General features: G+C 47.3%; 1 protein-coding gene across 1 annotated transcript; it reads right to left on the bottom strand.

The window, feature by feature from the left end:
* Window positions 1-21,474: 21,474 nt before the first annotated feature.
* LOC134948459 (torsin-1A-like) lies at window positions 21,475-68,359 on the bottom strand. The gene is made up of 5 exons (XM_063936441.1): window positions 67,989-68,359; window positions 45,154-45,419; window positions 37,636-37,811; window positions 34,654-34,781; window positions 21,475-22,059 (listed from the first exon to the last, which is right to left on the bottom strand). Exons 1-5 carry the CDS (start codon window positions 68,149-68,151, stop codon window positions 21,842-21,844), a joined length of 951 nt encoding a protein of 316 aa, XP_063792511.1. The 5' UTR covers window positions 68,152-68,359; the 3' UTR covers window positions 21,475-21,841.
* Between the last annotated feature and the right edge of the window lie 3,730 nt (window positions 68,360-72,089).

Here is a 72,089-nt window from a genome sequence, read left to right as displayed (position 1 = left end):
CGGATCCTGTTCGTTGACGCCAAATGTGGTACCCGGGCAAATAAAGGACAATGTTATTGGGTGAGTAGATGATCTTTTACCTGGTGATTATGTCCGCTTTACACTATCTGTGTACCGGGATACCAACTTAAGATGGAAGTTCGTTCACGATACTTCGGAGATGTAAGGGATATACGTCTGCACAAGTGGGTTGTTCAGGGAGCAGTCAACTCAACTTCGGTTTATTAAAGGCAGTGGGAAAATCAAACAACTTGAATAATAGTAATACGTTACAGTAAATCATCAAGTACAGATAATAAACAGTTGGTCTTCACACCGTAGATTATGCCAATACTGTCATAGACTGTTTAATTATTCAGGTGTTGCATATCCCATCACCGTCCTTCTCAGCAGTTATGCACGTTTACCTGAATTGGTTATATTGACTTATTATACTATTCAAACCTTAACTCAAATATTCAAGCTGTTACCATCAAAATATGCATGCATAAGAAAAACAGTTTGTTACCAGTTACAATTATCTGATTACCCTTACTGAGTATCCCATGTATTCAGAAGTATTAGTACAACTTATGTTCTTCCGCCTGTGCACAGGTCTGTAACCCCCTTTAGAGTGTGTCCACACGTGGATATATATGCATATATATATTTAGTCTTTCTTAGACATGTCCCTGTAGTGTAAATAAAGGCCTGTCCTCTCTGTGGCCACACTGAGGGAAAACTGATCCACTGCCTTTCCCATTCACTCTGGGTAGTTCTGTTCAGGCCTCCTTTGCACTGTAACCTGGCTGTCACAGTTCATCTGATGTACAATGTCACTGGTCTGTAAGGCCTGGCAGATAAGCATCGGTGGCACTAGCACTGTGTGTGCTGTCCTTTCTACTAAGACTTAGGGCATTTAATGTAAGAGGAGGCAGTTTGTGCTATTGCTGGCAACAAGTTATGCTGTGCCACAGACAAAAGTGGTTCTATACTCCTGGAGTAGTGCCAGCTGCAATGTTTGTAGACAGTGTGTGAGCAGGGAGCCTGTTTACTTGTACAGAATCCTCCCTGAGGATGGAGTTACCTCTCAGTGCTGTCTCTGGCTGCTGTATTCACAGCACTGTCTCTGCATGGATAGGGCATTCTCTGTAGCTGCTACTTCCTCTGTTCTTATATGGGCAGTGAGCTGTTACTGATGAAACCTCACTGATCTCACTCCCTCTCTCTCCAGAGGAGTTCCTTGCTGTTGCTGCTGGGACTTGCACAATGATACTAGGGCTGACAGGATACTCTGGAACTGACACACAGGAACTCAGCCTCTGCAACTCACTCAGGATCCCACTGCTTGTTCTGCTGTCCTCTCTGCTGTCCCAGCTTACAGCACCCCCCAGTCCTCACACCAATCTCTCCATCACTCCACCCTTCCTCTGGGTTCTCTCTAGGGATTGGCCAATCAGATGAGAGGTGTGGGCTGTGTCCTCCATCACACCATCCACTGTTGCTAGGCTCCAAGAAAAAGGGGGGAAAGGGTAAAGCTGCAGGTTATGTCTGTTTATATGGCAGCCCAGAGTATACAGCTGTCCTTTTTGGCAAAAAGTCTGGGCTACACAGGTTCTCATAGGGTCCTACATGGAGCACCTGGTACAATAAGGCAATGTACATGTCAGTTGAAGGGAGCACGAGTCCTGTAAGTTCTGGGGGATACCACATATACACGCTACCTGGCATGTTAGGAATTGCGTAGGATACTGAGGCCAATTTTACGTTTTTGCAGAGTGCCGGGAGATGCATCTGCATATGGGGTCTGGTGGGGATATTTAATTGTATGTGTACATATACATACAGTATATACACTAATACATATAGTTGTATTCTCCTTACTGTATTCCATCCCCCCATCTGTAAGTTAATTACTGCCCCCCTCTCGTCTATATTTACTGTATTTTGCCCCAGTGCCTGTGTTTTCCATATTATGCTGTTTACACGTGCAAAGTTGCAAACCCCCCATCGGGCTGTAAGAACTGTGCTGTCTGTGGTTCCACAGAAGCCCCCATGGGTTACTTACCTAAAAGGTGCTTCCTTGTTACCCTCATAATTGGCATGGTTTCTCTTACAGGTGGCACCAGCATTACAAAGATGGTACTGGGTGCAGAAATGTAGTCAGGTGCTGACTGCTGCTGGAGAGCTGGAATCCAGGGGCCTAGAGGAGGTGCATCAAGGCTATGAAGAGCGGCCGTGGGTGCGTACCTCTGGATCCATAGTTACTCCGCTCCTATGTGCCTTCACATGACTTGATGTTACACGTGTCAGCATGAAGGAAGCACTATGGCACTATGTGGTACATCCTGATAGTGGTGACACTAGATTAGACCTGATTAGACCCGCAGTGCCGCCAGCGCAGTGTAAAAGAAGGAGGTCGCATACAGTGACATCCTTACGATTTTGTTAGATGAATTCAGTGGCACCCTCCAGGGTAAGGCGCTCCTGGGCAGCCGCCTAAGCTGCCTAATAGTAGAGACGGCCCTGAGAACTGTCAGTACTGGAAATTGGAGGAGGTAGGATCCGCTATTGGACACTGATTTATATAAATATCCAGCCACAAAATCTGCCTGGACAGGCTTATAAATCGGATAATGGCCCTCATTCCGAGTTGTTCGCTCGCTAGCTGCTTTTAGCAGCTTTGCACACGCTAAGCCGCCGCCTACTGGGAGTGAATCTTAGCATTGCAGAATTGCGAACGAAATATTCGCAGAATTGCGAATAGAAATTTCTTAGCAGTTTCTGAGTAGCTCGACACTTACTCTGCCACTGCGATCAGTTCAGTCAGTTTCGTTCCTGGTTTGACGTCACAAACACACCCAGCGTTCGCCCAGACACTCCCCCGTTTCTCCAGCCACTCCCACGTTTTTCCCAGAAACGGCAGCGTTTTTTCACACACTCCCATAAAACGGCCAGTTTCCGCCCAGAAACACCCACTTCCTGTCGTAAAGCCGTGAGTAAAATACCTAACTTATTAGGAAATTTACTTGGCGCAGACGCACTGCGAACATTGCGCATGCGCAGTTAGCGTCTTTTCGCAATATAGCGAAAATCGGCAACGAGCGAACAACTCGGAATGACCCCCAAGGTCATTATAATTACTTCTTACTGAGCTACAGTATATTAATGTTTGAGAAGGAACTATTGGAGAATAAAGACTGCCAGTTACAAATTGCATTAACCTGATAAAATAGGCTCTTTTTAAATACTGTTTTTTTTTTAAATACAGGGCAATGTGCTGATCATTCTAGGACAACAACTGCCGCTACTGTATATCTATGTTAGTTGTTGCAAGATTTGACAATAATTGCTGCTACTAATCACCTAGCTCTGTAGGAAAGTAACAGACAGCTTGAGGACTTTCCTTTTCTGCAAAATATTGTTTGCAACAATATTGTTGCTATAGGAGACAGCTCTGAGAAAGCTACAGTCATAAGTGTACTGTTTGATTATATTGTGGTAGACTCAGGGCCGGCTCCAGGCCTACTAGCACCCTGAGCGAGAAAATGTAACGCGCGTTCCCGGAAAAGTGGGTGTGGCCTCTGGAAAAGTGAGTGTGGCCTCTGGGGAAAGTGGGCGTGGCCCCTGGAAAAGTGGGCGTGTCCTCGTAACTTCATATCATCAAACTATAAATATATTTTCACACAATTAGCAGCCTTACACATAGCCACAGTAGTGTTCCTTACACACAATGTCTCCAGTATAGTGCCAGATACACATAATGTGCAGTGCCAGATAGACATGACATGCCCCCCAGCAGTGCCAGCTACACGTGACATGCCCCCCCCAGCAGTGCCAGCTACACGTGACATGCCCCGCAGCAGTGCCAGCTAGACATGACATGCCCCGCATCAGTGCCAGCTACACATGACATGCCCCCCAGCAATGCCAGCTACACATGATAGTGTTCACTTTTTAGGGCATGGTGCTGATCACAGGGAGGGCACATTTTTACGTTAGGAGGGCAAAATGATGTACATACTGCTTGTTGTTCCCATACCTATATGCCAAAGCATGGATAGTGCGCGCCGAAGGCGCGCAGCAAAAATTAAGGGGAGTTACTTAGTGGGGAAGGTACGTGGCCACATAATAGTGGCAATTTGCATTACACCACACAGTAGTGCAGCTAATACACACTGCACCAGGTAGAACCTCCTATACACTTTGCGTCAGGCACAGCACTGAGACACATTGCACCAAGGAGAGCACTGAGACACATTGCCTAGCCACAGACGCCTAGTGGGAACACTACATGACATGCCCCCCAGCAGTGCCAGCTACACGTGACGTGCTCCCCAGCAGTGCCAGCTACACGTGACATGCCCTCCAGCAGTGCCAGCTACACGTGACATGCCCCCCAGCAGTGCCAGCTACACGTGACATGCCCCCCAGCAGTGCCAGCTACATAAATGGCCACACAGTGCCAGATATGCACCCACAGTTCAGATACATAAATGCCCCCAAAGTGCCAGATACATAAATGCCCCCACAGTGCAGATATGCCCCCCACAGTGCCAGATACATAAATGCCCCCACAGTGCCAGATACATAAATGCCCTCACAGTGCCAGATACATAAATGCCCTCACAGTGCCAGATACATAAATGCCCCCACAGTGCCAGATACATAAGTGCCCACACAGTGCCAGATACATAAGTGCCCACACAGTGCCAGATACATAAGTGCCCACACAGTGCCAGATATGTCCCCACAGTGGCAGATATAAAAATGCCCACACAGTGCCAGATATGTCCCCACAGTGCCAGATATAAAAATGCCCCCACAGTGCTAGATATGCCCCCACAGGGCCAGATACATAAATGCCCCCAGTGCCAGATACATAAGTGCCCACACAGTGCCAGATACATTATTGCCCCCCACAGTGCCAGATACATTAATGCCCCCACAGTGCCAGATACATTATTGCCCGTGCCAGATATGCCCCCAGTGCCAGATACATTAATGCCCCCAGTGCCAGATATTCCCCCACAGTGCCAGATACATTAATGCCCCCAGTGCCAGATATTCCCCCACAGTGCCAGATACATTAATGCCCCCAGTGCCAGATATGCCCCCACAGTGCCAGATACATTAATGCCCCCAGTGCCAGATATTCCCCCACAGTGCCAGATACATTAATGCCCCCAGTGCCAGATATTCCCCACAGTGCCAGATACATTAATACCCCCAGTGCCAGATATGCCCCCACAGTGCCAGATACCTTAATGCCCCCAGTGCCAGATATGCCCCCACAGAGAGAGATACCTTAATGCCCCCAGTGCCAGATATGCCCCCACAGTGACAGAAAAATCAATTCCCCCACTGTGCCACATATGTCCCCTGAATACCTGATGTGCCGGGTGCCGGCGATGAGGGAGGGAGAATGCAGCTGCAGGCATGCGCGCTGTGCGGCGCCTGTGCCCTAGTTATCTGTGCGCGCTGTGCGGCGCCAGTGTCTTACATCAGACGCCGGCGCCGAACAGCGCGGCGCGTGCAGGGCTAGGACAGGGCCGGCTCCAGGATCCAACATGTCGGCGCCAGCGTGCGGCGCCCTTTAAGAGTGGCGCCCTGCGCGGGCGCTCGACTCGAACATGCCTGGAGCCGGCCCTGGTGAGGACAGAGGACCAGAGAGAGTGTGGATGAAGACAGATAGTCAGCCGGGGCATGTATACATCCGCACTAACCCTGGTCAGGGGGGCAGCACTCTCCCTGCAGTGCTGATGCTGGCTGTGTGCTGTGCTGCTGCTGGGATCCCGGACTGCATGGTTGGCTAGACTCCTCCTCAGGACCAGGGTCTCAGGCAGGCAGGCTGCAGATCGGGTGCTTGTGGGCGGCCAGCCGCATATAGTACCACGCGACATCGCTCATCGCCGTGCTGCTGCTCCTAGGTCTTCTCTCCCTGCTGTACGCTTCGATGAGAGAGAGAGAGAGAGAGGGGTAAGGACAAGAGAGAGAGGGAGGTGAGGGCAAAATGGGGGTTGAGGTGAGGACAAGAGAAAGAGGTGAATACAAGAGAGAGGAGAGGTGAGGACAAAAGGGGGGGTGAGGACAAGAGAGAGAGGATGAGGACAAAAAAGCGATAGGATGAGGACAAAAGAAAGGGAGTGAGGATGAGAGAGAGGGAGATAGATCAAGAGAGGGGGGTGAGGACGAGAGAGATAGAGGTGAGGTGAGGACAAGACGAGAGAGAGAGAGAGGTGAGGACAAGAGAGAGGTACTGTAAGGAGAAGAGAGAGAGATAGGGGGTAAGGACAAAAGAGAGAGGGTGGGATAAGGACAAAAGAGAGAGGGTGGGATAAGGACAAAAGAGAGAGGGTGGGATAAGGACAAAAGAGAGAGGGTGGGATAACGACAAAAGAGACAGAGGGGGAGTAACGACAAAAGAGACAGAGGGGGGGTAACAACAAAAGAGACAGAGGGGGGGTAACAACAAAAGAGACAGAGGGGGTAACGACAAAGGAGAGAGGAGGGTAACGACAAAAGAGAGGGGGGTAACGACAAAAGAGTGAGAGGGGGGTAACGACAAAGAGGGGGGTAATGACAAAGAGGGTTAGTATAAGAGAGAGAGGGTCTGAGTACAAAAGAGAGAGATACGAGGACAATAGAGAAAGAGGGGGAAGTGAATACAAAAGAGAAGGGGGGTGTGAGGACAAGAAAAGAGAGGGGGGGGGGGGTGAGGACAGAGAGTGAGAGTGAAAGAGTTAGCCAGGGTATGTATACATCCGGACTCACCCTGGCTGGGGGGCAGCACTCTCCCTGAAGTGCTCATTCTGGCCGTGTGCTGTGCTGCTGCTGGGAACCTGGACTGGCAGGATGCCTCCACGGGGCCAGGGGCTCAGGCAGGCAGATTGCAGACCTGCTTGTAGGTGGATGGGCGGGCGCATACAATACAGGATGCACTGTCACTGCGGATGCCGCTGCTCCTCACTCTTCCCGCTCCTCGGTCCTCTCTTCTCCCACCAACGCTTCCTCTCCCAGACTGCCGTGCGCAATGAAGTTGTGCCTGCACCGGCATTCTGGGGAGGTGAAGGGGATGACGAGAGCACAGTAGCTGGAGACAGGCGGTGGGTGTGTCGAGAGGGAGGCGGGGCTGCTCGGGCTGGCCAGGCGCCGCACACAAATTCACTGAGCCTGGCCTTGGCCCGCCCACAACACTCCCCCATCATGGCGGCCACTGCTGAGAGCCGGGGCGGACAGCTGTGATCAGGGCAGAGCCGGCTCCAGGTATGTGGACACAATATGACGGCCCCAAATAGCGGCGCCCACTAAGGGTGGCGCCCTGCGCGGCCGCTCAAGTGGAACATGCCTGGAGCCGGCCCTGGGTAGACTGGATAGTATAATAGAAATTTAAGTCCTATGAGCTGGTTTTTATTTTTTTATTTTATTTGTGGCATCTTCATTTTTACTGTGATTTTAACTGTTTACTGGCCGGTGTGTTTACATTGTATTAAATATTTTGCACTGTTAAATAACCTGCTCCAAAGTGCTGTTTTCCTCCTTTTTTCTTTCTGTGTTTATACCACGTATACCGCTTTTCCCCAACAATTTTCCTTTTCTATTCAAGCGCCTGCAGTTTCCTGCAAGCATCTGCTTCGCTATGACGCTCAACAAGTCTCAGGGGCAAACGCTGAGGGCTGCAGGCGTAGATCTCAGGACCAGCTGCTCCTCCCATAGGCATATTTATGTGGCTTGCTCACGAGTTAGTAGCCTTAAGCATCTTTTTGTGTTAATCCTTGAAGGAAAAACTGCAGGTATTGTTTATAAAAACATTTTGTGATCAGTGTGTGCAATATACTTATACATCATATTACATGGCACTACTGTCTTTGTAAAACTAGTTCCGCTGAGCAATAACAGACATCCACGTGAGCAAAGCCACGGGCAGATGCTAGTTATATACTGTACAAGGAGTTTTGTCATTTATGAAAAACTGACACCTCAAACTGTGCAGCTAGTTTAAAACCAATAGGTACAGACAGTACGTGTGGAGTACTAGTCTCACTTGTCCTTACAACTGATGGTGTTAAATAAAGTACATTAAACTATATACTGTGCACAGGTTGTATAGTGTGGTGTATACATAGCCTATATAACTGATATGCAGCTAGAGACTGTAGAGGTTATATCAGTTATAGAGCTTCAATAATGTAGATATGGCCTATAAAGCCAAGTAGCTAGAGTAGAGCATAAACATGTGAATGAATTATATTAGTATGGAAGACGTGCAATGACTGATCATTTCTCTCATCCACAACTGCAACTGGTCCTGAGACAGATCGGGAAGGAGAACTCGGGTAATAGCAGACTAATGATATATTAATGTAACCTTATGTCTTGGCGTGCCTCCACCCAAGCTTTCACCCCAGGCTTGCTTGGGAAAGCCGTATTATTGTTAAAATGGGGTTTTGTAATATGTTGATATAAGTTGTTGAACAATTATAATATAATAAAAGATATAATGTTAGATTGACCCTCTCACCTGATGAATTAATGATTCAAACGTGTCTTCTTCTATTTCTCCTTTTCTTTCAGGATTCTCCAACAAAGAATATTCACATACCCAATCCCAACTATAAGAGGTAAGTATCTTTATTTTATTACTTAGTATATCTTATGTAGACATTAAAATGGACACCAATAGTAATAGGATTAGTATTGTAAGTATAACTCAAATATATATATATACATACTTGACAGTTGAAAATGCATGCAAAAAATAAAAAAAATCTACCACCCACAGTCTATACGACTATGGACCCGGGATTTGCAACTATGACAAAAATATTATATTACCTTAATACCCTCTGCGCAGTTTTATTAATGAATAATAGTATAAGTGATCACTTCAATTATCCAAGTTTAAAGCAGTATATTCACTAGTGACCCCAAAGGGTTTGTGAGAAACAGTATCTCAGATTAGTTTATGGTGCTTGTAAGAAAGGGGATATACGATGGGCAATCTTCTTCCCTCTTTCTATTTAACATTTAAGTCCTGTTTCATGGTTTCTTTGAATAATACTAGTTATTGATCACAGATAGGAGAATGACCTAGTAGGTCATAACCCCTCATAAGAATGGGGTTAATAGTCTAGCTCTTCCTTCAACCTTATATAAAGTTGATTATTCTACGGAAATATATGCCGGAGAGTAGAGGACGTGTTGACTCTTTGAATAATTAATCCATTTAGGATTTCAGCTGGATCAAAATACCATTTATCCCGACGATCATCAGTCAATAGGAAGATTAATTTCTCCTTCCGGTTAGGTACTAGGATTATTACTAGTAATGTATATTACTTCTTCAATATTATATTTTGAATTATTAAGCTAATTCAGGTGCTGTCTGTATAGTCTTCACTATAGTTATTATGTAACACTAGTAGCAGACAGATGGAAAGGTCATGGTATCGATGTTGAATATTATCCGATGATCACATCACCCACAATTGTAGGTCACTCCTCATATATCAAGTTATAGATACCTTTACTGCAATAATTTGCCTCACCGGTATCCCATCAGTCAATATATATAGGATGAATGTATGTTCAGGCTTTCAGTTTCATTTACTCTCTCCCCCAACTCTGCAATTCTGCATTTAGGAATGAGGGGAGGGGTATATTACTCTAAAAGTCTCAATTCCTCTCTGTCTTCTATTATAGCTAAATATAGTATTTATGACCGGCCATTGAGATGTATCACAATTTATTATTTATTGTATCTTCTCTCTGCAGATATGTGGGATGAATGACTGTGTGATCTGTAGCATACCCTATTTCAATTACCTTCTTCTTCTTTCACCTGTGTTTGGTAACGAGGGTTTTCTGCGGGCTACAGTCGGCTTTCAGGTAATGTATTTTTATTACTTACAGTCCCAGCCTGTCATCCTCTGCAGCCTTTCATCAGCGGTACCTTTCTATGTTCTGTAGGCTCTCCGCTCCGTCTCCCTTGTGACTTGCCCCGTCACCTCGGCACACACGTCCTCTCTCCTCTCCGTCCCGGTCCGTCTTTTTTCTTGCTGCGCAATCCTCTCTCTCAACGTCCGGTGCGCGGTCCCCCGTTTGTCGGTTTCTCTCCTCGAGCCACGGCCCCCTGCAGCGTCCCTGAGCGCCTGCTGTTTGTCCTTCCTCGAGCGCTAGTTAAGGCCGGTGCAATGCTCTCCTCCCAGCTCCTTCTTCTTGGCACTGACAGTGTCCTCAGGAACCAGTACATAGCGCTGCACAGTCTTTTCAATATATAATAAATAGTAATATATATAATTTATACATTTCTCTATTATACACTAACATATCTATACCTACATATCCCAACATCCCTTTACTTACATAACTCCTATAGGGGGTTACATTCTCCCCCTGGGGAGTCCACATTATATGATTAACTAATTTGGATCTCCCCATTTACTCTATTTTATAACCATACATATTCTTGACCCACTTTTTATTACATAACCTTTCCATAGTAAGGCCACATCCACACAACTCCTGGATGTATCACTAATGGGACTTCAGTTGGGATCCCCAATTGATCATAGGTGAGTATTTGTGGGGGCCTGCGTTCCCTTTGTGGCCTAGATATTTCTTCAACTGTCCTAGTATTTAATTCTTCAGTTGATTCTTCAGTAATGCTTGAACTCGGAACTACCTCTGAATTCCACCACTCGTACTCTTCCTCTTGATATGATCGTTGTTGATTTTCATCAGACATCCTCATCTCCAATTGTCGATCAGAATTATTGTTGTCCATTATCTTTCTTTCTCTTCCATCTGCAGACCCTTGTTCTTGTTCACGGTAATAGTATCCAGAATCATATTCAATGGTGTCATTCTTTTCTGAATCCCTTGTCTCTCTTGTTTCTTCTACCATGGAATTTTTGTTCTGTTCCTTTGCACAGATGTTAATATCATCTTCTTTTTCTTCATCCCATCTTACATCTTGGGATACTGGTAATAGATGTTGTCTATGATACGTTAGTACTGGTCCAGTCCCCTTTTCTGGGACTAATTGGTAAACTGGAATATTAGGCAATTGTTTCAATACTATATACAGTTCCTTCTTCCATCTATTATCCAATTTTCTCTTTCTGGGAAGTCCTAGGTTGCGAATCAATACCAGATCTCCCGGACTTAACATGTTCTGTTTGACTCGTTGATCATGTCTTTCTTTGTTCTGATTCCCGTGTCTCTGTGATTCTAACTGGGCTAAAGCATAGGCATCTTTTAATTGTTGTCGGAGTCTATGGACATACTGAGTATGTGGTAAAGTCGAATTGTCCACTGGTCTGGTTCCTAGGCAAATATCAATGGGTAGTCTGGCTTCTCGTCCAAACATCAGAAAGTAGGGGGAATATCCTGTGGATTCATTTCTAGTGCAATTATAGGCATGCACTAAATGAGCGATATACTGATTCCACCTTGATTTATTCTTGTTACTCAATGTTCCTAACATGTTCAGCAATGTTCTATTAAATCGCTCGGGCTGAGGGTCTCCTTGAGGGTGGTATGGCGTGGTCCGAGACTTCTTTATACCACAGCATATACACAACTCTTTAATCAGTCTACTCTCAAAATCCCTACCCTGGTCCGAGTGTATCCGGGCGGGAAGCCCATAGTGGGTGAAGAATTTTCCCCATAGGGTATTAGCCACGGTGGCAGCTCGTTGATTGCTGGTTACATATGCTTGAGCATAGCGGGTGAAATGATCAGTTACAATCAATATATTACTATCGGTTCCTTTTGGTCCTTCAAATGACAGGAAATCAATACATACTAAGTCCATCGGTCCTGAACTGTTTATATTAGTCAGGGGCGCCACTGTAGCATTAGGCAATGTTTTTCTCATTATACAATTTCCACAGGTTCGACAGAACTGATCAATCTCCCTGTTCATAAGGGGCCAATAAAACCGATCTACAATTAAGCCTTGAGTCTTTTCATAACCCAGATGCCCATGGTTATTATGCAGAGCTTCCATTACTATTGGTTTATATTTGTCCGGTAACACTAACTGCAGTTTATAGCTTCCATTGTTCATTCGCGTACGGCGATATAATACTCCTTGTTGTAGAATTAATTTGGAGCGTTGTTTTAACAGTAATCTAGAAGCATTTGTAAGAGACAATCTTCCAATCTCTAGAGTTGGATTAGTAATAATTTGTATTACCGGTGATATAATCCGATCTTCTCTCTGTTCAGATGCCATCTGTGACTTCCCCACCATATCCATACCTCCAAGATCAATCTTATTCAACCAACAATAAAGTGGGGGTATGGCTTGTACATTTGCTCCTAATGAAGTAATAGGGGCATGGTCCGATGTTAAGGTTGCATGTACTTGTCGACATAATCCACGCACATCAGCAGCCGGAACTTCTATCCATTCCTCATTGTTTTCTTTCTCTGGGGCATTAGGAAGTCGTGAAAGTGCATCCGCATCTTGGTGTACTAAACCCGGTCTGTACTTAATGGTAAAGTCATAATTAGACAAGGCTGCTAGCCACCGGTGGCCAGTAGCATCTAATCTGGCTGTGGTTTGTATGTACGTGAGGGGATTATTATCCGTTTGTACCATGAAAGGTACTCCATACAAATAATCATGGAATTTTTCTACTATAGCCCATTTTAGAGCTAAAAATTCCAACTTATGGACTGGATATTTTTTTTCACTTGGCGATAACCCCCGACTCACGTATGAAACTGGCCGTAATTGTTGATTCTGCCACTGATACAATACTCCTCCAATCCCATCCAAAGATGCATCAACATGTACTTCGTATGGAAGTTCAGGATTTGCATATGCCAATACGGGAGCATGAGTTAGTACATATTTTAATTGTATAAATGCCTCTTCACACTGACTATCCCATCGTTCTGCAAACGGATCTTGTGTCCGATAGTATTGTAATCTATTATTTCTTTGTGGATGTCTTTTGGTGTTCAAAGGAGGATATCCCTTTGTAAGTTCTGTCAGTGGCCGAGCAATCTTGGAGTAATGTCGCACAAACTTTCTATAGTATCCACAAAATCCTAGAAAAGATCGGAGTTCTTTCAGGTTATTAGGCCTCGGCCATTGTTGTACTGCTTCTACTTTGGCCGGATCTGTAGATATACCATCTCGACTTACGATATGTCCGAGATATCTCACCGTCTGTTGACAAAACTTACATTTTTCTATTGATAATTTCAATCCTCTCTTCAGTAATCGATCCAACACTTTTAGTAACCTCTCATTATGTTCTTCTATGGTTTTTCCGAACACTATAATATCATCCAGATAAACAAGCACTTCTCTGTAGCCCATGTCACCTACAGTTTTCTCCATAGCTCGTTGAAATGTAGCCGGTGCTCCTTTAACTCCTTGAAGCATCTTGAGGAATTCATAGAATCCAATAGGGCAAATAAATGCAGTCTTTTGTTGGTCTTGAGCACTCATTGGAATTTGATAATAGCCACATCTTAAGTCTAATACTGAAAACCATTGACTGCCCTGAAGACAATCCAGGGCTTCATCAACTCTAGGGACAGTGTATTGGTCTGGAATAGTGCGGCTGTTTAATGTCCTATAATCAATACACAAGCGTACTTCCCCATTTTTCTTTCTAGCTACCACTATGGGGGAAGCATACGGACTTTCGGAGTCAGCGATCACGTTGTTTTCCAATAAATGTCGTAAATGTAGTCGTACATCTTCAAAATCAGCTGGTGACAGCCTTCTTGATCTTTCCCTAAAAGGAGTATCATTGTTTAGTCGAATATGATGTTCAACTTCTGTGGCGGTGCCCAGGTCCCATTCTCCATTGGCAAACACTTTAGCGCGGTTCTGTAGTTGAACCAATAATTGAGATTTTATCCCTATAGGAATATCACTGCCCTTAAAGCAAGATTCTAAATCAAGAAGGGTCGATGGGTAATCCCTCATTGTTTGTTCTGGATCAGGGGAGTCATCATTGAAAATGTCCACTCGGGTACATCTATATAGACCATCCTCTTCTTGTTCCCGCTCTGTACTTCCTTGAACTTCTCGTTCTTGTTTGATACACCCCTTGATTAGCTTTTTAAACATGTTGGTATTAGTCCCTATAATGACTGGTAGTTCCCTGTTATCTCCAGGGGAGTCAGGGCATACTAACGCCACTAACGGTACGGTGTCATTGGGGATATTTAACCCGGGTTCAAAAGTGATATGTGATGTTATATACCCCAAATAGGGGTACTTTTGCTCACTTAATCCCCAAATAGTGAGTCCGCTAAGTGGATGTATAGGGACATCCTCCAAGTGAGACCGATACCATGATTCAAAAACTATGGATATCTGTGATCCACTATCCATCAACATGCTACAATCGTGTCCATTTATCATGGCTTTGATCCGAGGAGCTTGTCCTAGTAGTCTGTCAGGAATATCATTCCATTGATAACTCCCCATAGCTTGAACATTTATTGTGGGGGAGCCTGTGAGGGGACCACAGCACTCCCGTTTGAGTTTTCCAACTGTTCTGCTCTTCGTCGAGAATTTGACCGTTCCTCTCTCACATTTGATGTCTCATTCAGATGGCATTCAAATGACCGATGCCCTTCCTGTCCGCATCGATAGCAAATGATAGGCAATTGATTCTGTCTAGTCATCCCTCTTCTCATACTTGTGGGCACATAAGACCTACTCTGTCTATCCATTTGTAAAGTTATGAGTTGATCTATTTTCCTATTCTGTTCCTCCAATAAGGTCAACAACCTATCATCTACAGTGGAAATAACTGGGGGGTTTTGCGTAGGACTAGGCATCACTATTTTTACTTTCTTTACCGTTCTTTCACGGTTCTCTATCTGTACCTCTTCTAATTTTACTTCTTTTACCAATTCACTAAGTGTAGGAGCAGGACTCTTTCCCATAGTACATCTTAATCTTTGGGCAACAGGGTTAGTAGTCAATGCTCCCTTTAATATTTGTCTCATCCTTCTCTCATCCACTTCACTTCTAGCCATTCCTCCCTTATCAACCAATTTGTAGATTAGTTTATCCACTCTATAAATATAATTAGTGAGGGTTTCCCCATGTTCTTGAAAAGTATTATTCATTCTAGCTAGTAAGTCACCCACGTCTTCAAGTGTACCATAAGAGAAATCAAGTGCTTCAAAATACTCCTTCAGAGTGGCCTGTGGATTACTCCTTCTCGTGGCTTGTATCACTCCCATTGCTGGCCCACGTAAACTCTCTACCACTCTCTGTTTTTTTATGGTATCCGGACATGGCCACTCCTCCGAGTGCTGTACAGCAGCTTCTCTCCATAAATCATAGGCTTCTTCACCAGCCGGGACCGGCACTATTCCAGAGAAAATCCTCAGTCTTCTGTATCCCCCTTCATAATGCCACCTCTCCAATTGGCTGACAACCTTGTCCATAACGGCATCATTTTGGGATCCATCCCTATCAGGGTTGACTATCCCCACCCCAGCATCTATTCTGGAATCTCCCTTTGTCGCGGGTTCTTCTGTAGTTACAATAGGCCAGAGAAATCTTAACCTCCTACCTTGCTCACACTTTAAGACTATCATCTGAGGTAATAATTCGGGCTCTAGAGGATTCTTATTAGTCAATAAGAGAGCAATGGTTTCTCCCTCTGGTCCCTTTTTCCTGTCAACTATAGTGGGATGATACACGCCATATAATACAGACAATTCGGATAATATATCTTCATCTCTAAGGGAGGATAAATTCCCTGCCAATGTTATGCTACAGTTCAGATTCAAGTCTTTTTCCCTACACCATAGGTAAACATCCTCTCCTGTCATGTACTCCATTACTGACCGATTTATTCCTGATGCTTGCGATCTCAGCAGTGCCTCCATTTTGTAACCTTACTTATGTCTTGGCGTGCCTCCACCCAAGCTTTCACCCCAGGCTTGCTTGGGAAAGCCGTATTATTGTTAAAATGGGGTTTTGTAATATGTTGATATAAGTTGTTGAACAATTATAATATAATAAAATATATAATGTTAGATTGACCCTCTCACCTGATGGATTAATGATTCAAACGTGTCTTCTTCTATTTCTCCTTTTCTTTCAGGATTCTCCAACAAAGAATATTCACATACCCAATCCCAACTATAAGAGGTAAGTATCTTTATTTTATTACTTAGTATATCTTATGTAGACATTAAAATGGACACCAATAGTAATAGGATTAGTATTGTAAGTATAACTCAAATATATATATATACATACTTGACAGTTGAAAATGCATGCAAAAAATAAAAAAAATCTACCACCCACAGTCTATACGACTATGGACCCGGGATTTGCAACTATGACAAAAATATTATATTACCTTAATACCCTCTGCGCAGTTTTATTAATGAATAATAGTATAAGTGATCACTTCAATTATCCAAGTTTAAAGCAGTATATTCACTAGTGACCCCAAAGGGTTTGTGAGAAACAGTATCTCAGATTAGTTTATGGTGCTTGTAAGAAAGGGGATGTACGATGGGCAATCTTCTTCCCTCTTTCTATTTAACATTTAAGTCCTGTTTCATGGTTTCTTTGAATAATACTAGTTATTGATCACAGATAGGAGAATGACCTAGTAGGTCATAACCCCTCATAAGAATGGGGTTAATAGTCTAGCTCTTCCTTCAACCTTATATAAAGTTGATTATTCTACAGAAATATATGCCGGAGAGTAGAGGACGTGTTGACTCTTTGAATAATTAATCCATTTAGGATTTCAGCTGGATCAAAATACCATTTATCCCGACGATCATCAGTCAATAGGAAGATTAATTTCTCCTTCCGGTTAGGTACTAGGATTATTACTAGTAATGTATATTACTTCTTCAATATTATATTTTGAATTATTAAGCTAATTCAGGTGCTGTCTGTATAGTCTTCACTATAGTTATTATGTAACACTAGTAGCAGACAGATGGAAAGGTCATGGTATCGATGTTGAATATTATCCGATGATCACATCACCCACAATTGTAGGTCACTCCTCATATATCAAGTTATAGATACCTTTACTGCAATAATTTGCCTCACCGGTATCCCATCAGTCAATATATATAGGATGAATGTATGTTCAGGCTTTCAGTTTCATTTACTCTCTCCCCCAACTCTGCAATTCTGCATTTAGGAATGAGGGGAGGGGTATATTACTCTAAAAGTCTCAATTCCTCTCTGTCTTCTATTATAGGTAAATATAGTATTTATGACCGGCCATTGAGATGTATCACAATTTATTATTTATTTGTATCTTCTCTCTGCAGATATGTGGGATGAATGACTGTGTGATCTGTAGCATACCCTATTTCAATTACCTTCTTCTTCTTTCACCTGTGTTTGGTAACGAGGGTTTTCTGCGGGCTACAGTCGGCTTTCAGGTAATGTATTTTTATTACTTACAGCCCCAGCCTGTCATCCTCTGCAGCCTTTCATCAGCGGTACCTTTCTATGTTCTGTAGGCTCTCCGCTCCGTCTCCCTTGTGACTTGCCCCGTCACCTCGGCACACACGTCCTCTCTCCTCTCCGTCCCGGTCCGTCTTTTTTCTTGCTGCGCAATCCTCTCTCTCAACGTCCGGTGCGCGGTCCCCCGTTTGTCGGTTTCTCTCCTCGAGCCACGGCCCCCTGCAGCGTCCCTGAGCGCCTGCTGTTTGTCCTTCCTCGAGCGCTAGTTAAGGCCGGTGCAATGCTCTCCTCCCAGCTCCTTCTTCTTGGCACTGACAGTGTCCTCAGGAACCAGTACATAGCGCTGCACAGTCTTTTAAATATATAATAAATAGTAATATATATAATTTATACATTTCTCTATTATACACTAACATATCTATACCTACATATCCCAACATCCCTTTACTTACATAACTCCTATAGGGGGTTACATTAACAACATATCATAGAATAATGATAAGTTTATAATGTGCAAGACTTTCCACCAAAACACATACATTTTGAAAACAAGGTGGAAGAGTCACCATCTGGTTGGTTCCATACTGTATAATTCATGCTCTAACACTTTCTCAGTCACTATATTATTATTAGAATTTATTTATACATTTATTTATTTATAAATCTTCCTTACACTCCCACACACACCCCACAGGGCTCTATCTCTCCTCGGGCGTCTCACCTCTACTGTTATGCTAAATGGCTTTTATTTATAACAGCATATCATCAGGCTACATACAGATCATTGGGCTACAGTATAAGTCAAAAGTACAGACACACTGGAACTGGCAGCAGGGGGGTGTTTGAGCTGAATGTTGGGGGTCATTCCGACCCTTTCGCACGCAGCAGTTCTTTGCTGCAGTGCAAATGGGTCGGAACTGCGCATGCGCAGCGGCCGCGATGCGCGTTGTTGCTGTCGACGGGCAGCAGCCAGAACAAAGAAGAAAGTGATCGCTAACGCGATCACAAGAAGATTGACAGCGGGGAGGCGTTCCGGGGCGTCTACTCACCGTTTTCCGGGGGTGGAGATCCGAACGCAGGCGTGTCCAGGCGTTTGGAGGGCGTATGTCTGACGTCAGTCCCGGGACCTTCGTCGCTGGATCCCTCACACAGGGTAAGTAGGTCTGACCCTGGTCTTGTTTTGCAGGAAACTTTTTTAGCATAGCAGCACTGCACAAGCGATCGCAGCCCTACTATGCTAAAATCCCCCCCATAGGCGGCGTCTAGTTGATCGCACGAGCAGCAAAATGTTGCTACGTGCGATCAACTCGAAATGACCCCCATAGAACACATCCTGGGCAGTGATCACTGAGCTACAGCAAGGATAGTTTCCAGACTGAGCCCTGAAGTGGCTGTCCCAGTGCAGGATCCCTGTCATCTCTGTAAGTAATAATCATTAATAGTCAGTAATAGGAAGTCACATCTGTGTGCTGTAATGTATTGCTATACATTTATTTTTCGGTTTGGGGTTGATTTGCCGGCGTTTAGGATGTCGGTGGTCGGGCATCCGATGATCGAAATCCCGATAGTGCCCCCCCCCCCTCCCGCAGCCTAAACCTAGCTCTCCCTTCCCTGCAGCCTAACCCTCCCCAGTGGTACTAAACCTAGCCCCCACTGCAGCCTGACCCTCCCTGGGGGGTGCCTAACCCTAACACCCCCCTCCCTGCAACCTAAACCTAACCAACCCCCCCTCCCCTTCACCCCCTGCAGTCTAAACCTAACCTCCTTCCAACGTGCGGCTTACCTGTCCTGCATCCTGGTGGCTGGTTGTTCGGCACTCTGAATTAGATCAGGATTCTGGCGTCAGTAATCTGACCCCTTACTTTCAGCTGTGACCTGGAAACCACCAAATCGCTGTTATTACTATTGCTCCTGTTAATTACAGGTTTTGGTGTATTAGGTGACATTCAAAAATGTTTAAATGTCAATATGGTCAAAATGTGCTGTTTTCATATATCGACATTCTGTCTATGTCATCATTTTCCAGGTGTCGACATTCTGAAATTGACATTGTCAATGTCAACATACTGACTGCCACATTTAAGAATACATTTAGCTATTCATTATTATTTATTATATGGTGTCAATAATATAGTGTCAGTAATTTACCCAGCTCTGTACAGATAGTCTCTGCCTCACTACAGTTTACACTCTAAGGGGCCCATTTATCATTATATATTTGCGGCTTAATCCCTGAAAACACCCGCTTTCGGGGGTTAAACGCAAATATTAAGTATCCCTGGAAAGAATGACAGAGGGACCGCAGCAGGTATCTCCGATCTCCGATACCTGCTGCGATCCCTCCATTCCCGCTGGCAGCCGCATCCCCCATAGAAATATGCTGCCAGATTACCAAATTCTGGAATGCAAAGATTGCGGTTGTAGTTCCAGAGGGTTTTCCTGAAACCCTCCACTGGAAATGGCCACTGTGTCTGGGCAGAAGCCCCGGCAGCCCCTTACAGCACATCGCAGAGACCCTGCGTGTGCAGGATAATACATCCCCCCGATGTGATCGCATTCTACGATCTTGTGCGCTAATATCGTGCCCAGATCGCACTGCAAATGCGATCTATGGTAAATGGGCCCCTTATTTCCATAACATACAAGCGCACATACACACATACAATCTAAGGGTTTGTTTTTTCATAATTAAACTAACCTAACAGTGGGGGGCCCTAGTTTGCTATGCATACTCTGTCTTGGTCTACCAAGCCACTCCTGTGCTGTGTATTGCACATACATGAACTTCAGAATACTTGTATCAACATACTGTATAAAGCTGGAGTAAAGATATACCAATTATAATATGCACCATAGGGACTCTCTGTCATAATGTGATGCCATCCCAAGTCCAGCTTCATGCTGAATATCACTGGGGCTCCACTGACTTACCATCTAAGGGTAGACGATGCCAGGTTAATACATTATAGTATTGGAAAATTACGTTTTAGGAATTATAACTCCAGGAAGTTCTATTGCCATGAACTGAGAAGGCAAAAATAAGGAAAGTGAGATATTTCTCATGTAGGGAGAGATGTATCAAACCTCCAAGAGAGATACACTGAATAAATTATAGCTAGAATCAAACTGGTTGCTATAGGCAACCTCTCCACCATATCTCTCTCAAAGGTTAGAGACCTCTCCCTTCTAGTCTATAGCTGGGTACACACCTGTACATGCACCAGGCCATTCTAGTTCCCGACCTGTTCATGAGTGTTTATGCCCCTTCCATCATTGTTTTATGGGAAGAAGATTTGTATTAATTTTCAACAGGTGCGAAATCGGAACAAAAGGGAAGTGGGACCAAATCCATAGTTGTACGTAAGCTCCGATGTGTTTATATCTGCGCTGTTCATGTGCAGTTCTGGGGCTGTGTTGTCGCTTGCTGTGGCCCAAATTCCACAGCAACAGGAAGTATCCCAGTAAACAGGGATGTGTCGGCCCCATTTTCTGGGCGTGCCGAAGCCAGTGACTGCGTTCTTGGACGCAACATGACTGGCCCCGGCTGCGTGATTTAACTGGACATCCTGAATAACCTGAGGGTTACTCAGATGTCCAATGGTCACTCAGTTGATCTGAGTCCGATGGTCAACTCAGTTGATGCCAGTCCTCAGATGCCAACATAGGGTGTCTTATAACTCAAGAAGCATATTTTGGCACAGTTTTGGCACAGCCACTACTTGGTGCTAACTGTGTCTATCTTTGAATCGGGCCCTGTGTACGCACTGCCGACCGTTCTGCCAATGCTCCTCCAGCAGCAGGGCCGCCCTTGTGTCTTTTCATTTGATATCTTAGATGAGGAGGGGGGGGGGGGGGGGGGGCGCGAAGATGGCAAGTTAGATTGTATAGGTGTGTACGTGTGTATCGGCACTGTGATCGGGACTTCCCAACGTAAGTGAAATTGAAAATAAAATCACATTGCAGGTGTGATTGTACAGGTGTGTACCCAGCATTAGACCTTACCGTGCTGCTGGTAAAACAATGGGCCTCATGTCTACAATTAGAGACAGAAATAAAATAGAGCAGTTTTATATAATGCTACAACACACATCCCATACACAACCCTCCACTGCTACAATACAAAGCACAGGCCAGGAGCCATAGAGAACAAGATAAAGGAGACATGGACCAAAAGCAGGGCACATAATGGTTTCTGCTTGTTATCGCTGATCTCTGGTAAGACGTAAGGCCACGCTGGTGTATCTCTGAGACCTGAAGGTATATATGTAACACATGTAACAGCCATTAAGTGTGACTAGCAATGATCCCAAATCACACTCTGGGGGAATAAGACGAACGGTATAATGGGGGATGGCAGTCTGTATCTAAAGGCCGTGGGGCCATTATTGCTGTGTTGGTGGCACGGAGACATGGCAGCGGCTACAGTAGAAGGTCCAGCTTAGCCAACACAGTTTTGCAGCCTTTGTCAGAGGATATCACTTTAGCCACCCGTGATGCCAGCTCTTCGTCCTCTCTTAGCCCGCGCTGTCTTAGTTCTGCTAAGATGCATTTCTTCACGTGTCTGAGCTCCAGTGGCAGGAAGGGGATGAAGAAGTCAACGAGGTTCTTGTTAATCAGGCTGCTGTGCCAAAACCCACCTGAGGATGAAGAAATAAAAAGCAGAATTACTGTAGATTAGATAGATCTGGTGTTACCTAGTCTGCTAAATGACTATAGCAAAAATGGTGTGGTATGACTGGTCTACATTAAGGTCTACAGGCAGAAGGATGACACCAGAAGGTCAACCGAAAGTATGTGGACTTGGTCAGTAGGTCAGTGTTGGCGTTGTTCTAAAAGGGACATGTTGTGTTGTCTATTGTGTTTTTTTTTAAATATTTTTATCAAGCACCCTGGATGTCTACATGGACCAAAAAGGACCAATCCCATTGGACTAAGGGGCCTAGTTATCACCATCCGCATTGCAGGGATGTATCAATTATCGCATGCAGGGACATAGCTTGCGGTCAAGCTCTGTCCCTGCGATGCCTCTTCACAGCATCATCGGGGTATTTTTCATAAAAAATACCCCGATGTCCTGCTGCGCATGCGCCTCCCCAGCCGACATCGCCACTACTGCCACCGCCCGGTCGACTCCCCCCCCTCACAACTTCCCCCGCACGCCCCGGACCCCCCACAAGCAGGATAATATACTCACCTGTCCAGGGAGCCGGTCCGCGCTGCTTCAGGAGGCTGCCGGGCGCCGGGTTCTTCTCCTGCGCTGTGAACCCCCGTTGCTGTAAAGTGCGCTGCCGTTTTGCAGCGTCACTTTACTGCACCGGGGCCACATTGCAGCATATGGCGGACACCGGCTCCCAGGACAGGTGAGTATGTTTTTTTTTTCTTTTTTTTCCATCATGTAATTTTTTATTGAGTTTATAAACATAGAAAACAGTACATTTTAATATGTACATGTTATGCACACCAGTGCCAGCAGGAATGTACTGGTGTCTGAACGGAGAGGGATGCAAAACAAATGAACTCACAGACAGACTGGGGAATATGACATTACATACACAGAAGGTGATAGGGTAACAAAATAAACACAACGTGAACAGAGAAGCCCAAAGGCTAAGAAACTGGGTGTCTCCCTAGTATTAGGAATGCTCAGATGGAAAGAAGCGAGATGTTGTGATTTAATACGTAGAGAACCCGAAATGCTGTTGCTAAGGGCAACAGCAAAACCCTAAAGGGTTACCAACGGGTGTGGCAGTAAACTCCTTGGTCAGAGATGGAATAATAGACACAAGGAGAGTCTCCACAATCCTAGTCCTCACTTGCAGTGCACTGGTTCAGTTTACTGCCACTAAACTGACACCTGAACACCTTGCACAGTGAGAAAGGATTTTGGCAGGCAAGTCTGAGAATACAGCCGCAAACTTGCTAGGTTCACAGAGTAGCAAAAGAACCCCAGCAGGTTAAACGACTGACTCCAGTCTTACTGCTAGGTCTGGATTGGCAGAGTGTAATACCAAATCCCAAGGCCTATTTGCAGTAAGCAACAAACAAATACAAAGTTTACACAGTACTAGCTAGCTTTCAGGAACTGACTAACCAACAAAGATTCAGCAGCATCTGCCTAACCTGAGAAGAGGGTTTATATAGCAGGTGCTGTCCACGCCCCACTCAGACCTCACAGACTGTGAGCACAAAAACCAGCACCGGATCCCCTGCCGTGCACAGAGCCTGTAACCACTGCACAGCAAAAGACCCGAACCCGAGTATCAACTACGCTCAGGTTACTCCGCTAGCACTTGTCTCCCGGTTGCCATGACGACGTGGCAGCACAGAGCAGGAGACCCTAACAGTACCCCCCCTCTGACGAGGGGTCAAAGAACCCCTACCACCGGGTTTATCGGGAAACTGCGAGAAGAAAGAGCGTAACAGTCTGGGGGCATGAAGATCACAACTGCGCACCCACGACCGCTCCTCCGGGCCATACCCCTTCCAGTGCACCAAAAATGACAGCCGACCCCGAACCATCTTGGAGTCAAGAATCCTTTCAACAACAAACTCCCTCTGGCCACGTATCAGAAGAGGGGAAGGTCTTCCACTGGAAGAAGGATTACTAATCACTCGTTTTAAAAGGGAACAATGAAATGTTTTATTGATACCCAAAGAACGGGGTAGATCTAACTGAAATGCCACCGGATTGATAACCCTAGTGATCTTATAAGGACCGATGAACCGGGGGCCTAACTTATGAGATGGCTGTCTCAACTTCAAATTCTTGGTAGACAACCAGACGAAGTCTCCTAATTTGAAGCTGCAGGGTCTTTTCCGCTTATCAAAAACCCTTTTGGTCACTAATGACACAGACACAAGGGCTTTCTTCACTTTCCTCCAAATACCTCTAAGGACCGAAACCACAGAGGAACCACCAGGCGTGGAGTCCAGGGGGTCAAAAGAATTGGCCTTAGGATGATGCCCATACACACAAAGGAAGGGAGAGATCCCTGTAGCAGAGTGAGCCGCGTTGTTATAGGCAAACTCCGCCATGGACAGATGAGCAACCCAGTCAGTCTGACACTTGGAGACATAACACCTGAGGAACTGCTCCAAGGACTGGTTCACCCTTTCAGTCTGCCCATTAGACTGCGGATGGTAGCCTGACGACAAGCTGACAGAAATCTGGAGATCGGAACAAAATGCCCTCCAGAATTTGGCCACAAACTGGGATCCGCGGTCAGAGACCACATCAAGTGGCAACCCGTGGAGGCGTACAACATGCAGCATAAATAATTCAGACAGGCGTCTGGCCGATGGCAGCTCAACCAATGGAACGAAGTGCGCCATCTTCGAAAACCTGTCAACGACAACCCAGATGGCTGTCATCCCCGAGGATTTGGGCAAGTCCACCACAAAATCCATTGAAATGTGGGTCCATGGCTTAGATGGAATAGAGAGTGGATGTAATGGGCCAACAGGAACCCCTCTAGGAGTCTTATTTCGGGCACAGATGTCACATGCCCAAACCCACTGATCCACATCCCTAGCCACCGAGGGCCACCACACCGCCCTAGATAGCAACTCCCGAGTTCTGGCAATACCCGGGTGACCTGCCGACTTCTTGGCATGGAATTCCAGGAACACTCGCTGTCTTAACCTAGGAGGCACAAACAAAAGACCTACCGGAAGGTCTGGAGGAGCCTGCTCCTGTGCTCTAAGGACTAATGACAAGAGGTCCTGGGTAATGCCCACTTTAATACATGATGGGGACACAATGGGCAATGGCTCCTCGGTGGTCTCCTGGATTGGAGCAAAACTCAGCGAGAGCGCATCAGCCTTGATGTTTTTTGACCCAGGGCGATATGTTATCAAAAAATTAAAGCGAGCAAAAAACAAAGCCCATCGTGCCTGCCTGGCATTGAGGCGCTTCGCTGACTCTAAATATGCCAAATTCTTATGGTCGGTGAGAATTAAGACCACAAACTTAGCCCCCTCAAGCCAGTGTATCCACTCCTCGAGTGCATCCTTAATAGCCAACAATTCCCGGTTACCCACGTCATAATTCATCTCGGCAGGCGAAAATTTACGGGAAAAGTAAGCACAGGGATGAAGGCGATTATCAGACACCCCCATCTGAGAGAGCACTGCCCCAATACCCATCTCAGAGGCATCCACCTCCACCACAAAAGGACGCTCTGGATCTGGGTGTCGCAGCACCTTGGCCGAGACAAATGCCCTTTTGAGACGGGCAAAAGCCGCTTTGGCCTCACAAGACCAGTGAGCAACATCCGCCCCTTTCTTAGTGAGTGCCACCAAGGGCGCCACTATAGACGAAAATCCAGCGATAAATTGTCTATAAAAATTCGCAAAGCCCAGAAAACGCTGAAGCGCCTTCAAACTAGTGGGCTGCACCCAATCCAGGACTGCCTGTACCTTGGAACCCTCCATTTGGAAACCTTCTGGGGAGATAATATATCCTAGAAATGCGATTTGCTGAACTTCAAATTCGCACTTCTCCAGCTTCGCCCCAAGCCGGTGGTCTCTGAGTTTCTGGAGGACTAAGCGTACATGCTTCCGATGTTCCTCCAGGGAATGGGAGAAGATTAGGATGTCATCTAAGTATACAACTAAGAATCTATCCAAATATTCCCTGAGCACATCGTTCATGAAGTCCTGGAAGACTGCCGGGGCATTACAGAGCCCAAAAGGCATCACCAAATATTCATAATGCCCTGAGTGGGTATTAAAGGCAGTCTTCCATTCATCCCCCTCTCTTATTCGGATTAGATTGTACGCACCGCGTAGGTCAATCTTAGAAAAAATGGTGGCAGTACGAAGCTGGTCAAACAAGACCGTAATGAGAGGCAGTGGGTATGAGTTTTTAATCGTGATACGGTTCAATTCTCTGAAGTCGATGCAGGGTCGCAACGAACCGTCCTTTTTACCCACGAAGAAGAACCCCGACCCAACTGGAGACTGTGAAGGTCTGATAAATCCCTTAGCCAAGTTCTCCTAAATGTACTCTGCCATAGCCTGTCTCAGGACGCGACAGGGAGTACAACCTGCTCTTGGGAAGCTTAGCATTCGGCAACAAATTAATGGCACAGTCATAGGGGCGATGGGGAGGTAGTACCTCTGCAACTCTTTTGGAGAACACGTCCGCAAAATCTGCATAACATCCTGGCAATCCTGGCAAACTTAGTTGCGAAAGCCTGACTGGAAGGCTCAAGCAACTCCTGAAACAATCAGTACCCCAACTAAGAATCTCCCCAGAGACCCAGTCAAATTGAGGATTGTGGGCCCTTAACCAGGGTAACCCCAACACCAATGGGGCAAAAGTACAGACAGTCACATAAAAGGACAATTTTTCAGAGTGTGTGGCTCCAATAAACAAAGAAATCTGGCTAGTGCAAGAGGTAATTTTACCCTGGGATAATGGTTCCCCGTTTAACCCACAAATCTCAATTTCCGATGCCAAGGGTACTAAGGAAACAGAGTGTTTCAGGGCGAATTGGCGGTCCATAAAAACCCCGTCGGCCCCACTGTCCACAAAGGCCTCAGTCTTGACAGTTTGACCGAGGATCTTCAAGGTCACCGGAATGATAAATGTCTTCTTGGGAAATTCTGACTTCTGGCCTGACAGGATATTTCCCATCACCCTCAGGCCCTGAAGTTTTCCTGCTTTTCTGGGCATGATACTACCACATGACCTTTATTACCACAGTACAAACATAACCCCTGCTGTCTCCTCCGCGTCTTCTCACGCGAGGAGAGGCGGGTAGCCCCAATCTGCATAGGCTCCTCGGAAAATTCCTCAGAGTCTGAGGTTCCCTTGGGAAAGAAGGAAACCTCGGTCTCCCTTTCAAGCCTGCGCTCTCTCAGCCGTCTATCCACCCGAATGGATAACTGCATGAGCTGATCCAAGCTATCAGGCAAGGGATATTGTACCAGTTGGTCTTTTAACTGGTTAGAAAGACCTCTTCGGTACTGGTGTCTCAGGGCTGGGTCATTCCACTGGGTATCATGGGCCAACCTCCGAAACTCCGTACAATAAACCTCAACTGGCCTTCGCCCTTGCTTAAGGATCGAAATCTGAGCCTCGGCTGAGGCCGTCTTGTCAGGGTCATCATACAACATGCCCAGTGCCGTAAAAAAAGTATAAACACTTTTAAGCGACGGACAGTCAGGCTGCAACCCATATGCCCAGACCTGTGGGTCTCCTTGTAGCAAGGAAATCACTATGCCCACCCGCTGAATCTCCGACCCAGAAGACTGAGGCCTAAGTTGGAAATATAGCTTGCAGCTCTCCTTGAAACAAAAGAACTGCGAGCGATCTCCAGAAAAACGATCCGGGAGATTTACTTTCGGCTCCTTAACCCCTGAAGGTACTGCTGCTGCGGGAGCTCCGCCAGCGGCCTGCGAGGTGTGCATTTTAATGGACAAATCATTAAATTGTCGAGTCAGGACCTGCACCTGATCGACCACCTGTTGCAAAGTATTTTGAGGGGTATGCTCCATATTCCCACAAAATTTCAACAGGAGTATTAGGCTGCTGAATATGTTATGCACACCAGTGCCAGCAGGAATGTACTGGTGTCTGAACGGAGAGGGATGCAAAACAAATGAACTCACAGACAGACTGGGGAATATGACATTACATACACAGAAGGTGATAGGGTAACAAAATAAACACAAAGTGAACAGAGAAGCCCAAAGGCTAAGAAACTGGGTGTCTCCCTAGTATTAGGAATGCTCAGATGGAAAGAAGCGAGATGTTGTGATTTAATACGTAGAGAACCCGAAATGCTCTTGCTAAGGGCAACAGCAAAACCCTAAAGGGTTACCAACGGGTGTGGCAGTAAACTCCTTGGTCAGAGATGGAATAATGGCCCTCATTCCGAGTTGTTCGCTCGGTATTTTTCATCGCATCGCAGTGAAAATCCGCTTAGTACGCATGCGCAATGTTCGCACTGCGACTGCGCCAAGTAACTTTACTATGAAGAAAGTATTTTTACTCACGGCTTTTTCTTCGCTCCGGCGATCGTAATGTGATTGACAGGAAATGGGTGTTACTGGGCGGAAACACGGCGTTTCAGGGGCGTGTGGCTGAAAACGCTACCGTTTCCGGAAAAAACGCAGGAGTGGCCGGGGAAACGGTGGGAGTGCCTGGGCGAACGCTGGGTGTGTTTGTGACGTCAACCAGGAACGACAAGCACTGAAATGATCGCACAGGCAGAGTAAGTCTGGAGCTACTCTGAAACTGCTAAGTAGTTAGTAATCGCAATATTGCGAATACATCGGTCGCAATTTTAAGAAGCTAAGATTCACTCCCAGTAGGCGGCGGCTTAGCGTGTGTAACTCTGCTAAATTCGCCTTGCGACCGATCAACTCGGAATGAGGGCCAATAGACACAAGGAGAGTCTCCACAATCCTAGTCCTCACTTGCAGGGCACTGGTTCAGTTTACTGCCACTAAACTGACACCTGAACACCTTGCACAGTGAGAAAGGATTTTGGCAGGCAAGTCTGAGAATACAGCCGCAAACTTGCTAGGTTCACAGAGTAGCAAAAGAACCCCAGCAGGTTAAACGACTGACTCCAGTCTTACTGCTAGGTCTGGATTGGCAGAGTGTAATACCAAATCCCAAGGCCTATTTGCAGTAAGCAACAAACAAATACAAAGTTTACACAGTACTAGCTAGCTTTCAGGAACTGACTAGCCAACAAAGATTCAGCAGCATCTGCCTAACCTGAGAAGAGGGTTTATATAGCAGGTGCTGTCCACGCCCCACTCAGACCTCACAGACTGTGAGCACAAAAACCAGCACCGGATCCCCTGCCGTGCACAGAGCCTGTAACCACTGCACAGCAAAAGACCCGAACCGGAGTATCAGCTACGCTCAGGTTACTCCGCTAGCACTTGTCTCCCGGTTGCCATGACGACGTGGCAGCACAGAGCAGGAGACCCTAACAGTACATTAAACAAAACTTATCATAACATAACATAACATAACTTATGCCATCAATAAACAATGAGATAATAAGCAAAGAATTATCCATGTGTGTGTCTCCATTGCTTCATAACGTTTCTTTATACCATATGGTAAATAATACTTCAATGAATATATGCAAGGCTTCCACAGTTGCGCTAGTAAAACAACACATAATTATCCGAAGGAACCAGAAATTCTGAACGAATATTTACCATCACCTCTCACATTTAAAGCATGTTATACATTCAGTTCAGGTCAGCTCATTCGAGAACTACACCAGCCATTCCATTTCTCTGTAAATTTGGAAATAGATCCACGTGATTTGTACATATATCTCTCATGCCTGGCCACTTCATTAACTAATGCCCTCCACTGACATATCTTGGGTAGGTCTGCTGAAAACCAAACTCTCGCTATAATAACTTTGGCTAAAGTAGTAAGACAGAGGACGTATTTATAAATTATAACCAAGTGCGTTTCCTCCAGGTCAAGGCCAAACATACATATGCCAGAACTAAAAACTGGGAGAGAAGGAGTAGTAAGAACAATATCCCGCCACACATCCCTCCAAAATACAGAAACCACAGGGCAGCTCCATAAAAGGTGCCAGAACCCCACATCATTAGCCTGGCATTTGGGACATAAAGTATTATCTCTAAGCCCTGCCCTCTGCATAGATACAGGAGTGCGGTAAATCCTGTGTAAAACATAATAAAACACCTGCCTATACCTAATACATGGCGTAGTATACAGAATAGATCCAAGCACTTGGAGCCATTGTTCATTGGATAGAGGTCCCAGATCCAACTCCCACTTGGACCTAAGACCATCCAGTTGATCTGGGTTCAATCTATCATTAATAGCAGCATATGTGATAGATATTTTTCCTCTCTGACCTAGGGTGGATAACAGTGTCTTAACTGGTGAGTCTGAGATTGTCAAGGAACCTTGGGGAAATTGGGCATGTACAGCGTGTCTTAACTGAAAATACCTGAATAAAGCAAACATCAAATTATTTTTTCAATTGATGAAAGGATTTAAATATCCTGATATAATTGGCCCATAGACAATACTCCCTTAATAATCCAAATATTATCCGATGACAGTTTACTAAGCTCAGGATACGTGTCATTGAACCATATTGGAGCACATTTGTCGTGTACCGACCAATCAAAAAGGGTATGTGCACATCTCCAGATCAACAAGGCTTGACGTAACAAAGGAGGCATACTGGTAGCTGATCGGCCAGAAAGAAGAAATTGAAGAGGAGATAAAGAAAAAGTATGAGAGCACTGCACCCGCTCAGCCAGAAATCCCTGCATAGTCAAATCCACTCTATCTACAGTCCAGTCCGACAGCTGGGACAACTGCGCAGCCAGATAATAAAGTCTCAGATTGGGAAGGCCTGCTCCACCCAGATATAGTGGTCTAAATAATGTTTTAAATGAGATTCGTGCTGGCCTGTTGCCCCAAATAAAAGATGACAAAACACCCTCAATTACACTAAATACCTTTTTTGGGATATAAATCGGGGGTTGGTGCAGGGCGTATAAGAATTTAGGTTGCATCACCATTTTAAACAAATTAATACGGCCTAGTACAGATAAGGGTAACTTCCTCCATGTATGAGCCCTGTCCTTAAAATTTGCAATAATGGGATCAAGGGGGGTCATTCCGAGTTGTTTGCTCGTTATTTTTTTCTCGCAACGGAGCGATTAGTCGCTAATGCGCATGCGCAATGCCCGCAGTGCGACTGCGCCAAGTAAATTTGCTATGCAGTTAGGAATTTTACTCACGGCATTACGAGGTTTTTTCTTCGTTCTGGTGATCGTAATGTGATTGACAGAAAGTGGGTGTTTCTGGGCGGAAACTGGCCGTTTTATGGGTGTGTGTGAAAAAACGCTACCGTTTCTGGGAAAAACGCGGGAGTGGCTGGAGAAACGGAGGAGTGTCTGGGCGAACGCTGGGTGTGTTTGTGACGTCAAACCAGGAACGACAAGCACTGAACTGATCGCAGATGCCGAGTAAGTGTGGAGCTACTCAGAAACTGCTAAGAAGTGTCTATTCGCAATTCTGCTAATCTTTCGTTCGCAATTTTGACAAGCTAAGATTCACTCCCAGTAGGCGGCGGCTTAGCGTGTGCAAAGCTGCTAAAAGCAGTTAGCGAGCGAACAACTCGGAATGACCCCCAATATTTTGGGTCACGTAGTCTACAGCTCTAGGTGTAATCCAAATACCAAGGTACTTGAACCGTAATGTCCACTGTAAAGGATGTGCTTTTTTCAAATCTACAGGGAGGATACCGAAGATAGGAAGAATATGTGATTTATTCCAATTAATTAACAGACCTGAAAAGACACCAAATTTATCAACCACTTGAAACATATTTTCTAATGAGTCATTAGGGTCCTGAAGGAAGAGAAGCATAGCATCTGCATATAGTGCTACTACATCCACAACATCTCCAACTTTAAGGCCCCTAATCTTCTCGCTGGTGCGTAACAAGCCAGCCAGTGGCTCCATAGCTAATGAAAATAGTGCAGGAGAAAGAGGGCATCCCTGCCGGGTGCCTCTCTCCAATAAAAATGACTCAGAGGTAAATCCATTCGCCATAACACGAGCAGTTGGCGAAGAATATAGTACCTGGAGAAAACCAATAAATCGGGGCCCAAAAGCAAATTTTTTAAGTACCGCCCATAAATAATCCCATTCCACTGAATCAAATGCTTTGGCTGCGTCCAGGGACACGACCACAGCCTCAGGCTCCTCCAAATCATGCCTCTGCAGATGGCAAAACAGTCTACGCAGATTTTGAGCGGTGGATTTACCCGGCATAAACCCTGTTTGATCAGGGTGGACTATGGATGTAATGACTAGATTTAAGCGGGTCGCCAAGACTTTTGCTAATATCTTGACGTCAGTGGTTATAAGAGAAATGGGTCGGTAAGACTCCGGGAGTAAGGGGTCCTTCATTTTGGGTTTTTTTTTTTTACTTTTTTTTTTACACTGTGATCAGCTTGTGTGACACATCGGACACACATTGCTGATCACTCTGCCGGGCCCCCGCTCAGCTGGGCAAATGCCACATTATCGCAGTGCTGCCCTGTGAACTCGCCAGTCTGAGCTGGCGAGTTTATCACAGGGCACACTGAGGTATTTTTTCACATTTTTTTTTAGTAAATTTGGCCACATCACATTTCCCACTGTAAGTATGGGGAATGCGATGTGGGTTACTAAAAAAAAAGTGAATTAAAGGGTGTGGAGCAGTTTTTCATGAAAACTGCTCCAAATGCCCTTTAATACATTTAGGTGACACTAAAATAATGTGAAAAGGGTGTGAAAACACCCTTTTTCACATTATTTTAGTAAAAATAATGTTAATAAATAGACCCCTAAGTGAGAAATAAATGTGTAAACGAGGGGTGGGGGGTCTACAGAACAGCACACATTCCACAAGCACAAAACGGAGTTCTAAGGCTGGGTACTTATTACACAATTTTATGAACGATTACCCGATATCCGACGGATCAGTACGAGAAATCGTTCAAATCGTTAAATGCGTATGCACTTTTGCACACCCCCACGGGTTGTCAGTCGCATCTTCAGATTGGACGTACATGCAGGTCATTCTGAAGATGTGGCTATGATATATCGTGCGGTCCATCACCAGATCGTGCGGCACGATATACTGTTTCATTGCATCTGCGTCGGCTGTGTACCCAGCTTAACAGCTCCACTGTTGACTCATCTGTCCAGACAAGGCATTCTCTTGATCATCCATGGTGCCAAATGTCCTCTTTCTGTGGAATCATAAACTCTGAACTTAAGGAAGTAAAGCCTGCAGTTGTTGAGGGGAGGGGGGTTTGCTGACTGTTTTATTTTTTTACCAGTTATTTATATAGCGCACACATATTCCGCAGCGCTTTACAGAGAATATTTGCCCATTCACATCAGTCCCTGCCCCAGTGGAGCTTACAATGTATATTCCCTATCACATGTACACAGACACATTCATGCTTGGGTTAATTCTATTGGGAGCCAATTAATCTACCTGTATATTTTTGGATTGTGGGAGGAAACCGGAGTTCCCGGAGAAAACCCATGCACGTATGGGGAGAATATACAAACTCCACACAGTTAGGGCCATGGTGGGAATCGAACCCATGACCTCAGTGTTGTGAGGAAATAATGATAACCATTACACCATCCATACTGCCCTAATTAATTTTAACATTTCACCAGCGACGTGTGGTGGGGTGAGGCAGAGCCTTTCCTGTCATACTAACATTTGTGCCAGAGTCTTAACTGTATAAAGTATATGACAAATACAAAGAATAAGTTAGAAATATCTTCTTTGTATTATTCAAATCATTTTTATAGTCAAAACTCTGGAGTGTAAAGTCTATGGCAGGTGAGGCAGCCTACCTTATCCGCACATCTCTAATCAAAACTCACCAAATTTCCTGGAGTTTATACCTCTGCACCTTTGCATAATGCCCACATGAACCCTTTGGCTCATATATTGGGTGTACAGTATAGCTGGCTCTGGTACTAGCCAGTACTCCTGAGCAATTGACCTCACCACCCGTCCCTGCATTTCCCCCTTGGAAAAATGCAGTCAGGCCAGTCTGTCAGCATGTCTGCAAAGCTTCAGACCATCCATGATCTAATGGTGCACAGGAGGCGGGGCTTTGGACGGGTCCCAGGGGCGGAGCTTGGACGGATCCCGGAGGCGGAGCTTTGGACGGGTCCCGGGGGAGGAGCTTGGACGGATCCCAGAGGCTGAGCTTTGTACACGTCCCGGGGGCGGAGCTTGGACGGATGCCAGAGGCTGAGCTTTGGACAGGTCCCGGGGGCGGAGCTTGGACGGATCCCAGAAGCTGAGCTTTGGACGGGTCCTGCGGGCAGAGCTTGGACGGATCCCGAAGGCGGAGCTTGGACGGATCCCAGAGGCTGAGCTTCTTACAGGTCTGGGAGGTGGTGCTTACTGCTTAGGATGGCGGTGTCCCACAGTCTGACATAGGAGGGACTAATGTCGGCTGGCTCTGGTCAGGGGGAGAGTAAGCTGGGCTGGTGGTGACAGGAAAAACTTTTTCCTGTCAACACTGGCAGTACTGCAAGGGATCCTGTGGGCCTATTTTGATTCTGGGGGGCCTGGAGCTGCAGCTCCATCCCCCTTATTGTTAATCCGGCCCTGAGGCCACCCAGTCCCAATGTTAGAGCCACTGCTCAAATACAGCATGAAACTACTCACCGTTTTTGTTGTTGAATAATCCTAGGGAGAGCACATATTCCATATGGTGTAACTGTAAATCCTCCCTCTTCTTCCCCGACATCCAGTACTTCAGCACTTCTCTATTGATCAGATCACCTCCTGCGTTACTAAAGGAAAACAGATTAAAACTTTTTAATTTCATACTTATCTACTCTCCTGGAAGTTGCGGGAAACTCAATATTTTACGGGTAGTCCCTCGCATCCCTTGGAAGAGTGGCCGGATCTCCTGCATCCTAGTGAAGCGGGCAAGGTGTGGGTGAAAACACTGGGAATCTCGGCTCCATTTTGAGGGGCTGGGTCTAAATTATGCACATTTTTGTCATTTAGCCACACCCCTTTATTTTGGACATACGAACCACTGCATTTTTGCCGCTACGAGGGTGGGGCCTAATGTCGTGCCAACTGTATTATAGGTACTATTTATCAATATATAATATATTGGTCATAGTTTGCACAGCTTTTGGCGTCCCTTTCCTGAAAATATATATGTATTTTGCTGGTGCCAGTGCAGAAGGGGTGTGGTTCATCAAATCGACAGTATCTAGGTCGACAATGTTTAGGTCGACCACTATAGGTCGGCAGTCACTAGGTCGACATGGATGGAAGGTCGACAGGGTTTCTAGGTCGACATGTGCTAGGTCGACAGGTCTAAAGGTCGACATGAGGTTTTTTTTTTTTCGTTTTCTTCGTAGAGTGACCGGGATCCCAAATTAGTGCACCGCGTCCCCTCGCATGGCAAGCTTCGCTCGCCATGCTTCGGGCATGGTGCCTTCGCTCCGCTACCGCTTCGCTCGGCACACTTTACCGTTCCAATCGTAGTCCACGTGGATCGTTAAGTATGAAAAAAGAAAAAAATGTGAAAAACTCATGTCGACCTTTAGACCTGTCGACCTAGCACATGTCGACCTAGAAACCATGTCGACCTTCCATCCATGTCGACCTAGTGACTGTCGACCTATAGTGGTCGACCTAAACATTGTCGACCTAGATACTGTTGATCTTCAGACCGGATCCCTGCAGAAGATAGGAAATATTCTGGCACTGTGTCAGAGTCAGCTATCTTCTCTGCGTGCAGAATATTTCCATGCGATCTTTGGAAGCCGTCAGTGACTCTGACTGGCCTGAGTTCCCTTACTGTCCCTGAAGAGAGAGCCATTGACTCATGGAGCCATGTGCACTGCACACCCAACACCCATTATAGATACGTCACTGATGCTGACCAGCACCCAGCGCAAAACAATTATCCAATCATCACCAATCATGACAAAATACTAATATTAATAAATACTTTTTTAATGACTAAAGGGGTTGTCCACCTTCTGATGACGAAGTCATTGGTTCATACACGCCATCCTGCAACTTTTAGTAAACTAGCTGCACTATTTTTCAGGGTCATATAAAGGCGTTCCTGAAAAGCGCTTCCTGCTGTGCTTTTCAGGAAAACCTTTATATGACCCTGAAATATTAGTTTTATTTCCAAGGGATATAATACAACTCTTCAGTAAACAGCTATAGCACATGCCTGCATAGGACACACTCATTCTATCTCATACACTGTATATATACACACTCTGATTTCATAATGAAGGAGACAGTAATATGTATAGAATATTTCACAAAGGAGATACTTTGTTGTTTGGCTGCACTACTACCTCCACCATGTGCAGTGGTGGCATGCCTCCAAACAGCCCCGCAAATTGGGACAGAAGTTCTGCGCGGGTGACTGCAGGACAATCCTATAACAATCCCAAAACATATGGCTCCTGATTGGATGAAAACGAGGCTATCCAATCAGAAGCTGCCTGTCATGCAGAGCCAATTCCTAATTTCTCCTGTAGACAGACAAGTTTCACAGCGGGCCAACAAACGATACACTGAGGCCAATTTTAGTCAGAAACCAATGAACGTATCAGAATGTTTTTGAATCATGACAAGAAACTTAAGCACATGGAAGAAACCCAGCAAATGGAAGACATACAAAGTCCTCACAGATTGTACCATGGTTGTAATAATTTAACCCAAAGGCAGTACAGCGGCGAGGTAGTAATCATCAGCGTATCTATAATGGGTGCACAAAGGGCCCCACACTGCACAACCCGCACCCATAAATTATACTTACCTCTCCGATACGTGCGTTGGCCAGCGCTGCAGAGCAGCAAAAATCATTGGGAAATTGAAGTGGTGATCATTTTCCCAGTGATTTGCGTAAGTAGACAAGTGACCGGGAACATGGTACGGAAGCCATTTTCCCGGAGACTCTGGCACTAAACTGTCAGAGAGGAGAGGCCCGCATGGAGCCTGCACACAGGCCCTCTCCTCTCTTAACCCGCCTAGTAATGCCAGACAAAATATATTGTTTATAGAAATCTCCTTTATAAGGACAATAAAGGACTTCTCATTACAAACAGTTCAGTATGTTACACAGCCCCCAGAAAATCATTCTGCCAAACTATTGTAGGCCCGACTGGATATTTGCAGTCATGGAAAGACTAACAATATCACTTTACAGTCCAACTCACTACCACTTTATGGCCATCCGCTTAATTAAATAATAATAATAATAATAATAATAATAATAATAATAATAATAGTTATAATAATAATAATAATAATAATAATAATAATAATAAATTATTATTATTATTACTATTATTATTATTAGATTTTCTACTTTTCTGTTTTATTTCTGAAATTCTACTTAGTAAAGTCCCATTTAAATAATGATGGAAGACATAACTGGACTCGTCAAAATGGCCGCCATCACTGATCTTAATTTTGTTTTATGTAATGTGAGGTACTCTGTGAGGAACTGTAATACCCTTACTTTAATATGTTTTTTTTTTTTTTATCAGTGTGAGGGAAGATTGACATTACTTTTGGGGAACATACATAATCTGATAAAATGGTGAGGTTTATATATTATTTTTTGTAGCCATTAAAATGTAACTTTGCTTCCAGCACCTGAGGAAAATGAAGATAGCTTTATGGTAAGACACTCCATCAAGGTCTTCATAATAGTCCAGGAAAGGCTTGATGGCATCGATAAGACCAGGGTGAAGCTTGTCCATCTCATCAAATATAAATATAGAGCGAGCACAACGGCTGACGTTCCCCCGAATCCAAGACTGCAACTGGTCCTGTCACAGAGAGGGTGCGTTTGTAGGATGGATTTCAAATATTCTAATTTTAAGCAAGAATTAGAAAAATGATTTCTCTGTGTCGCTCTCCATGTTATAGAGCAGTTTCAGAATCATTTTCCGCCTTGGTACCCCCTGGCAGCTCCTTTACATTAGTTGTGCCCCGGCATTTGTACTACAATACGTTTGCAGGGCCGGATTAAGGCATGTGGGGGCCCCAGGACAACAACACTGTGGGGCCCCCCTCCAATATAATGACCCCTTGCCCTGTCCACAACAAACCCCCCCCCCCCCCTCCCCAGCTCCGTGCCGCCCCTTACCTCCCTGCTTTTTGACCTGGCACCTGGAACAAGGTCTGCCACTGCTCAGGCTGCATACAGCGCAGAGCAGCTCCCAATTCAGCGGCACGGTCGTGATATGTCATGTGCCGCTGATCAGGGGACTCAGGAGCCGCTCTGCGCTGTATGCAGCCTGTGTAGCAGCAGGCAATGTTCCAGGTACTGGATCACAAAGCAGGAAGGTAAGGGGTGGCACGGAGAGGAAAGCTGTGCTGAATTACTCTGCTGTGTTGGGGCCCCCTGTGTGTGGGAGCCTCGGGACGACCGTCCCTGTAGTCTCTCCCGTAATCCAGCTCCATAGGCGTGCGCAGCACATTTTATGAGGGGGTGCACCACCGGAGGGGCATGTCTAGCACCACCCATTGAGCGTGGCTAGCACTATTTTACAATTAGTTCAAGTTGGAGAGCATAAGAATGTAAAAATAAGGAGGAGCGTTGAATGGGATGCAGACATTGGCATGTGAGCAAGGTTGACGTTATATAAAGCATTTTAACTGGGTCGGCATTATATCCACATACAAATATATATAGATTCACATAAAATTCATTGAAATAGCCAGAACCACATAATATACAGTACGCTGAAAAATCCAGAAATACATTTAAAAAAAAATACATTGAAAAAGCCAGATCTTAGTGGAGGTCGGAAACACAGCAGAATACAAACACATCTTACTGTCAAACTTAAGTTTAACATTTGCAGCATATCACTAAGCAGCTTTACAGTAATTTATAGTTACCAAATGAATGACGCCACACCATCATCTTCTTGTCTCTCAGCCACACCATCATTCCCCTCGCATTTCTCAGCCACGCCATTATCTCCTGCCTGCGTCTCTCTATCCCTTTTCTTCCATCTGCATCTCTCACCATCCCCCTCACTTTGTGTCTGTCAGCCTTCCCGTTTCACTCTATGCCTCCCGGCCTTCACTCTGTGCCTCTCAGCCTCCCGGCCTTCACTCTGTGCCTCTCAGCATGCTCATCCTTTACTCTGTGCCTCTCAGCCTGCCCCCTCTTCACTCTGTGCCTCTCAGCCTCCCGGCCTTCACTCTGTGCCTCTCAGCATGCTCCTCCTTTACTCTGTGCCTCTCAGCCTGCCCCCTCTTCACTCTGTGCCTCTCAGCCTCCCGGCCTTCACTCTGTGCCTCTCAGCATGCTCCTCCTTTACTCTGTGCCTCTCAGCATGCTCCTCCTTTACTCTGTGCCTCTCAGCCTGCCCCCTCTTCACTCTGTGCCTCTCAGCTTGCCTTCCCTTCACTCTATGCCCCTCAGCATGCTCCCTCTTCACTGTTTGCCCCTCAGTATGCCCCCCCTTTCACTCTTTGCCTCTCAGCATGTTCCTTCTTCACTCTTTGCTCCTCAGCATGCCCCCCCTTTCACCTCTCAGCATGCCCCCCCTTTCACCTCTCAGCATGCCCCCCCTTTCACCTCTCAGCGTGCCCCCCCTTTCACCTCTCAGCATGCTCCCCCCTTCACCTCTCAGCATGCCCCCCGTTTCACCTCTCAGCATGCCCCCCGTTTCACCTCTCAGCATGCCCCCCCTTTCACCTCTCAGCATGCCCCCCATTTCACCTCTCAGCATGCCCCCCCTTTCACCTCTCAGCATGCTCCCCCCTTTCACCTCTCAGCATGCCCCCCCTTTCACCTCTCAGCATGCTCCCTCTTCACTGTTTGCCCCTCAGTATGCCCCCCCTTTCACTCTTTGCCTCTCAGCATGCTCCTTCTTCACTCTTTGCCTCTCAGCATGCCCCCCCTTTCACTCTTTGCCTCTCAGCATGCTCCTTCTTCACTCTTTGCCTCTCAGCATGCCCCCCCCTTTCACTCTTTGCCTCTCAGCATGCTCCTTCTTCACTCTTTGCCTCTCAGCATGCCCCCCCTTTCACTCTTTGCCTATCAGCATGCTCCTTCTTCACTCTTTGCCTCTCAGCATGCTCCCCCCCCCTTTCACTCTGTCTTACAGCTTCTCCCATTGACTCTTTCAGCATCTCTCAATGTCCGCCCCTCTCCCCCGCTGTTCACCTGAGCCAGTGGACAGCGAGGCCAGGTGCTGCATCCTCGCTCCAGTAGTCAGACAGGGCAGGGAGCTATTAACTAATGCCAGGCAGCAGCGCAGTAGTGAGAGTGACTGGTGACAGGCTCTCCGGCGGCAATTCAAATGCGGCGCCGGTCTCTAGCCAGTCAGGAACCGTGGTCCGGCAGCCAATCAAGAGCCGCCACTCCTGATTGGCTTTGTCGCCGGCAAGCCTGACACTCTCGCTAGCGCCTGCCCATATATTCCAGCGCTGCCACCCGGGCACCCTTGTCAAATCCCGACTCCCGACATTTGTATCTGTGTGCGGGGGGTGCCGGACATTAGTGGCTGCCTGTGCGCACCAGACACCTCCCGTGCACACGCCTATGTCCAGCTCTGTACGTTTGCAATGATAAAGGGGCAGATTCAATTAGCTTTTCCGTGCAGACTTAGCTCACAGGTTAATTGCCCGGAACTATTCAGTAATTACCCTTTGCCTTTGTGAGCCCCCGGTACTAGAGATATTCAATTACAGCCAACGGTAAGCCCGCAGCCTCGGGAACTGTGAGGAAAGATCCATGTTAAGTGCACCCTTGGGGCTAGTCACGGGCAGTAATTGAATAGCTCCGGGCACTTAACCTGGGAGCTAAAACTGCACTGTAAAGCCTGCATCTAACTGAGCCTGACCCAAAATGTTTAAGTGCTGCTGTATATAAAAGGAAAATAAAATAATTTGTGTATATATATATATATATATATATATATATATATATTTATATATATGCCTGAGGCATTCAAAATCAATTCCTAATAAGTGCTGTTTAGCAGGGCTGATAGGATAGCCCTTGTCTAACTAATTAACAGCGGTAATTGGATACCGCCCTATGTGTTTCATTTTCACCTTGATGTCCTCACCACATATACAGAATTTGTTCAGGAACCATACAACAAAGAACCACTGATCTATAGTGACAACAGCTTTACAGATGTAAAGTAATACAAACCAGTGTGCCTTGAGTTTGTGGTTTACAGACAAATTAGTTAACTATGGTCCTGATTTAGAGGTGGACGGATTTATAGAAGCAGCTGCCAATGGGCAACCTTTTAATGCGCCCACCAGCCACAACCCAAATCCGTTGATGTACACACAATGATGCGCCATCCGTCGGCCTTTGGGCGCACCATTGGGCGCACCATTGGACATTAGAGCAACCCTACGATTGCTCAGAATGACCGTCAAATCATGACCGCAGGTAACAGTGGAACTGCTTTTTTTGACACAGAAACACCCACCACTGTTAGTCACCCCCCCTGCGGCCCCGCTCCCCCTACGTAACGGCATGACGGGACAGGCACAGGGTGCAGTGCATCCCTGTTATGTCACTGTGCACGGAAAATATTTATGGCATTGCAGACTCAACGAATATGCAGAAAGCACAATATTCCGGAGTCATTTGGAATCCCTTATCCTGCTGCATACACCTAGGATGTAAAGTGGCCATTTTGCACAGCAGCCAAGTAAATGGGAGGACTATTTACTAAGCCTTGGATGGAGATAAAGTGGACGGAGATAAAGTACCAGCCAATTAGTTTGTAACTGCCATATTACAGCAGAGGCGTAACTAGGGTTTTCGGAGCCCAGGGCAAGATGGAAAATGGCGCCCCCCCAAAAAAAAACAACAACCCAAAAGAAGCATGCGAGCAGGCGAAAAATGGGCATGGTCACACACCAGAAGGGGTGTGGCCACGCACCAGAAGGGGTGTGGCCACTGAAAATGGCCCACAGTGCCAGTTACATTGCCCCACAGTGCCGGATACAATGCCCCACAGTGCCGGATACATGCCCCACAGTGCCAGTTACATGCCCCACAGTGCCAGTTACATTGCCCCACAGTGCCAGATACATGCCCAACAGTGCCAGTTACATGCCCCACAGTGCCAGATACAATGCCCCACAGTGCCAGTTACATTGCCCCACAGTGCCAGATACATTGCCCTACAGTGCCCGTTACATGACCCACAGTGCCAGTTACATTGCCCCACAGTGCCAGATACAATGCCCTACAGTGCCAGATACATGCCCCACAGTGCCGGATACATGCCCCACAGTGCCAGTTACATTGCCCCACAGTGCCAGATACATTGCCCCACAGTGCCAGTTACATGCCCCACAGTGCCAGTTACATGCCCCACAGTGCCAGTTACATTGCCCCACAGTGCCAAATACAATGCCCCACAGTGCCAGATACATTGCCCCCCAGTGCCAGATACAATGCCCCACAGTGCCGGATACATGCCCCACAGTGCCAGTTACATTGCCCCACAGTGCCAGATACAATGCCCCACAGTGCCAGATACAATGCCCCACAGTGCCGGATACATGCCTCACAGTGCCAGTTACATGCCCCACAGTGCCAGTTACATTGCCCCACAGTGCCAGATACATTGCCCCACAGTGCCAGTTACATGCCCCACAGTGCCAGTTACATTGCCCCACAGTGCCAGATACAATGCCCCACAGTGCCGGATACAAAGCCCCACTGTACCGGATACATGCCCCACTGTGCCGGATACAAAGCCCCACAGTGCCAGATACATTGCCCCACAGTGCCAGTTACATGCCCCACAGTGCCAGTTACATTGCCCCACAGTGCCAGATACATTGCCCCACAGTGCCAGTTACATGCCCCACAGTGCCAGTTACATTGCCCCACAGTGCCAGATACAATGCCCCACAGTGCTGGATACATGCCCCACAGTGCCAGTTACATTGCCCCACAGTGCCAGATACAATGCTCCACAGTGCCAGATACAATGCCCCACAGTGCCGGATACATGCCTCACAGTGCCAGTTACATGCCCCACAGTGCCAGTTACATTGCCCCACAGTGCCAGATACAATGCCCCACAGTGCCGGATACAAAGCCCCACTATGCCGGATACATGCCCCACTGTGCCGGATACAAAGCCCCACTGTGCCGGATACATGCCCCACTGTGCCGGATACATGCCCCACTGTGCCGGTTACATGCCCCACTGTGCCAGATACATGCCCCACTGTGCCAGTTACATGCCCCACTGTGCCAGATACATGCCCCACTGTGCCTGATACATGCCCCACTGTGCCGGTTACATGCCCCACTGTGCCAGATACATGCCCCACTGTGCCAGTTACATGCCCCACTGTGCCAGATACATGCCCCACTGTGCCTGATACATGCCCCACTGTGCTCCCCCCCCGGTCACTCACCGCTTGTGGCTCCGGCTCGCCTCTGATATGTGAGGGGAGGAGAGCGCAGCGCAGCGCCTCTCCTTCCCCTCACCGCTCCAGGTCTCCGGCGGCTGTGTGGCGCCGGTTCGCTAGCCAATCAGAGCTCGCGGACCGGCAGCCAATCAGGAGCCGGTCCGCAGGCTCTGATTGGCTAACGCCGCCGGACACCGGACACAGCAGCGCTGCTAGTGCTGGCAGGGCGGTGAGGGGAGGGAGAGACGCTGCTCTCTCCTCCCTTCACATTTCGGCGTGACGGGGGCGAGTGGGGCATGATGCCCTGGCCGCCGGCGTCGCCCCCCTCTCCTGGGCCTGCCAAGGCGCCCAGGGCACGTGCCCCACTTGCCCTACCCTAGTTACGCCTCTGTATTACAGGCTGTGTTTGAAAAATGACAGGAGCTGGTTGGTTGGTGCTTTATCTCCCTGGAAGGCTCAGTAAATAGACCCCTTAATCGTTAACTTGTTCATAGATGGACAAATCCGACAGTTACTTGGTTACTAGGCCAAGCACCCAGGATATACCACTTTGCATGGGTGTGCTTCCAGGTCATATAATATATTTTCACTTGCTGCAGTATACAGTATTAAACTTTGCACGTTATATTAGCGCACAGAGCTACGTTAAAAATTATTGAATCTCCTCCCTTAGAGCTCATTCTCACAGGTCTATGTTATTCTTTTATATTTTTATACATAGGGTATTTTGCATGGGAAGCGGTTAAAACACCGCTTATCGGGATCCCGGCAGTCACAAAGCCGACGCCGGAATCTCGACTAGCGGTGAAATCCCGCCGCCAGAATACCGGCGCCACAGGCTATTCTCCCTCTGTGGGTGTCCACGACCATAAGGGGCTTTCTAGTGCTCGCCCCACTGCTGGCATAATGGTGGCCAGGATGTCGCTGTCGGTCGCCGGTACTGCATACTGAACCTTTTTGCATATCTGATATGACATCTTGGGCGGGATGTAATAAAGTCCCTGTGGGATGCCGGCCAAACGTTGAGTTTTTTTTTAAAGGAGCAATCATGTACAAGGCTAAACCATGCTATGTAAATGATTGCCCCTTTAAAAAAAAAGGCCCGCACGGCCACCAAACTCGGACTTCATTATATCCTGCCCATGGTGGTCATTCTGACCCGATCGCATGCTGCAGTTTATCGCAGCGGTGCGATCGGGTCAGAATTGCTCATGCGCCGGCGCCGCAGTGCGCCGGCGCATGCCAGACGGCTGAAGGCCGTCGGGCCGCTACGATCGCCTCTGCCTGATTGATAGGCAGAGGCGGTCGCTGGGCGGGGGGGCCGGACCGAACGGGGGGCGGGCCGCAGCGGCTGCAAGATGTCACACGCAGCCGCTGCAGGCTGGGGAGCGATGAGTAGCTCCCGGCCAGCACGCTAAAGCTGCGCTGGTCGGGAGCTACTCTTGAAGTGCAAAGGCATCGCCGCTGTGCGATGCCTTTGCACTTCTGCGGGGGGGGGGGGGGGGGCACCGACATGCGGGGGGGACTAGCCCTGTGCTGGGCGTCCCCCCCGTATGTCAGTGTGAATGATCATAGCTGTGCTAAATTTAGCACAGCTACGATCAACTCGGAATGATCCCCCATGACCATTGATCCCTATACATGCAGTAGCCTCCATTTCCATGGGAGGTAAGATTAAAAAAAAATATAGTGAATGAGCCTCGTCTTCAGAAAAATGATATAAGTACAATTTGCAATTTGGAGAAGTACCCTGTACAGAGAGATTGATCGGTTGTGTGGGAAGTGCAGGCTGGATACAAAGAGATGGACAGATTTGCTTTTCATCCCCAGCTTGTAAATATTCTCTGCAATAATTTTGCTGACAAAGTTCTTCCCAGTTCCTGTCCAGCCATGTAGTGATAAGGTCAGAGGTTTCTTGGCGTTTTCAGTGTTCATAAATCCCGTCAGCGCCCGTAAGATGACATTATGAGCCAAGTGCTGCCCGAAGAGCTTGTCACGCAGGTCAGTCTGCAAAGCTGGGAAGAGAAAGAGAAAAAGCCCAAAATGAGGCCTCAGCTGAGAAGACACTTTGGGGGTAAATCAGACCTGATCGCAGCGTGTGATCAGATCTGAACTGCGCATGCATGTGAGCCGCAATGCGCAGGCGCGACGGACCACAGCAATGGGGATCGCCGGTCAGCAGGCGCGTCCAAGCGTTTGCAGGGAGGGTGTATGACGTCATATCTGTTCAAGTCACGGGCTGCGCAGAGACTGCACAAAATCAGTTTGCGTTTACACACTTGCACAGCGAAAATACACTCCCCCTGTAGGCGGTGACTATCTGATCGCAGGGCTACAAAAATCGCTGCCCAGCGATCAGGTCTGAATTACCCCCTTTATACGGCTGTGTGATCAGGAGATGAATGCTTATGGTAAGATGGGCTCTATAGCAGTGTTATAGATCATATTGTACGGGTTCCGGCTGACTCGCCGACATGAAGAATACAGACAGCGAAAAGACCGACAACAGAAGACAGAAAGACACCAGTTAGACAGTAGTGAGAGACCGACAGCTAAAAGTCAGACAAAGTTAAAATAAAGACAAAGGAAAGCCCGACAAGACCAACAGTCCGACAGAACAAAGACCGACAGTTCGTAAGTCAGACAACAGTCACATCGAACACCTCTAAACCGACATTGCATAAATCGACAACACAACAGACCGACAAGTCCTTCATCAGACAAGATTTATACCGAAACACAACAGACCGACAGTATATATGCAGACACACAAAAGACCGACAAAACACAAGTCAGACGTGCATTTGACCGACATGACAAAAACCCGACAGTGCATACATAGACAGTAAAAAAGACCGACAATTAATCAAACAGACCTCGATAATATCGACAAGTAAAAGACCGACAGTGTATGCATAGACATCACATAAAACCGACATCATATACCTAGACAATACATACATATAAAAGAATAAAATAATACCGGCACGCAAAACACCGACAGATTATTAGGACAGGGGCCAATATATCGATATCATAGACTTCTGAGACTTTCATTTCCCCAAGACTACCCTCCTACATACATGTCGCCGCGTACACACCTGTACCCTCAGCTCCAAATAGGTTAGACGGGTGGACGGTGGTCACCCCAACAGCCCACGGCGCTACCCTCATCCGTGGAACTACAGGTCCCAGCCACACCTGTCAGCCTTACAGCTACCAAGCCCAAACCATACAGGCCAAAGTCATGAGTGCAAGGCCAAACCCCACACACCCCCACCCTTCCTCGCAAAGCACCCCATCCCCTCAGTCACCCCTCTTCCGTACGCCCCCCGCGATGTCTGGGCGCCCTGTCCTGGACGCCTCCATCGTCACCCCAGCAACGGCACCATGCCGTCTAACCTCAGACGCGCCTACGCTAACAGCCCTCAGTAGCTATTGCTGGCGACGGGGGGCCGTCCAAGACGAGACGCTGTGAGTCCCGTCCACCCGCAATAGCTATTGAGAGCGTTGCGTCCAGGTATGGTGGCGACGCCGTGACTGAGTGTACAGGGGTGGTTAGGAGAACTACAAGTCTCAGTTATGTGTAATATTATTTTTTGATAATGAATGTTTGTCGGTCTTGAGCTTATCTGACTTATGTCCTGTCGGACTTTAAAATGTCTACATATATTTTGTCGATCTTTTGTTTGTCGGTCTTGAGCTTATCTGACTTATGTCCTGTCGGACTTAAAAAATGTCTACATATGCTGTGTCGGTCTTTGGTTTGTCGGTCTTGAGCTTATCTGACTTATGTCCTGTCGGACTTAAAAAATGTCTACATATGCTGTGTCGGTCTTTGGTTTGTCGGTCTTGAGCTTATCTGACTTATGTCCTGTCGGACTTAAAAAATGTCTACATATGTTTTGTCGGTCTTTGGTTTGTCGGTCTTGAGCTTATCTGACTTATGTCCTGTCGGACTTTAAAATGTCTATATATGCTTTGTCGGTCTTCAACAGTGTCTGTGTAATACGTATCTAATTGATAATTGTCGGGCTTTTTTAATGTCTGCATACACGCTGTCGATCTTCGAGAGGTCTGTTTACTTTCATTGTCTACGTTATCTATGTCGAGGTATGATTAATGTCGAACCATAGTTTGACGGTAAAACTAAATTGTCTGACAATCACTGTCGGACTAATCTTTGTCGGGAAAAATTGATTCGAACCGCTATACCACACCCATATTGTACATAGTGATGAGCGGGTTCGGATCCTCGGGATACGAACCCGCCCGAACTTCACCTTTTTTTTCACGGGTCCGAGCGACTCGGATCCTCCCAACTTGCTCGGTTAACACGAGCGCGCCCGAACGTCATCATCCCGCTGTCGGATTCTCGCGAGATTCGGATTCTATATAAGGAGCCGCGCGTCGCCGCCATTTTCACACGTGCATTGAGATTGATAGGGAGACGTGGCTGGCGTCCTCTCCGTTATAGTAGAAGAAAAGAGTAAAGAGACTGAGTGACTTATAATTGTGGGGAGGATTGGGTACGGGGAGCAGCTGTTGGAGTACAGTGCAGGGTTTTGATTATACCACCAGTTAGTTTAATCCTTTGTTTCTCTGCCTGAAGAAAAACGCTCCACCATATCTGTGCTCACTCAGTGTGCTGCACTGCTGCATGATATATCTGTGCTGAGTGCACTGCTCAGTGCTCACACTGCCTAATTGTGGGGACTGGGGAGCAGTTATAGCAGGAGTACAGTGCACAGTTTTGCTGACAGTGACCACCAGTCCAGTATACGTTTGTCTGCCTGAAAAACACTCCTGTGGTGGCTTTTTTTTTCTTCATACTAGTTTAGCAGTCTGCTGACAGTGTCCACCAGGTCCGTTATTATTATACAGTATATTTATTATATCTATTAGCAGTACGGTAGGCCACGGCTGTACCTACCTCTGTGTCGTCAGTGCACTCGTCGTCCATAAGTAATATAATACTATACTATCCATCCATCTACATTGTATACCTGTGGTGGCTTTTTTTTTCTTCATACTAGTTTAGCAGTCTGCTGACAGTGTCCACCAGGTCCGTTATTATTATACAGTATATTATATATATATATATAGCAGTACGGTAGGCCACGGCTGTACCTACCTCTGTGTCGTCAGTGCACTCGTCGTCCATAAGTAATATAATACTATACTATCCATCCATCTACATTGTATACCTGTGGTGGCTTTTTTTTTCTTCATACTAGTTAAGCAGTCTGCTGACAGTGTCCACCTGGTCCGTTATTATTATACAGTATATTATATATATATATAGCAGTACGGTAGGCCACGGCTGTACCTACCTCTGTGTCGTCAGTGCACTCGTCGTCCATAAGTAATATAATACTATACTATCCATCCATCTACATTGTATACCTGTGGTGGCTTTTTTTTTCTTCATACTAGTTTAGCAGTCTGCTGACAGTGTCCACCAGGTCCGTTATTATTATACAGTATATTATATATATATATATAGCAGTACGGTAGGCCACGGCTGTACCTACCTCTGTGTCGTCAGTGCACTCGTCGTCCATAAGTAATATAATACTATACTATCCATCCATCTACATTGTATACCTGTGGTGGCTTTTTTTTTCTGCATACTATTTTAGCAGTCTGCTGACAGTGTCCACCAGGTCCGTTATTATTATACAGTATATTATATATATATATAGCAGTACGGTAGGCCACGGCTGTACCTACCTCTGTGTCGTCAGTGCACTCGTCGTCCATAAGTAATATAATGCTATACTATCCATCCATCTACATTGTATACCTGTGGTGGCTTTTTTTTTCTTCATACTAGTTTAGCAGTCTGCTGACAGTGTCCACCAGGTCCGTTATTATTATACAGTATATTATATATATATATAGCAGTACGGTAGGCCACGGCTGTACCTACCTCTGTGTCGTCAGTGCACTCGTCGTCCATAAGTAATATAATACTATACTATCCATCCATCTACATTGTATACCTGTGGTGGCTTTTTTTTCCTTCATACTAGTTTAGCAGTCTGCTGACAGTGTCCACCAGGTCCGTTATTATTATACAGTATATTATATATATATATATATAGCAGTACGGTAGGCCATGGCTGTACCTACCTCTGTGTCGTCAGTGCACTCGTCGTCCATAAGTAATACTATACTATCCATCCATCTACATTGTATACCTGTGGTGGCTTTTTTTTTCTTCATACTAGTTTAACAGTCTGCTGACAGTGTCCACCAGGTCCGTTATTATTATACAGTATATTATATATATATATATATAGCAGTACGGTAGGCCACGGCTGTACCTACCTCTGTGTCGTCAGTGCACTCGTCGTCCGTAAGTAATATAATACTATACTATCCATCCATCTACATTGTATACCTGTGGCGGCTTTTTTCTTCTTCATACTAGTTTAGCAGTGTTATGAGCCACGGCTGTGGCTCATTCCTGTTTTGCAGTTTTGTTCTGTATTTCATGTTATACTTCTGTTTATGTTCCCCGTGGGTGTCATGGGGTGCTCGGAGCTCACCCTTAAGGAGGGGATACTGTTATGAACCACAGGTAGTGGTTCATTCCTATTTTATGTTTATAAAGTTGTCTTGCATGCCAGGATTTCCCGTTGCTCTGTTTTAGAATACTCTTGTCTGCTGCCGCTGGTGAGTCTGTGTAATTGCAGCTTGTTCCCATGTGTTCAGCCTCACCTGGCTGCTAATTGCATCTTGTCAGTTTAGAGTCATGCACAGGGCAGCTGCATGGGATTATTAATTAGGCCTCTCTGTTATATGCTGGCTGTTTGCAATTCACAGATGCTGGTGATATTCCTTGGTTTGCAGTCTGCTTGAAGTTTGAGCTGGTTCCTGTCGGTCCCTGTGTTGATTCCTGTGTCAGTCCCTGTGTCGATTCCTGTGTCTGATCCCGTGTCCTGCTGTGAGGCGTTCCTGCCCTGAGTTCCAGTGGCTTTGCCTGTCCCTGGTCAAGTCTTCTGGCTTCCTGGTGTCCACCGGTCTGTCGTTTGGGATTCTGCCTGTCCTCCAGTTCTGAGAGTCGGTGTCGGCAGCATTAGAAGTTCCTGTCCGTTTGCCAGTATTCGTACCGGTTCCGTGAGTAGCGGCTCTCCCGCGTCCGTTGGCCTAGGCCGCTGTATTCCATTATTGTTTCTGTCCCTGGTGTTTTGCAGAGGGTTCTGCTTATGCTGTCACCGCCGGTACACAAAGGTATTGTGTCGGCGTGTGATCAGCATTTCCTTTGTTGTTCTTTTCCTTTGGCGGTTTCTCCGCACATACTTTAGGTTTTTAGTTAGCTTATAGCCCCTGGCCTGTTTGCTTAGTTAGAGGTCCTCTTGTTATCATTCTGCCTCGGATTTCCCTTTGTCTCTCATTAAGACCGGGGGGCACCAGAGTTGGGCAGACATAATCCGCCCTTCAAACGTGGCTGCCAAGGGCTCAAGAAACCATAGTCTCGCAAGGGATTTCCGATAGCACGGGTGAGACAACAGAGTTAGGGCGCCAGGGGCTATTCCCTTTCCATTCCCCTTTCCCAGCGTTACGTCCTGGTGCTCTGGACTCACTTCATGAACATCTCCCTTGTTCTGAGCACCAGGAACCTAACATTATCACCAGCCATACCACAAAAAAGAAATAAAACTTTTTTTCTTTTTTGGCCCAGTCCGGTGTTTAGAATCCAGTCCGGTGTTTAGAATCCAGTCCGGTGTTTAGAATCCAGTCCGGTGTTTAAAAAAAAAAAAAAAAAAAGTCTTGTTTTGTTTAGCAAAATTTAGTCTTGCCTTGCCTTGTCTTGCCTTGCCTTGTCTTGCCGTGCCTTGTCTTGCCTTGTCTTGTCTTGTCTTGTCTAGTTTTAAATCCTCCTATGTCTACTATGTAAGCCCTGCAGGCATCTCTCGCAGCCCTGAACTCTGTATTCAGTGCTTTGAGACCAGAGCGACTAGAAGTTTTGCAGCAATCCCTAAAGCAACTGCAAAACCTTCTGACTAAAATCTTGCTCATTTTGCCAGAAGTCGTTGAGAGTACATCTATCTCCAAAGAGACTCTTGTTCACAGTATGGTGACAAGAGAATCCTCTGGTTTAATTGAAGAGAAAAGGTTTAAAAGTTTTCTGCGGCCCAGGCTCTCAGAAGAGGAGCGTCTGCGTAGCAGAAACTTAAACTTATGCCTATATTGTGGGGGTTTAGGCCATTATCTGCAGACCTGTGAGTTGCGCAAGCCAAAGTGTGGTGACGAGTCTTGCCCTCTGGCCAAGTTAAGTCATGATACAAGACCTACTCCTGTCTCTACTGTGGCAGAGGTACTTGTCACACAACCCACACAAAAAGGCTCTCTGTCCTATAATTGGGGTCCTTGGGCAAGGGAGCCCCATTATAGATTCAGGAATCAAAAGAGAATGTTTCTCTCCTCTCTTGAGGTTCCTGTGGAAGCGGAGTTGCAAGTCCCTGGAGTGGTGCCCGATGCCCAGGTTCCTGGAGTGGTGCCCGATGCCCAGGTTCCTGGAGTGGTGCCCGTAGCCCAGGGTCCTGGAGTGGTGCCCGTAGCCCAGGGTCCTGGAGTGGTGCCCGTAGCCCAGGGTCCTGGAGTGGTGCCCGTAGCCCAGGGTCCTGGAGTGGTGCCCGTAGCCCAGGGTCCTGGAGTGGTGCCCGTAGCCCAGGGTCCTGGAGTGGTGCCCGTAGCCCAGGGTCCTGGAGTGGTGCCCGTAGCCCGGGTTCTTGGTGCGGTGTCCGATGCCCAGAGTGCTGGAGCGGTACCCGATGCCCAGAGTGCTGGAGCGGTACCCGATGCCCAGAGTGCTGGAGCGGTACCCGATGCCCAGAGTGCTGGAGCGGTACCCAATGCCCAGAGTGCTGGAGCGGTACCCGATGCCCAGAGTGCTGGAGCGGTACCCGATGCCCTAGCTTATAGAGGGACATCAAATATTATAGTTCAGGTGTCCATACCAGAAGGGGTCTCAGAAGCTGTTACCCCAGGTAGGGACTTGAAAAGCGCAACCCTAGAAAGGGTCTCTAAAACCATAGTTCTTGAGGGGAACTCGAGAAGCAAAACCCCAGAAGGGATCTTTGAAGTAATATTCCCAAGTGGGGTCTCGAGAGACGCAGCCCCAAAGAAGGGTCTAGAAGTCGCTTCCCCAGGAAAGAACTTAAGAAGCATAGCATTAGTGGAGGATCTGAACGTTATTGCTTCAGCAAAAGTCCCGGAAGTCATAGTCCCGGGAGAACTTTCGATAATTATCGACTCAGAGAGGGAGGCCGATGGCCCGATCCCAGTCAGGGAGGCCAACGGCCCGGTCCCAGTAAAAGAATCCGAGGTGCTGGCCCCAGCGGGGTTCCCGGAGGCCACTGCCCCAGCGGGTTTCTCGGAGGCCACTGCCCCAGCGGGGTTCCCGAAAGTCACTGCCCCGGGTGGGGTTCAGAAAGTCACTGCCCCGGGTGGGGTTCAGAAAGTCACTGCCCCGGGTGGGGTTCAGAAAGTCACTACCCCGGGTGGGGTTCAGAAAGTCACTGCCCCGGGTGGGGTTCAGAAAGTCTCAGCCCCGGGTGGGGTTCAGAGAGTCTCAGCCTCGAGTAAGGTCAATAGTGACCAGGTCCTAGCAAAGCACTCCAGTCAGTCAGATGAGAAGGAAACAGATCCTGACTCTGATATCTCAACATCCATAACCTTTGATGGGGACTTCGCCCAATTTCTGGCGCTTTTCAAACACTATTACACTATTATGTTGTCTAGACCATTTCTGGGCATCACTTCAGAAAACCTTGGGCTCTATCTGATTTATTCTTTTAGAGGAGAGCCTTCTGAGTGGGCAACCAGTCTAATGAAAGCTGAAGATCCCATTCTTCAGGATCCCCTAGCATTCTGTGATGCAATTGTTAAAAGATACGGTTCCAAAGAAATTGGTTCAGGTTCCTCTAAGTCACCCGTCTTGTCTGCTGAGAGTCCACCAAATACTGTAAACTCGGCACAAGAGTCCCAGCCCGTTGTTTTGACTGCAGGATGTGCTTTTTTGACTTCTTCTTCTAATAATAGTACTTTACCAGAAAGTTCAGCTCTCAAGGGTAAGAGACCTGTCTCTGATTTGAACGCAGCCTTGCTGGGTGGTACCATCAGTTCAGACAATGTTTGGGGAATTACCTTGGTCAGACCTAAAGAGCTTTGTAAAAAGAAGAAGAAGAAAAAGAAATAATTTTTGACTCTTGCCTTGATAAAAAAAAAGAGAGATTTTTTTTTTCCTTGTCTTGTGTCCAGTGGCCACCATCAATGGGAGGGCACTGTTACAAGTTGTTGCTACAGCTTGTTTTTTGTTTTCTAGTCTGTTAGACCAGTGTGTCAGGTTTTTTTTTTTTGTATCCCTTGTTCTGGATAGTCTGAATTTTGGGGTCTTTTGACCTCTCCTCAAGGGGGGGGGGTAATGTTATGAGCCACGGCTGTGGCTCATTCCTGTTTTGCAGTTTTGTTCTGTATTTCATGTTATACTTCTGTTTATGTTCCCCGTGGGTGTCATGGGGTGCTCGGAGCTCACCCTTAAGGAGGGGATACTGTTATGAACCACAGGTAGTGGTTCATTCCTATTTTATGTTTATAAAGTTGTCTTGCATGCCAGGATTTCCCGTTGCTCTGTTTTAGAATACTCTTGTCTGCTGCCGCTGGTGAGTCTGTGTAATTGCAGCTTGTTCCCATGTGTTCAGCCTCACCTGGCTGCTAATTGCATCTTGTCAGTTTAGAGTCATGCACAGGGCAGCTGCATGGGATTATTAATTAGGCCTCTCTGTTATATGCTGGCTGTTTGCAATTCACAGATGCTGGTGATATTCCTTGGTTTGCAGTCTGCTTGAAGTTTGAGCTGGTTCCTGTCGGTCCCTGTGTTGATTCCTGTGTCAGTCCCTGTGTCGATTCCTGTGTCTGATCCCGTGTCCTGCTGTGAGGCGTTCCTGCCCTGAGTTCCAGTGGCTTTGCCTGTCCCTGGTCAAGTCTTCTGGCTTCCTGGTGTCCACCGGTCTGTCGTTTGGGATTCTGCCTGTCCTCCAGTTCTGAGAGTCGGTGTCGGCAGCATTAGAAGTTCCTGTCCGTTTGCCAGTATTCGTACCGGTTCCGTGAGTAGCGGCTCTCCCGCGTCCGTTGGCCTAGGCCGCTGTATTCCATTATTGTTTCTGTCCCTGGTGTTTTGCAGAGGGTTCTGCTTATGCTGTCACCGCCGGTACACAAAGGTATTGTGTCGGCGTGTGATCAGCATTTCCTTTGTTGTTCTTTTCCTTTGGCGGTTTCTCCGCACATACTTTAGGTTTTTAGCTAGCTTATAGCCCCTGGCCTGTTTGCTTAGTTAGAGGTCCTCTTGTTATCATTCTGCCTCGGATTTCCCTTTGTCTCTCATTAAGACCGGGGGGCACCGGAGTTGGGCAGACATAATCCGCCCTTCAAACGTGGCTGCCAAGGGCTCAAGAAACCATAGTCTCGCAAGGGATTTCCGATAGCACGGGTGAGACAACAGAGTTAGGGCGCCAGGGGCTATTCCCTTTCCATTCCCCTTTCCCAGCGTTACGTCCTGGTGCTCTGGACTCACTTCATGAACATCTCCCTTGTTCTGAGCACCAGGAACCTAACAAGCAGTCTGCTGACAGTGTCCACCAGGTCCGTTATTATATTATACGTATATTATATATATATAGCAGTACGGTAGGCCACGGCTGTACCTACCTCTGTGTCGTCAGTCGTCCTCCATAAGTAATATAATACTATACTATCCATCCATCTACATTGTATACCTGTGGTGGCTTTTAGTTGTGCGCATTAAAATATGGAGAACAAAAAATAAGAATTTACTCACCGGTAATTCTATTTCTCATAGTCCGTAGTGGATGCTGGGGACTCCGTAAGGACCATGGGGATTAGCAGCTCCGCAGGAGACTGGGCACAACTACAAAGAAAGCTTTAGACTACTGGTGTGCACTGGCTCCTCCCACTAAGACCCTCCTCCAGACCTCAGTTAGGATACTGTGCCCGGAAGAGCTGACACAATTAGGAAGGATTTTGAATCCCGGGTAAGACTCATACCAGCCACACCAATCACACCGTATAACTCGTGATACAATACCCAGTTAACAGCATGATAACAACTGAGCCTCTCAACAGATAGCTCAACAATAACCCTTTAGTTAAGCAATAACTATATACAAGTATTGCAGACAATCCGCACTTGGGATGGGCGCCCAGCATCCACTACGGACTATGAGAAATAGAATTACCGGTGAGTAAATTCTTATTTTCTCTAACGTCCTAAGTGGATGCTGGGGACTCCGTAAGGACCATGGGGATTATACCAAAGCTCCCAAACGGGCGGGAGAGTGCGGATGACTCTGCAGCACCGAATGAGAGAACTCAAGGTCCTCCTCAGCCAGGGTATCAAATTTGTAGAATTTAGCAAACGTGTTTGCCCCTGACCAAGTAGCAGCTCGGCAAAGTTGAAGAGCCGAGACCCCTCGGGCAGCCGCCCAAGAAGAGCCCACTTTCCTCGTAGAATGGGCTTTTACTGATTTAGGATGCGGCAGTCCAGCCGCAGAATGTGCAAGCTGAATCGTACTACAGATCCAGCGAGCAATAGTCTGCTTAGAAGCAGGTGCACCCAACTTGTTGGGCGCATATAGGATAAAGAGCGAGTCAGTCTTTCTGACTCCAGCTGTCCTGGAAACATAAATTTTTAGGGCCCTGACTACATCCAACAACTTGGAAGCCTCCAAGTCATTTGTAGCCGCAGGCACCACGATAGGTTGGTTCAGATGAAAAGCTGATACCACTTTGGGGAGAAACTGGGGACGAGTCCTCAATTCTGCCCTATCCATATGGAAAATCAGATAAGGGCTTTTACATGACAAAGCCGCCAATTCTGAAACACGCCTTGCCGAAGCCAAGGCCAACAACATGACCACTTTCCACGTGAGATATTTTAAATCCACGGTTTTCAGTGGCTCAAACCAATGTGACTTTAGGAAATCCAACACCACGTTGAGATCCCAAGGTGCCACTGGAGGCACAAAAGGGGGCTGAATATGCAGCACTCCCTTAACAAAAGTCTGAACTTCAGGTAGTGAAGCCAATTCTCTCTGGAAGAAAATCGATAAAGCCGAAATCTGGACCTTAATGGAACCCAATTTAAGGCCCATAGTCACCCCTGACTGTAGGAAGTGCAGGAACCGGCCCAGCTGAAATTCTTCCGTTGGGGCCTTCCTGGCCTCACACCACGCAACATATTTTCGCCATATGCGGTGATAATGGTTCGCGGTTACTTCTTTCCTAGCTTTTATCAGCGTAGGAATGACTTCCTCTGGAATGCCCTTTTCCTTCAGGATCCGGTGTTCAACCGCCATGCCGTCAAACGCAGCCGTGGTAAGTCTTGGAATAGACAGGGCCCCTGCTGCAGCAGGTCCTGTCTGAGCGGTAGAGGCCATGGGTCCTCTGACATCATTTCTTGAAGTTCCGGATACCACGCTCTTCGTGGCCAATCCGGAACAATGAGTATAGTTCTTACTCCTCTTCTCCTTATTATCCTCAGTACCTTTGGTATGAGAGGAAGAGGAGGGAACACATAAACCGATCGGTACACCCACGGTGTTACCAGAGCGTCCACAGCTATCGCCTGCGGGTCTCTTGACCTGGCGCAATATTTTTCTAGCTTTTTGTTTAGGCGGGACGCCATCATGTCCACCTGTGGTTTTTCCCACTGGTTTACAATCATTTGAAAGACTTCTGGTTGAAGTCCCCACTCTCCCGGGTGGAGGTCGTGCCTGCTGAGGAAGTCTGCTTCCCAGTTGTCCACTCCCGGAATGAACACTGCTGACAGTGCTAACACGTGATTTTCCGCCCATCGGAGAATCCTTGTGGCTTCTGCCATCGCCGTCCTGCTTCTCGTGCCGCCCTGTCGATTTACATGGGCGACTGCCGTGATGTTGTCTGACTGGATCAGTACCGGCTGGTTTTGAAGCAGGGGTTTTGCCTGACTTAGGGCATTGTAAATGGCCCTTAGTTCCAGAATATTTATGTGCAGGGAAGTCTCCTGACTTGTCCATAGTCCTTGGAAGTTTCTTCCCTGTGTGACTGCTCCCCAGCCTCGAAGGCTGGCATCCGTGGTCACCAGGACCCAGTCCTGTATGCCGAATCTGCGGCCCTCTTGAAGATGAGCACTCTGCAGCCACCACAGCAGAGACACCCTTGTCCTTGGAGACAGGGTTATCAGACGATGCATCTGAAGATGCGATCCGGACCACTTGTCCAACAGGTCCCACTGAAAGGTTCTTGCATGAAACCTGCCGAATGGAATCGCTTCGTAGGAAGCTACCATTTTTCCCAGGATCCGCGTGCAGTGATGCACCGACACCTGTTTTGGTTTTAGGAGGCCTCTGACTAGAGATGACAGCTCCTTGGCCTTCTCCTCCGGGAGAAACACTTTTCTCTGTTCTGTGTCCAGAACCATCCCTAGGAACAGCAGCTGTTGCAGCACTTCCCGAGATAGTGCTACCCCTACCAATAACTGTTCTCTGGACCTCGCCTTTATCAGGAGATCGTCCAAGTACGGGATAATTAAAACTCCCTTCCTTCGAAGGAGTATCATCATTTCCGCCATTACCTTGGTAAAGACCCTCGGAGCAGTGGAGAGACCGAACGGCAACGTCTGGAATTGGTAATGACAATCTTGTACCACAAACCTGAGGTACTCCTGGTGAGGATGGTAAATGGGGACATGTAGGTAAGCATCCTTGATGTCCAGCGATACCATGTAATCTCCCTCGTCCAGGCTCGCAATAACCGCCCTGAGCGATTCCATCTTGAACTTGAATTTTTTGATATATGTGTTCAAGGATTTCAAATTTAAAATGGGTCTCACCGAACCATCCGGTTTCGGTACCACAAACATTGTGGAATAGTAACCCCTTCCTTGTTGAAGTAGGGGCACCTTTACTATCACTTGTTGTGAATACAGCTTTTGAATATCCTGTAACACTGCCTCCCTGCCTGAGGGAGTGGTTGGCAAGGCACATTTGAGGAAACGGCGGGGGGGAGACGTCTCGAATTCCAGTTTGTACCCCTGAGATACTATTTGAAGGAACCAGGGATCCACCCGTGAGCGAGCCCACTGCTTGCTGAAATGCTTGAGACGGGCCCCCACCGTACCTGGCTCTGCCTGTGGAGCCCCAGCGTCATGCTGTGGACTTTGAGGAAGCGGGGGAGGACTTTTGCTCCTGGGAACTGGCTGTATGTTGCAGCTTTTTCCCTCTACCTCTGCCTCTGGGCAGAAAGGACGCGCCTTTAACCCGCTTGCCCCTATTGGGCCGAAAGGACTGTACCTGATAATACGGTGCTTTCTTTGGTTGTGAGGGAACATGGGGCAAAAATGTAGACTTCCCAGCTGTTGCTGTGGAAACGAGGTCCGAGAGACCATCCCCGAACAATTCCTCACCCTTATAAGGCAGAACTTCCATGTGTCGTTTGGAATCTGCATCACCTGTCCACTGCCGAGTCCATAACCCTCTCCTGGCAGAAATGGACATTGCACTAATTTTGGATGCCAGCCGGCAAATATCCCTCTGTGCATCCCTCATGTATAAAAGTGCGTCTTTTATATGCTCTTCGTTCAGCAAAATAGTGTCCCTATCTAGGGTATCTATATTTTCTGACAGGGAATCTGACCACGCAGCAGCAGCGCTGCACATCCAGGCTGAAGCTATAGCCGGTCTCAGTATCACACCTGTGTGTGTATATATAGATTTCAGGATTGCCTCCTGCTTTCTATCAGCAGATTCCTTCAGGGCGGCCGTATCCGGAGACGGTAGTGCCACCTTTTTTGACAAGCGTGTGAGCGCCTTATCCACCCTAGGGGATGTTTCCCAGCGTGACCTATCCTCTGGCGGGAAAGGGTACGCCATTAGTAACCTCTTAGAAATTACCATCTTTTTATCAGGGGAAGCCCACGCTTCTTCACACACTTCATTTAACTCCTCAGATGGAGGAAAAGCTACTGGTAGTTTTTTCTCTCCAAACATTATACCCTTTTTTGTGGTACCGGGGGTAACATCAGAAATGTGCAACACATTTTTCATTGCCTCAATCATGTAACGTGTGGCCCTACTGGAAGTTACATTAGTCTCATCGTCGTCGACACTGGAGTCAGTATCCGTGTCGACATCTGTATCAACCATCTGAGGTAGCGGGCGTTTTAGAGCCCCTGATGGTTTTTGAGACGCCTTGGCAGGCACAGGCTGAGAAGCCGGCTGTCCCACATTAGGTATGTCGTCAAACCTTTTATGTAAGGAGTCGACACTATCACGTAATTCCTTCCACAGCACCATCCACTCAGGTGTCGACCCCGCAGGGGGTGACATCACATTTACAGGCATCTGCTCCGCCTCCACATAAGCCTCCTCATCAAACATGTCGACACAGCCGTACCGACACACCGCAAACACACAGGGAATGCTCTGACAGAGGACAGGACCCCACAAAGCCCTTTGGGGAGACAGAGAGAGAGTATGCCAGCACACACCAGAGCGCTATATAACACTGGGATCCCACTATCAATGAGTGTTTTCCCTATAGCTGCTTTTTATATATATTACATATATATATCTATACTGCGCCTAAATTTAGTGCCCCCCCACTCTTTTTTACCCTTCTGTAGTTTTCTCAGACTGCAGGGGAGAGCCAGGGAGCTTCCTTCCAGCGGAACTGTGAGGGAAAAATGGCGCCAGTGTGCTGAGGGAGAAGCCACGCCCCCTTTTCGGCGGACTTTCTCCCGCTTTTTCTGTTATACTGGCAGGGGTAATTTTACATCTATATAGCCCCTGGGACTATATATGATGTATATTTTGCCAGCCAAGGTGTTATCTATTGCCCTCAGGGCGCCCCCCCCCCAGCGCCCTGCACCCATCAGTGACCGAAGTTTGAGGTGTACATGAGGAGCAATGGCGCACAGCTGCAGTGCTGTGCGCTACCTTGGTGAAGACTGAAGTCTTCTGCCGCCGATTTTCCGGGCCTTCTTCGTGCTTCTGGCTCTGTAAGGGGGACGGCGGCGCGGCTCCGGGAACGAACACCAAGGTCGGGTCCTGCGGTCGATTCCTCTGGAGCTAATGGTGTCCAGTAGCCTAAGAAGCCCAAACTACCACCTGTTAGGTAGGTTCGCTTCTTCTCCCCTTAGTCCCTCGCTGCAGTGAGTCTGTTGCCAGCAGATCTCACTGAAAATAAAAAACCTAAATATACTTTCTTTCTAGGTGCTCAGGAGAGCCCCTAGTGTGCATCCAGCTCGGCCGGGCACAAGAATCTAACTGAGGTCTGGAGGAGGGTCTTAGTGGGAGGAGCCAGTGCACACCAGTAGTCTAAAGCTTTCTTTGTAGATGTGCCCAGTCTCCGGCGGAGCCGCTAATCCCCATGGTCCTTACGGAGTCCCCAGCATCCACTTAGGACGCTAGAGAAATGTGGAGGTTAAAAAAATAGGGAAAGATCAAGATCCACTTCCACCTCGTGCTGAAGCTGCTGCCACTAGTCATGGCCGAGACGATGAAATGCCATCAACGTCGTCTGCCAAGGCCGATGCCCAATGTCATAGTACAGAGCATGTAAAATCCAAAACACAAAAGATCAGTAAAATGACCCAAAAATCAAAATTAAAAGCGTCTGAGGAGAAGCGTAAACTTGCCAATATGCCATTTACGACACGGAGTGGCAAGGAACGGCTGAGGCCCTGGCCTATGTTCATGGCTAGTGGTTCAGCTTCACATGAGGATGGAAGCACTCATCCTCTCGCTAGAAAAAAGAAAAGACTTAAGCTGGCAAAAGCACAGCAAAGAACTGTGCGTTCTTCGAAATCACAAATCCCAAAAGAGAGTCCAATTGTGTCGGTTGCGATTCCTGACCTACCCAACACTGGACGGGAAGAGCTTGCGCCTTCCACCATTTGCACGCCCCCTGCAAGTGCTGGAAGGAGCACCCGCAGTCCAGTTCCTGATAGTCAAATTGAAGATGTCAGTGTTGAAGTACACCAGGATGAGGATATGGGTGTTGCTGGCGCTGGGGAGGAAATTGACAAGGAGGATTCTGATGGTGAGGTGGTTTGTTTAAGTCAGGCACCCGGGGAGACACCTGTCGTCCGTGGGAGGAATATGGCCATTGACATGCCTGGTCAAAATACGAAAAAAAAATCAGCTCTTCAGTGTGGAATTATTTCAACAGAAATGCGGACAACTGGTGTCAAGCCGTGTGTTGCCTTTGTCAAGCTGTAATAAGTAGGGGTAAGGACGTTAACCACCTCGGAACATCCTTCCTTATACGTCACCTGCAGCGCATTCATAATAAGTCAGTGACAAGTTCAAAAACTTTGGGCGACAGCGGAAGCAGTCCACTGACCAGTAAATCCCTTCCTCTTGTAACCAAGCTCGCGCAAACCACACCACCAACTCCCTCAGTGTCAATTTCCTCCTTACCCAGGAAAGCCAATAGTCCTGCAGGCCATGTCACTGGCAAGTCTGACGAGTCCTCTCCTGCCTGGGATTCCTCCGATGCATCCTTGAGTGTAACGCCTACTGCTGCTGGCGCTGCTGTTGTTGCTGCTGGGAGTCGATCGTCATCCCAGAGGGGAAGTCGGAAGACCACTTGTACTACTTCCAGTAAGCAATTGACTGTCCAACAGTCCTTTGCGAGGAAGATGAAATATCACAGCAGTCATCCTGTTGCAAAGCGGATAACTCAGGCCTTGACAACTATGTTGGTGTTAGACGTGCGTCCAGTATCCGCCGTTAGTTCACGGGGAACTAGACAATTGCTTGAGGTAGTGTGCCCCCGTTACCAAATACCATCTAGGTTCCACTTCTCTAGGCAGGCGATACCGAGAATGTACACGGACGTCAGAAAAAGACTCACCAGTGTCCTAAAAAATGCAGTTGTACCCAATGTCCACTTAACCACGGACATGTGGACAAGTGGAGCAGGGCAGACTCAGGACTACATGACTGTGACAGCCCACTGGGTAGATGTATTGCCTCCCGCTGCAAGAACAGCAGCGGCGGCACCAGTAGCAGCATCTCGCAAACGCCAACTCGTTCCTAGGCAGGCTACGCTTTGTATCACCGCTTTCCAGAATACGCACACAGCTGAAAACCTCTTACGGCAACTGAGGAAGATCATCGCAGAATGGCTTACCCCAATTGGACTCTCCTGGGGATTTGTGGCATCGGACAACGCCAGCAATATTGTGCGTGCATTACATCTGGGCAAATTCCAGCACGTCCCATGTTTTGCACATACCTTGAATTTGGTGGTGCAGAATTATTTAAAAAACGACAGGGGCGTGCAAGAGATGCTGTCGGTGGCCAGAAGAATTGCGGGCCACTTTCAGCGTACAGGCACCGCGTACAGAAGACTGGAGCACCACCAAAAACTACTGAACCTGCCCTGCCATCATCTGAAGCAAGAGGTGTGAACGAGGTGGAATTCAACCCTCTATATGCTTCAGAGGATGGAGGAGCAGCAAAAGGCCATTCAAGCCTATACATCTGCCCACGATATAGGCAAAGGAGGTGGAATGCACCTGTCTCAAGCGCAGTGGAGAATGATTTCAACGTTGTGCAAGGTTCTGCAACCTTTTGAACTTGCCACACGTGAAGTCAGTTCAGACACTGCCAGCCTGAGTCAGGTCATTCCCCTCATCAGGCTTTTGCAGAAGAGGCATTGAAGGAGGAGCTAAAACAGAGCGATTCCGCTAGGCATGTGGGACTTGTGGATGGAGCCCTTCATTCGCTTAACCAGGATTCACGTGTGGTCAATCTGTTGAAATCAGAGCACTACATTTTGGCCACCGTGCTCGATCCTAGATTTATAACCTACCTTGGATCTCTCTTTACGGCAGACACAAGTCTGCAGAGGTTCAAAGACCTGCTGGTGAGAAAATTGTCAAGTCAAGCGGAACGCGACCCGTCAACATCTCCTCCTTCACATTCTCCCGCAACTGGGGGTGCGAGGAAAAGGCTACGAATTCCGAGCCCACCCGTTGGCGGTGATGCAGGGCAGTCTGGAGCGACTGCTGATGCTGACATCTGGTCCGGACTGAAGGACCTGCCAACGATTACTGACATGTCGTCTACTGTCACTGCATATGATTCTCTCACCATTGAAAGAATGGTGGAGGATTATATGAGTGACCGCATCCAAGTAGGCACGTCAGACAGTCCGTACGTATACTGGCAGGAAAAAGAGGCAATTTGGAGGCCCTTGCACAAACTGGCTTTATTCTACCTAAGTTGCCCTCCCTCCAGTGTGTACTCCGAAAGAGTGTTTAGTGCCGCCGCTCACCTTGTCAGCAATCGGCGTACGAGGTTACTTCCAGAAAATGTGGAGAAGATGATGTTCATTAAAATGAATTATAATCAATTCCTCCATGGAGACATTCACCAGCAGCAATTGCCTCCAGAAAGTACACGGGGACCTGAGATGGTGGATTCCAGTGGGGACGAATTAATAATCTGTGAGGAGGGGGATGTACACAGTGAAAGGGGTGATGAATCGGACGATGATGATGAGGTGGACATCTTGCCTCCGTAGAGCCAGTTTGTGCAAGGAGAGATTGATTGCTTCTTTTTTGGTGGGGGCCCAAACCAACCAGTCATTTCAGTCACAGTCGTGTGGCAGACCCTGTCGCTGAAATGATGGGTTCGTTAAAGTGTGCATGTCCTGTTTTTACAACATAAGGGTGGGTGGGAGGGCCCAAGGACAATTCCATCTTGCACCTCTTTTTTCTTTCATTTTTCTTTGCGTCATGTGCTGTTTGGGGAGTATTTTTTTGAAAGGCCATCCTGCGTGACACTGCAGTGCCACTCCTAGATGGGCCAGGTGTTTGTGTCGGCCACTAGGGTCGCTTAGCTTAGTCACACAGCTACCTCATTGCGCCTCTTTTTTTCTTTGCGTCATGTGCTGTTTGGGGAGTATTTTTTTGAAGGGCCATCCTGCGTGACACTGCAGTGCCACTCCTAGATGGGCCAGGTGTTTGTGTCGGCCACTAGGGTCGCTTAGCTTAGTCACACAGCTACCTCATTGCGCCTCTTTTTTTCTTTGCGTCATGTGCTGTTTGGGGAGTATTTTTTTGAGGGGCCATCCTGTGTGACACTGCAGTGCCACTCCTAGATGGGCCAGGTGTTTGTGTCGGCCACTAGGGTCGCTTAGCTTAGCCATCCAGCGACCTTGGTGCAAATTTTAGGACTAAAAATAATATTGTGAGGTGTGAGGTGTTCAGAATAGACTGAAAATGAGTGGAAATTATGGTTATTGAGGTTAATAATACTATGGGATCAAAATGACCCCCAAATTCTATGATTTAAGCTGTTTTTTAGTTTTTTTTTTTTTTTAAAAACACCCGAATCCAAAACACACCCGAATCCGACAAAAAAAATTCGGTGAGGTTTTGCCAAAACGCGTCCAAACCCAAAACACGGCCACGGAACCGAACACAAAACCAAAACCCGAAAAAATTTCAGGTGCACATCACTAGTACAGCAGCAACAAGAGGGGAATTCCTCACACAGACATGCTGTACGTGTGCCAGGCCTTTATTAGCGTCATCCAACAAACTGTTTCGTTAGCACACAGCTATCCCCATTGTTAGTTACCATGTCAACACTGATAAAGTTGACACCACAATTTCGACACATGAAATGTTAACATTCTCAGAATGCTGATGGTTAAGTTTAGGTACCACAGGGAAGGACTTTCAAGGACGTCTGCGGGGAGGTCCAGGGGGGGTGACGCTGGTTCCGGGAGACTTACCTGCCCTTGAGGAGCCGGGAGCGCCACACGATTTTCAGGAGCCTTCCGACCAATCTGTGAGAGTAGGCAAGTATGTTTCAGGGACAGGGGGCGGGATAGGTTTAGGCAATAGGGGGAGGGTTAGGGGCAGGACCGGATTAAGGGGGGTGACGGGTAGTCGTCTTGAGGCCCCACACAGGGTCAGTCTGACCTTGCAATTGGCAAGAACAGGTGCCAGTTCTGCATGCACTGACTGCATACAGCGCAGAGCAGCTCCCTAGCCCCCTCATCAGTGTCACTTGACACATGACTTCTCTGTCACCGACAAGGGACACTCGGGAGCCGCTGGTCTGTTCTGTATGCAGCCTGTACATGCAGAGTGTAGACCCGGAAGCATGCTGCAGCAGGAGATGGAGGTGAGCACTCGGGGGAGGGGGAGAAGGGGTTGGTTCCCTGAGCAACATAGAAGAAGGGGGGTTGCTGTGGCATACTTAGGGGTTAGGTACTGGGGAAAAATACTCATCAGAATGCCGCTCTGTCAGACGTCTGCTGATAACATGAGCGATGGGACCTGAAAGATGAAGCCGGAGACACGGCTGATACCTGGACCAGATAAATGACCTCTGAGCCACCAGAGGTGTTATATCAACATTCTATTTCATTATTTATTTATTAACAGTTATTTATATAGCGCACACATATTCCGCAGCGCTGTACAGAGAATATTTGCCCATTCACATCAGTCCCTGCCCCAGTGGAGCTTACAATCTATATTCCCTATTACATGTACACACAGACACATTCACATTAACCTATCAGTATATTTTTGGGGATTGTGGGAGGAAACCAGAGTACCCGGAGGAAACCCACGCAAGTACGGGGAGAATATACAAACTCCACACAGTTAGAGCCATAGTGGGAATTGAACCCATGACCTCAGTGCTGTGAGGCAGTAATGCTAACCATTACACCATCCGTACTGCACATTCTATCATGTCAACATTTCATTCGTGTAGACATAACATACCCTTTTTCTTGTTAAGAGTGGAGTGCACTTGGCTCTATGCTGCCTCTCCCTCTGTCTGCGGTCTCTCAGTCCCTCCAGTATTCCTTATCCTGGAGACAGTGGTGCGCCACAGACACAGCCTCTGACCTGCGCCACAGACACAGCCTCTGACCTGCACTAAAGTACAGTACTGCGCATGCGTTTTCTCTCCTCTGTCCTCCATATCAGAGGACGTGCCCCTAAAGAGCTCTACACTGAGACTGACCATTACAGCAGGAACTCACCCGGACACATTGGGCAATATTCAATTAATATATCGCTCCCGATCTCCAGTCTATGTTCAATTGACCCCCATAATCACCCCTGTCACGCCCATAGCAGTCGTGTTTTGCCACGTAAAGCGACTAAACCTGACTAAAGTCATGGGCGCGATCGCAAAAAAGTCCCATTTGCCCAAACGGGTCACTTTTAGCATATTTCAGCTTGCCACCCCTGAGGGTATTGAGCTGAAATGCGGATGTTGCGCCTATCGGCAACAACATTTGAATAGCTGCCGGCGGGCACGATAGGGGGCGGCAACAATTGATTTCCGCCCATTATATCACCACCGCTAGTCATATATACGGGTTGGGTATGCGTTACCACCGCTGGGGATTCCGGCGGTCAGCATTCCGACCGCGGGATCCTGGCGGGGGGGAGGGGTGAGCTCAACAAGTCCTGTGCGGGCTCGGTGGCGCTCAGTGCGCTCGCCACAGCTTCTTTTCCCACTCTATGGGTGTCATGGACAACCACGAGTGGGAATAGTCCCTGCTAGTCGGCATGCCGACTGTTGAGATTTGGAGAGGGGTGGGATGTAGCCGTCGGTAATGTGTCACATAACTACATCGCATATATACAGGTGTGTACTACACTGTGCTGCACTCCACCTGATTAACCCCATACATTCCTGGCTGCACTGTGTACCTGCTGCATACCAATTAACCCCGTGTTACCCTGCACCTGTTTTCTACCGGTTAATAAACCAATCTGGTTATCTACCGTATGGACTAACCTCCATCTGACAACTATTAACATCATAGGTTTTCTGGCAATATTTCTATGTGGACGTGACAACAATTAGGCATGTGCAAATGTGGGTATATTCTAATTATGCTTTCTAGTAAGGCTTCCCTATGTGACATAGAGGCCCCTATGGTCCATGCATGCTGGGGGTCATTCCGAGTTGATAGTAGCTGCGCTAAATTTAGCACAGCTACGATCATTCACACTGATATGCGGGGGGACGCCCAGTACAGGTCCGCATGTCAGTAAAGCCACCCCCCCCACATTCCCCCCCCGCAGAAGTGCAAAGGCATCGCACAGCGGCGATGCCTTTACACTTTAAGAGTACCTCCCGACCAGCGCAGCTTTAGCATGCTGGCCGGGAGCTATTCGTCGCTCCCCGGCCCGCAGCGCCTGCGTGTGATGTCGCTATGCTGATGTCGCTATTCGTCGCTCCCCGCCCCCCCCCCCCCCCCCCAATGGTCCGGCCACGCCTGCGTTGGCCACACCGCTCCCCCTAAACCAGCCCCTTCCCACCCAGCAACCGCCTCTGCCTCAGAGGCGTTCACTAGGCAACGGCGGCTGCCATGCGCCGGCGCTGCGCAGTTCCGACCCGATCGCTGCGCGAAACTGCAGCGAGCGATCGGGTCGGAATGACCCCCGTTATCATGTCCTACACACCTGTCAAAGGAAGTGGTCCAGGATGGACAGGGCTCATACAATCCTTGCAGGGGCTTACCTGAGCTCTTAAATGGCTTTTCCTCCTCACAGCACTCCGTCAGGCTGCAGTACAAGCCTCTGGGTGAGAAAAAGCTGGAAAATGCCACAGTAGGTTTCAGCAGGAGAACCAGTGATGTGAGCAGGACACATGTCCTAGTATGTAACCCCTGAGCTACAGGCATTGTAGATTCAGATAGTGACCCAGGCTGTCTGTCCCAGTGCAGGATGCCTGCGGTCTGCTGTCTGTCCCAGTGCAGGATGCCTGCTGTCTGTCCCAGTGCAGGATGCCTGCCGTCTGTCCCAGTGCAGGATGCCTGCCGTCTGCTGCTGCCGTCTCCTGGAGGAAGTCACATTTCTGTGTGTTACATGTTGATGCTTATTCAATTTGGTTGTGTCCTAGGAAAAAGGATATTCCTTAGTTTCGTTTCTGCATTTTAATTTTACAGGAAATGACCCTTATGTAGCAGATTGCTTAGACCAGGGGTCAGGGAACTTTTTTACCTTTTACCCCAAAATATATTTAGATACGTTGACGTTACCCCCTTGATTTGAAAGGAAGGAAATCATATGTTATTGTGCATATATACTGATTATCACTGTTTATATGGCATTTCTGAGATACTGTGTGTATATATATATATATATATATATATATATATATAAAATATTTTTGCCCCCGCCAATTATTTTATGGCAATGAATGGGTTAATTAACACTTTCTCCCAAAACACCAGAATGAATGTAAGAAAGATGGATGAGGGGGGAAGGGGGGGGCACGACTTTTAGGAGACAGATGGTCACATCCTTACCTCAGTAATGTCAGTGGGAATTTCCCATTGTTCTGTGTGTGGGTTGGCGGGCCGTGGGCAGGAGGACAGGATGGCGCAGGACGGGCAGGCATGAGGGAGCGCAGTGTGACGTCAGTAGTACGTCACACCTAGGCCAGGAACACCGCACAGGGTGGCCAGGAGCACAGCACAGGGCGGGCAGGAGGGAGCGCGGTGTAACGTAAGCACGTTACATCACGAGCCGGCCGGTGCTGGATGGGGCTGTGTCTCGGCAGCGCGACCGTCCATTATCCCTAGGAATTAAATTTTGACCCCATTTGGGGTAATTTACCCCTGTTTCCTGACCACTGGCTTATACTGTAGAGTTCCTTACTTTTGTTGTACTAGTTATACTTGTTCTACTGGTGTTGTAAAGAGAAATAAAAATGGAGAATCAAGGGCAATGGGGAGTGCATGTATTGTGTTAACCAGAAAAAGGGGCACATTTATCAACGAGTTTTAGCTATTTAAAACTCTTTGCGTATGGTGCTCCAGCCAATCAGCTCCTGTCGTGTGTTTTAAAAATGACAGGTGGGAGCTGATTGGCTGGAGCATAATTTATCATACGCTTAGCTAAAACTTGTTAATAAATGGGCCCCATGGGGTGTTTATGTAAGAACAAGTGTGGTATGTGTATCTTATGGACCCCTGTGTTGGGGGGTATGATAAAGCTCTTATCAACTGGGGCACCGAGACAGGGGGTGGAAGCGGATACTAATTGTCACAAAGCAGACACTCACCGCCGTGGGTCCCGGGGTCCGTCCATTGCCAGCGCGGCTGCTCGCAGTGCTGTGCGGCCGCATGGGGACATGGCGCAGTCGGCGGCGGAGATGATGCGGCTTCCAGGAGCCGGGAGTGTGGGGACCTGGTGGCCTACAGTGCTCCTGTGTGTCTGCAGCATAGGAGGCGGCCATGTTGGAGACCAAATGCAGCACCAATGAGCGTCTATAGGTGAGTGTCAGCCAATCCTGTTTCCTTGCTGCCTATAAGTAGGCTGGGATTTTTACACTCTTTGCCAGTGCTTTGTTGTAGTTACTCTGTACCCTAGCTCTGTGCTCCTGCAGATTATATCTTTGCGTTTCCAGGTGTCCTGATACCATCTCCGCTCTCAGTGTTTGCCTGCCATCTCTCGCTGCAAGTGACCTGCCAGCTCTCCAGTGCGCTTTCACGGTTAACCGTTCACCGAATGGTACCGTTGTATTTTCCGGAATCCTGTGGAGGTCCACCAGCTTCCTCTCGTGACTTTCAGCCACGTCTTCACATCATCTAACAGTTATTCTTCACAGTTCCTCAGCCTTGTCTTTTCATCTTCCAGCAGACAATTCTTCACAGTTCTTCATTCACGTCTTCACATCATCCAGCAGACAATTCTTCACAGTTCCTCAGCCTTGTCTTTTCATCTTCCAGCAGACAATTCTTCACAGTTCTTCATTCGTGTCTTCACATCATCCAGCATACAATTCTTCACAGTCCTTCAGTCACGTCTTTTCATCATTCAGCAGACAATTCTTCACAGTCTTCATTCACGTCTTTTCATCATCCAGCAAATAATTCTTCACAGTTCTTCAGTCACGTCTTCTCATCATCCAGCTGATAATTCTTCACAGTTCTTCAACCACGTCCTTTCATCACCCAGTGGATAATTCTTCACAGTTCGTCAGTCACGTTTTGTCATCATCCAATGTACGATTCTTCATAGTTCTTCCACCGCAAACCCAGAAATCCAGTCTTCTTCTGTGTCCTTCAGGCCCGTTTTTCAATTGTCCACTATTGTCCAACTGTACACTATTCTTTACGGTTCTTCAACCTAATACTTAGTAGTCACATTCTATTGGTCAGCTGCATTAGGACTGTTGTCTTTCAATAAAGTATATGAAAAGGAACTATCTTCATCCTCCTTGTTTCTTTCATACAGGAGCATCTACTCCTTCGGTTGGTCTGAGTCCAACGGATTCACAAAAACAGTCTGTCTTGACACTAATTACCCAGGAGTGGTCACAGGTTCTGGTTCACATACACTGTATTGCTGCAGTTACATTTCTGGCACATTTCATCTACTATGTTATTATTATTATTATTATTATTATTAACAACAGTTTCTTATATAGGCCCTCATTCCGAGTTGTTCGCTCGCAAGCTGCTTTTAGCAGCTTTGCACACGCTAAGCCACCGCCTACTGGGAGTGAATCTTAGCTTATCAAATTTGCGAACGAAAGATTCGCAATATTGCGAAAAGACTTCTCTGTGCAGTTTCTGAGTAGCTCGAGACTTACTCTTCCAGTGCGATCAGTTCAGTGCTTGTCGTTCCTGGTTTGACGTCACAAACACACCCAGCGTTCGCCCAGACACTCCTCCGTTTCTCCAGCCACTCCCGCGTTTTTCCCAGAAACGGTAGCGTTTTTTCAAACACTCCCATAAAACGGCCAGTTTCCGCCCAGAAACACCCACTTCCTGTCAATCACATTACGATCACCAGAACGAAGAAAAAACCTTGTAATGCCGTGAGTAAAATACCTAACTGCATAGCAAATTTACTTGGCGCAGTTGCAGTGAGAACATTGCGCATGCGCAGTTAGCGGAAAATCGCTCCGATGCGAAGAAAATTACCGAGCGAACAACTCGGAATGACCACCATAGTGCAGCATATTCCGTTGCACTTTACAATTAGAACAACAGTAATAGAAAAAAAAACTGGGTAAAAACAGACATAGAGGTAGGAGGGCCCTGCATGCAAGCTTACAATCTATAGGGAAATAGGCATTGATACACAAGGATAGATGCTACCTACTATGTAGACTTCCCCAAAGTGGTGTGCTTCATTTTGTCTTGTATTAATTTTTCATTGATAGCATTAAAAACAACGGGGCAGATGTATGATCCTCCGTTATGGGGGAGAAATGCTATCAGCACATTATGTGTACTGATACGGCTTCTCCCTCATGTATGACTCTGGCGTGTGCACCCCTGTCATTATCTGCACTGCTATCTGTAAAGGGCCCCATACACTAGAACGATAATACCCGATTTCATCCAATTTCGGGCATTCGGGCCGATATATCGGGTGAAATCGGGCATTTTGGATGTGTTTCTAATCCGATCCGATGTGCATTCCCGTGAGGGTCGGATTGGCTCCCCTAGATCGTTAGTGCTGCACTCGTGATATGTCGGTTCCCGCAGGCATGGCTGGAATTGCATAAAATACATTGTATGCAAAATGTACCAAATCGTATGGAATCGTATGGAACCAGTCTACCCCTTGGCCAGGGTGGCACTCACCAGGGGCACTGGCCAAG

This window comes from Pseudophryne corroboree, chromosome 8 (assembly GCF_028390025.1).
Source record: "Pseudophryne corroboree isolate aPseCor3 chromosome 8, aPseCor3.hap2, whole genome shotgun sequence".
Taxonomy (NCBI): Eukaryota; Metazoa; Chordata; class Amphibia; order Anura; family Myobatrachidae; genus Pseudophryne; species Pseudophryne corroboree.
This window is presented reverse-complemented; position numbering and strand designations above follow the sequence as displayed.

Coding starts and splice junctions, on each gene's coding strand:
- LOC134948459 (XM_063936441.1), bottom strand. CDS start 68,151: ATGCCTGTAGCTCAGGGGTTACATACTAGGACATGTGTCCTGCTCACA. Junction 37,812..45,153: donor GATCAATCTCTCTGTACAGG/GTACTTCTCCAA, acceptor TCTCTGTGACAG/GACCAGTTGCAGTCTTGGAT. Junction 22,060..34,653: donor ATTATTCAACAACAAAAACG/GTGAGTAGTTTC, acceptor CTTCATCCTCAG/GTGGGTTTTGGCACAGCAGC.